The 68499-nt window shown below is 51.6% G+C and overlaps 3 protein-coding genes across 3 annotated transcripts; 2 read left to right on the forward strand and 1 right to left on the reverse strand.

The window, feature by feature from the left end:
• The first annotated feature begins 11631 nt into the window (after window positions 1-11631).
• Window positions 11632-26038, forward strand: TRIM63 (tripartite motif containing 63). Its single transcript, XM_052654020.1, has 9 exons — window positions 11632-11922; window positions 13032-13204; window positions 16186-16354; window positions 17352-17447; window positions 18545-18778; window positions 19873-19895; window positions 20227-20351; window positions 24334-24408; window positions 25463-26038. The coding sequence occupies exons 1-9, from the start codon at window positions 11764-11766 to the stop codon at window positions 25471-25473; spliced, it is 1065 nt and encodes a 354-aa protein (XP_052509980.1). The 5' UTR covers window positions 11632-11763; the 3' UTR covers window positions 25474-26038.
• Window positions 26039-33811: 7773 nt separating this feature from the next.
• SLC30A2 (solute carrier family 30 member 2) lies at window positions 33812-41418 on the forward strand. Its single transcript, XM_052635483.1, has 8 exons — window positions 33812-33861; window positions 34562-34776; window positions 35730-35876; window positions 36547-36700; window positions 37485-37659; window positions 38400-38505; window positions 39800-39934; window positions 40423-41418. Exons 1-8 carry the CDS (start codon window positions 33812-33814, stop codon window positions 40566-40568), a joined length of 1128 nt encoding a protein of 375 aa, XP_052491443.1. The 3' UTR covers window positions 40569-41418.
• Window positions 41419-42939: 1521 nt separating this feature from the next.
• On the reverse strand, window positions 42940-60215 carry EXTL1 (exostosin like glycosyltransferase 1). Its single transcript, XM_052663785.1, has 11 exons — window positions 59041-60215; window positions 52404-52494; window positions 52006-52113; window positions 51085-51204; window positions 50425-50557; window positions 50120-50226; window positions 48977-49066; window positions 48181-48267; window positions 47434-47594; window positions 44517-44691; window positions 42940-44352 (listed from the first exon to the last, which is right to left on the reverse strand). The coding sequence occupies exons 1-11, from the start codon at window positions 59814-59816 to the stop codon at window positions 44170-44172; spliced, it is 2031 nt and encodes a 676-aa protein (XP_052519745.1). The 5' UTR covers window positions 59817-60215; the 3' UTR covers window positions 42940-44169.
• Between the last annotated feature and the right edge of the window lie 8284 nt (window positions 60216-68499).

Below are 68499 nucleotides of genomic sequence, written 5' to 3' on the forward strand. Positions count from 1 at the left end.
TAGCAGAATTGTGGTACCTGCTACAGCCTGTAGGCAAAGAGGCCATCCCTTAGGGGGTTTTCTAATTGTTTAGAGAAATAAACAACCACCCAGGTAAGGAGGTCCCAATTTTTGAGCTAATACCCCAAGGGTTATTCCCCATCTCTCATGAATATAAAAGTGGAAGTGTTTAGCTAAGTCTGGGAGGGCCAGAGGAGGGACCTGAAGTAGTTGCTTTTTAAAATTCTTCAAAAAGACCCCTCCACATTCTAAATTCCAAAGGATTATTTATCAACCTTTCCTTCCAATTTTTCGTATAGATCCTTAGTTATTAGAACATAGTTAAGGATCCAGATAGGAGCTTCCCTGGTGGCTCAGATAGTAAAAGCATCTGCCTGCAATGTGGGAGACCTGGGTTCGATCCCTGGGCCAGGAAGATCCCCTGGAGAAGGAAATGGCAACCCACTCCATTACTCTTGCCTGGAAAATTCCATGGATGGAGGAGCCTCGTAGGCTATAGTCCACGGGGTCTAAAAGACTCAGACATGACTGAGCGACTTCACTTTCACTTTCAAAGATCCAGATGCTGCAAAATCAGGCCATCCCCAGGAAGCGCCGAAACTGTCTTCTAGTTTTAGGAGGGTCAAGGCTACAAATAGCTTGTCCAGGTTAGGCTTCTCTGACCTCCTGTGAGAATGAGGCCTAGGTAGGTCATCCTAGTTTGTGATTTTGAGCCTTTTTTCTTGGACACCTCATGGGGCTTCCCAGGTGGCTCAGTGGTAGAGAATCCACCTGCCAATGCAGGAGATATAGGAGATGCGGGTTCGATCCCTAGGTTGGGAAGATGCCCTGGAGAAGAGAATGGCAATCCACTGCAGTATTCTTGCCTGGGAAACCCCATGGACAGAGGAGCCTGGCAGGATACAGCTTATGGGGTCTGAAAGAGCCGGACACGACTGAGCGACTGAGTACACGCTTGGACACCTCCATCCGTTATTGGCTGAGTGGTTCAGGGCGGTGACGGTATTTTCGCCGGAGGTCTCCTTAGTAGGGTTGGTGGTCAGAATGCCGCCTACCTACCGGAGAAGGATTCACTCCTCTAGACACAGATCTTTTAGGTCTTTAGCTAAAGTTTCCCCAAAGATGATCGGGGGATTTTTGAACCTTTGTGGCAGGAATGCCCAGCGGTGTTGTTTTTGTTGCGTATTTGGGTCCTGCCACTCAAAAGCAAAATTTCTTGTGACTCTGGGCCAATGGACTCAGAAGAAGGCGTCTTCTAAGTCTAATACAGAATACCAGGCCCCGGTGGACCGTAGAGAGGCCAGCAGTGTGTAAGGAATAGGGGCTGCTGGCATATAGCCTTGGTAGCTTCTCTGACTGCCCTGAGGTCCCGTACCACCTGGTTTTCCCCGTTGAACCTTTCAGGGAGAATGAGAGTATTACAGGGTGATTGGCAAGGTCTAATGATGCTCTGGTTAATCAGGCCCTGTCTGACAGGGGCAGTGCTCAGCAAGGGCCCCTAATAGCGAGGATACTGTTTTCTAGGGGCCATGTATGCCCAGGTTTTAGATGGATTATCATGGGATTGGCTTCTACAGCTCGTCCCACTAGTTCCTGTACTCAGACCTTGGGATTTACTCTGGGGAGATCAACTTGCTCTTTCTGTGGAGCTATGTTCTCAGCCATTAACACTGTCATCTTGTGTCCTTTGTCTAAGGGGATGCCAGTCCCCAATTTGTCTACCATTAGTTCAGTTCAATCGCTCAGTTGTGTCCAACTCTATGAATCGCAGCACCCCAGGCCTCCCTGTCCATCACCAGCTCCCGGAGTTTACCCAAACTCATGTGCATCGAGTCGGTGATGCCATCCAGCCATCTCATCCTCTGTCGTCCCCTTCTCCTCCTGCCCCCAATCCCTCCCATTAGGTGGGTAGTAACCCTCAATTGATGTAAGGTATCTCTTCCGAGCAAGGGTACAAGGCCTTTGGGGACATATAGGAAGGAATGGAACTTCCCAGATGGCTCAGTTGGTAAGAATCTACCTGCAATGCAGGAGATCCCTGTTCAGTTTCCAGGTTGGGAAGATCCCATGGAGAAGGGATAGGGTACCCACTCCAATATTCTTGGGCTTTCCTTGTGGCTCAGCTGGTAAAGAATCTGCCTGCAATGCAGGAGACCTGGGTTCAATCCTTGGGTTGGGAGGATCCCCTGGAGAAGGGAAAGGCTACCCATTCCAGTATTCTGGCCTGCAGAATTCCATGGACTCTAGTCCATGGGGTCGCAAAGAGTCAGACACGACTGAGCAACCTTCGCTTTCAGGAAGGAATGAGCGTATGTTCACCCAGTTTGCATTCTAGCGGCTTTATGAATGCCTTCCCTGAAGGGTCGTCATGTTACATCTCTCGTGACTGGGTTTGCCTGATCTGGTGTTCAGAACTGAGAAAGTGGCACTGCTATTTACTAAGAATTCAGTAGGTTTCCTTCCTATGTGCTATTTCAGCTGGGTCTCCTCAGGGGTCAGTTGGAATGACAGCTTAGGAGCCCCCTGGCCTGTCTTTCTTCATCTATTTGGACCATCTACCTGTGAAGGTAGTGGCCAGAATCTGCCCCTTTTCAGGGGCAACAAAGGCATGTTTATTTTCGGTGACCCTCTTGTTTATGTACGGCACACTGATGAGGTCCCAGTGTCCTGGCATGCTACCCCTCAGTGGAGCCAGGGGTACTTACCGGAGTTGAGTGTCTCTGGGTGCAGTTAGTCCAAATTCCTGTACCAACCAGTTGACTTTGGAGGGTAATAGCCAGTAGCAGGTGGGCTTGCCTCTGGGCCTTTTTATCCTCTGATATTTCCTCCTCTGTATCTCTGTTATTTTGGGGGAGTGGTTCACAGGGCTCCCCAGCCCATTTGAGAGAAATTAGCACTGACCGGAAGAGGTCAAGTCACAGGTTGTTACCTACTTTAGGAGCATTTTTCTGAACTTGGATCAAATGCCCTCATTCCATTTTTGTCAGGCATCCTCATTACCTGGGTCTTTCCTAGTCTCACCTCTTAGCTCACGGGGCTGGTCACTTTCTTTTAACAAACTGAAAGTGACTATGAAGAATGTTGCCATTGATCCCTGGAGGTTGATGAGGAGAACAAAAGTTCCTGGTGTGAACACACTGCCTTGTACGGGGGTCAAGAAGACAGCACTCCTGGCGAGACAGAGGGCAAGACTGCTGTCGCTCCCTTTTGTCCACAGGCCCCATCATTCCTGGGTGTCTGGTACCAAGAAGAGGCCAGTCTGAGGCAGCAGGCAGACATGCATGAGCTTCAGTCTCTGATCCCCAGCGATGCCACAGAGTGATCCTCTCAAGGGGCACAGCCCTGCACACACAGGGCTACGCTGTGTGCACACCACACCTGGTATCAGATTGCTGGGCAAAGTTGCACTGACTTTGACCAAGGGCTGCTGCAGTCCTACCCCATCAGAGTGAACTCAAAGATCAGAGTCAGACATTCTCAGGCAAACCTCCCAAAGCCTCCACCATTGTCTCGCTGGAGCTAGGGAGAATCTGGAGCCTTGTGGATAGGTGCGGATGAAAAAGGCACAGTGCGTCCCATTCAGGTTGCCAGAATGTTAACAATCCTCTCCAGTTGGTCCCTGACAAAGATCTTTCAGTTCTAGTGTTGTTCGAGCTATTAGAACAAGATCGAGTTTTAAGGCTGAGCTTGGTTCAGAAGCAAATGAAAGCTATATTCTTTAATCAAAGAATGGAGAGGTGCTAGTTCTCACTCTGGAGTACAGGCTCTCTTCAAAAGGCCATTAGCAGGGCCGCTTTATAGGATTCCTGTGAGCACAGAGTAGGGCCAGAGCTCTTGTGGGTCAGACGTAGCTGTGCCATTCTTGGCTTCAGATTGCATTGCTGGGAGCAGCATCTCTGCACACGGCCCGCCACCGCCATCTCGAATGGCAGTGTTGCTGGGGGGGTACTTCTGCACGTGACCCACCAAGCTGAAGCGTCGGGTGCAGCCATTTCTCAGGGAACTCTGGTCTGAAGTGCCAGCTGCAAGGCCTCTGCATGTGGTACCCTAGAAGAAATTGAAACCCGGGTAAACACAAAGGGGATAGAAAGGTTAGCCTTTTTATTACCCAGATTCTGTTTGTACTTTCTGGGAATCGTCAATGCACTTTGCCAGTGGCAACTTCTGTCTTGCTCTTTCAGATCACTCTCCCTGGGGGAAGTCAACCACCATGCCAGGAGGATGCTCAGGCAGCCCTGTGGAGACGTACACTTGCTGGGGAACTGAGGCCATCCACCAACTTGTCAACCATGTGAATAAACCATCTTGGAAGTGGCTCCTCCAGCTCCAGCCAAGCTTTAAGATAAACTGAACTCTACTCCCAGCACCAACATCTTCACTAGAACTTCCTTGGAGACACTGAACTGGAACCACTGCGATAATAGTATTGACCTCATAAGTTAATAAAGAGCTGCTCTTGGATTCCTGACCCACATAAACTGTGTGAAACAATAAATATTTATTATTGTTTTAAGTTGTTTTGTGAAAATAAGTTGTGCAGCAATAGATAGCACATAGACCATGGGGGTCATCCATAGTAACCGTTCAGTAAATGACAGTATTAGTCCCCTGACAGAAAATATTAACAACAACATTTGCTGAATGTCTGTCACTTGCCAGGTATATGCCATCTGCCTGGGCAAATGGAGTCCCTTCTCTCACCATGAATTTTCAGCAAGGGGTAGAGTGCTGGAAGCAATTACCTAGAACCCTAGACTTTCCAGGCTGAAAAGACCCAGAGATATCACTACTCTACGTGACTTTCATTTTATAGTTGAGATAACTAAGACACAGAGGTTAAATAACCTGCTCAAAATAGCAGAACTGATATGTAGAGGAGCCTAAACTTGAACCCAGATCTGTTAGTGCCTGGCAGTCACAGATCTTGTTGCTTGTTGCTGTCTCAGGACCTTATAGTCAGGGTTTATCGTCTCTCACTGCTTATAAAGCACTTTTGATACTTGAGTTCAGGATCATTTATATAGAGGTCCATTCAGACCTTATTGGCCCCCTGTGTTCCCTGGGGCAGCCCTTTCTCTAAACACCACCCACTCCTGAGGGGCCTTGTAGCTGCCCACATGGTCATCTGGATCTGGGGACAGAAGGAAAGCGTCTAGAGGGTTCCAGCCCTGAGTGGCGAGATCTTGATGCCCTACTGCCTTTCCATGGGAAGGCCCAGTGGGCTTTGCCCTGGCATCTGGGGCACTGCATCACACCCTAGACCCCATGGACCTGGCTCTGGCAACTACTCTGGCTTCAGCCTCTGAGCCAATGACTTATTTGTCTGATCCTGTGATTCAGAATGATTCTTCAACAAGGATGACATTGAAGCATGTGACAGCCATCTCAAACAGTAAGAAAAACAGTCACCCTCACTCACCACATCCTTTCTGAGGGTACTCCAGGTGCCACAGAGGCTCGAGGGGAATTCCAGAGGAACAGGCAGGCAGACCCCGCCCTCCAGGGAAGGTCATGGGGACTGCAGGGAGAACCGCACACTCCGCACACGTGGAAAGGATCTGCACTGTGAGGCACCAAGAAAACATCTAAGCAAGGCCGAGCCATGTGGAAATGAAAGGAGAGGTGCAGGGTGGCTTCCTTTCCAGCATCGCTGCCCCCAGGCCTGCGTCATCCATCCCGGGGGAGAGTTCCTCTGAAAAGCCTGCCCCTGGGGAGGGGCAAGCACCTTCAGGGATCATCTCTTAGGGTCACTCCACTTGGCAGATGAAGACACTGGAGGTGGGTGTGGCTTACTGGGCGTCACATCGCTTGTATCTTGCAGACCTGGAGCCTGAGCACAGGTGTCTGCCTCCCGGGCCAGGATCCTCTCCCTCAACCAAGAGGCCTCAAAATCTCAGTTTTCTGAAAAGTCCCCTCTCTAGTGACAATCAAAAAGAGCAGAGACTCTGAGGCTAAACTGACCTATTCCCCTAGCTGTGGAACTTAGAGTAACCCCATATGCCAAGCTGTGCCTCAGTTTCCTCATCTGTAAAATGAGGTTAAGTGTGACCTACCTGTGATTGTAGTTAGGAATGAATGAAATAGTGCTATGGAGCTCCGAGTAGATGTCCAACCCCTTGCAAGCACTGAATCAGTCAAAAAGCAAAAACTGTTGTTACTGCAATCACTTTCATCTCTGTCTACCTTCTCCTTGTCAGGCCCAGACCATTCTCCCTGCTGCTTTGCCTGACTCCTCTGGCACTAAAGCTGGGACCGCCTCTGGCACTAAAGCTCCTCCGACTAGTAACACAGACTCTGGGGGCAGTCCCAGATAAGAACTCTAGCTCTTAGCTGGGTGGCCTTCTGTAAGTCACTTAACCTTTCTGAACTTCAGTTCCTGACATAGCAAAAAGACAAACAGTGGCACAAAGAATGGTAGTGAAGGTGATTGTTATAGATGAAAAGAGGTTAATGGGACAAAAACAACAAAATCCCACATGTAAGACCTTATTTGGATCTTTTTTTTTGGATTTGATTTGACTAACTAAAAAGACATTTGAAACAATCAGTAGCCTCTGAAAATGGCCTGGGATTTAATAATATTAAGAAATTTTTGTTATTTTTGCTAAAATAATGGCTTGTGATTATGTAAAAAAAAAAAAGAATCCTCATTAGAAATGCTTACCAAAGTATTTATGGATGAAATGACTGGATGCCTAATATTGTTTTTGAAATATTCTAGAAAAAAGAAGCGTGTCAAGGTAGAGATAAATAAGAGTGGGGAAAAGTTGGAAAGAACTGAATCTGGGTTTAGTCACATGAATTCTTAACACTAAATTCTCTCTACTTTTGTATGGTTGGAGTTTTCATTAAGAAACAGTATAAAAATGAAGATGTGCAGAGACTTGCAAAGAGAGAGGCAGTACAATGTAGCAGTTAAGAGCTCCAGGCTCAGATGTGCCACTGATATTACGTGTTGGTCTTTGCAGCTTCAGGCTTGTTCTAATAACTGGTAATGATACTGGTTTATGACTTCCTTCTTGGGGTGCTGGCTATGCCACTCAGTGGCTGGGAGACTTTGGCCAAATGACTCTGTAACTCAGCTGCAAAACAGGGAAAATCCTGATCCCTGCCTCACTGAGCTATTTTTTTTTAAAGACTTTATTCTTCATTTGGCTGCACAGCACCATGTGTGGGCTCTTAGTTCCCCAGCAGGGATCGAACCTGGGCCCTGGCAGTGAAAGCTCAGAGTCCTAACCACTGTACCATGAGGCATTGCTTCACTGAGTTATTTTAAAGACTGAACAAGAAGGAGGGATGGATGGAAAAGGGCATAGCACAGTGTTTGGCATGCAATAAGCACCAGATAAATGTTTCAATATGAGGAGCACAGATTTGGGAGTCAGGCTACCTCGGATGTGAACCTCAGCTCAGCTCTCTTCCTCAGGGCTGTGTGACTTTGGCCAAGCCAGTTACTTCTCTGAGTCTCATTTCTTCCTGGGAAAAACAAAGATCAAAATATCTCCCTTGCAGAGCTGTTGTGAGGATTAAATGACAAGACATGTGTTGCGGCCCAGCATGGCCCATGTGGGAATTTCCTTTTCTCACCCCTTGACTTTCAGCAGTACTGGTCTTGCCAGCTCCCAGGCTGGAGTTGATCCCACTGTCCAGTTGTGTGGCTTTTGCCCCTGGACTGCCAAGTGTGGCTGGTGAGAGTCAGCCATGTGAACGGCTCCTCTCAAACGGCAAATCTGTATTGGAAAACATCAGCGAGGCTCTTCTGCTCCCAGAGAGTCCTTCTACCCCTCTCTAAGGCACTTCCTCCTGTGTTTCACGATGGCTGGTCCAAACGTTTTCCACCACTCACTCATGCTGCTCGTCCCCCTGCCTCAGCCTCAGAAAGTAGCCTCAACTCTCTTTCAGCTGACGGAGGTCATCAATATGAGCATGTTTCTCTCCATCTCCCAACATCTCTGATTTTAACCTCCATCCTTTCCTCTCTCCTACCCTCCCAACTCAAAGGTTGGCGTGTCCCTCTCCTTCCCAAGACTTTATTTTCTTAACTATTTTTTAAATTTTGGGTCTTCGTTGCTGCACGTGGGCTTTCCCTAGTTGTGGCGGCAGGCTTCTCACTGAGGTGGCTCATCCTTTGCAGAGCATGGGCTCTCTAGGGCAGGCAGACTTCCGTAGTTGCAGCTCATGGGTTCCAGAGCGTGGGCTCAGTAGCTGTGGCGCGGGGGCTTAGTTACTCTGAGGCACGTGGGATCTTCTCAGACCAGGGATCGAACCAGTGTTCCCTGCATTGGCAGGTGGATTTTTAACCACTGGACTACCAGGGAAGTGCCTTTCAAAGACTAGAATTTACTCTATCAACTCTATCCCCCATTTCCACGGTCTGCCCCATCTCAGCCAAGAAAAATTTGCTCAAGCACCCCAATCTCCCCAAAGTCAGTCAGCAGTAACCCTGCTGCTTCTGTTTAATTCATTCACTCATCCACTCACTTAAGCAGCATTTCCTTTGTGCTTACTGTGTGTCAGGTGCTGGAGGTACAGAGATGATGAATAGAAACAGTCTTTGCTCTCAGAGTCTTCTAAGTCCAGAGGGAGAACCAGATGGCAAGACGACAAGTGAGATGTGAAGGTGGGCCTGTGTTTGATACAGAGATTGACTGGGTGTGCAATGGGGAGGAAGGAGAAGCCCTAGGATGGCTCTCAGCCTTCTGGTCCGTGCAAATGGCTGGATGGGAGTGCTATTTACTGAGACATGAGACAAAGGAATCTAGAAGCAGAAGCTTGGTGGGGAGTGGTGGTGGTGCAGAGGTGATGCACTCTGTTTGGGATATGGTGAGTTGGAGGGGCTATTGGGACATCCCAGTAAACATTTCCAGCAGATCTTCAGCTTAAGGGAGAGAAGGATCTGAACTGAGAATCACTGCCACATGGGAGTTGGAATCCTGGATGGATGCAGAGTGCTCTGTGCTGTAAGTAACAGATTAATTACACTGCCATGACGTTTGTTCCCTCACATCTTAGAGGGCAGCTCCAGGGGCAGGTAAACTAGCAGCACAATGATGGCATCAATGACCCCAGTGCTCTCTGCAGTTCCTCTCTGCCATACTCAGGGGGTTGATTTCCTTCTCAGACTTGTCCCTATATAACCTCATTCAAAGGTAAGCACGAAGCTATCTTCTTGCACTTTTTATCAGGGCGGAAATCCTCTATCTTTAACCCACCTCCACCAGCCTTCGGGTCTCCCTGGCCATAACCAAGTCACTTAGACAAAGGAGGATGGGATGCCACGACGGGCTGAAGCCGTTGTCTCCTATGGCCGTGGAAAGGCCTCCTTCCCAGAGAACTGTGCCGCCTTAAGTCTGAACAAAACCAAGAAAGGAGGAAAGGACAGATTCTTTTCAACTCTCATCCTCTTCCTGGCTGGTCTGGGAGGGTTGACCTACAGTTCCAGTAGAGAAATGAGGAGCTTGGGCGCCTGAGTCAAACATATCTGGGTTTTGTCCTAGGTCCAGGCTATGTGACTTCATACAAATTATTTGACTTCTCTGTGCCTGAGTGGCCTCATGTGAGAAATGGGGTACAATAGTTCTTATATTGTTGTACCTGTTGTCTGTTGAGATGATGAAATAAAATAATGATGATGAACTGCTTAGCCCAGTGCCCAGCACATAGTAGGTGCTCAGCAAAAAACTAACCATTGACGTTCGGGAGGGACCACCTTCTCCTTGAAACTGCCCACTCCTGGGACTTGCCTGGTGGTCCGGTGGCTGGGGTTCACACTCCAAATGCAGGGGGCCCAGGTCTGATCCCTAATCAGAGACCTAGATCCCATGTGCGACAACTAAAGATCCTGCATGCTGCAACTGTGACTTGGCACAGCCAAATAAATAAACAAATATTAAAAAAGGATTTAAAAAATTGCACACTCTTTGTCCTCTAAGACTCCTCCTCTTTCTGTGAGAGATTGCCCCTCTTCTTCTCCTTCCCGTTCCCTCCCCATCACAAGGCTAGCTTCTCTGTCCTTACTACTCACTAGGCCTTGTCTCAGGGCTTCAACCATCTACTCCTCTCTAGGTTGAGCTCATCAAACTTGTTCTCCTGCTACCCCTTCTTTGTGAGATCCTGGACACTCCTCCTGTAGGTTCTACAGACTTTTAGGCTCATCCTGGGGCTCAGCGATAGTGTTCCCACTCTCATACCAGCACCTGATACCCATGTCCCTTTGCATGACATTCTACCTTAAAGACATTAGAGCTGCTCTAATGACTTCAAACTGTGGTGTTGGAAAAGACTCTTGAGAGTCCCTCGGACTGCAAGGAGATCAAACCAGTCCATCCTAAAGGAAATCAGTCCTGAATATTCATTGGAAGGACTGATGCCGAAGCTCCAATACTTTGGCCACCTGATGCAAAGAACTGACTCATTGGAAAAGACCCTGATGCTGGGAAAGATTGAGGGCAGGAGAAGAAGTAGGTGACAGAGGATGAGATGGTTGGATGGTATCACTGACTCAATGGACATGAGTTTGAGCAAATTCTGGGAGATAGTGAAGGACAGGGAAGCCTGACGTGCTGCAGTGCATGGGATCGCAAAGGGTCAGACTTGACTTTGCCACTGAACAACGACTTCTACCAGCCGACATGGAAGATGGTCCAGAAGGATGTGGAGAAAATTTTAAATTCGTGCAGAAAGCAGAGGGGAATATCTGGATAATGTCTAAGTGGGTACACGGTCCTTCGGGGCACTCCATGACAGTTATTTGTGTCTGTCTCCCTTCCTAGCCTGTGAGTTTCTCAGGGCAGGGAAAAGGCTTACTCATTTATCTCTCACTTTGTTGCCTGATGTATAGATTGTCACTGTTGTTTAGTCGCTCAGTGTCTGATGAATGAATAAGATTTGTGGCTTTGCCACTTACTTCCCAGATTACTTTGAATAAGATCCTTTCCTTCTTAAACCTCAGTGTCAAAATCTATAAAATGAGGAAACAGACTCTGTACCAAGGGAAGGAACCCTTGTATTGAAATGGAATTAGGGACTTCCCTGGAGGTCCAGTGGTTAAGACTCTACACTTCCACTGCAAAGGGTGTGGGTTCGATTCCTGGTTGAGGAACTAAGATCCTACATGTGATCCAGAAAGAAAAAAAAAAGGAAAAAATATGGAATTAGCGGCCAAGGAATGGAGGGATGGGCTAGCCCTGGTTGGGGACATCTCAGGGTCTTTAGCAGCGTGCTGTGCTCGGGGGTAGGCCTTATCTGGGGAGTTGCCCAGGACTCCAGAGAAGGGGATGGATTTATTTAGGTCAGTAAGAGGGCACTGGCTGTTAACCCCACAAATCCCAGTGGCCCCCTCACTCCTTACCAGCCTGCTGTAGGAGGAGACTAATTTTTGGAGGAAACTCTGGGTACCAGTCCTGCCCCAAGCCTGCCCATGAACAAGCTGTTCTTGTTTACGACCCCCGTCCCAAGGGAACAGTGACTGCTCATCCTTACATGTGATCTGAGAGGGTTGGTCTTTCAGGCCTGGCGGAAACTCAAGCTTCGCCAGCCACTTGGCACCGGAATGTTCAGCTGGTCTCCTCCTGGGGCTCATGTGACCAGGGCCCAGCTATAAATATCAGAGGGGCCTCAGACCAAGGCAGAATTTAGGCGCCAGGAGAGGAAGGCAAAGAGGCTCCAGGTGGGTATTCTGTGACAAAGACCCCCAAGTCTGCTCAGAGCAAGGCAGGTGAAGGAGGCAGCCAGGTGGGTCCCCACATCTGTCCCCAGGACAACATGGATTATAAGTCGAGCCTGATCCAGGATGGAAACCCCATGGAGAACCTGGAGAAGCAGCTGATCTGCCCCATCTGCCTGGAGATGTTTACCAAGCCGGTGGTCATCTTGCCGTGCCAGCACAACCTCTGCCGGAAGTGTGCCAACGACATCTTCCAGGTCAGTGCTGGGCCTGGCGTAGAACTGGGGCTCCATGCAGCTACTTAGTCTTCCTGTGATGAAAGCTAAAAGAAAACTTCTCTCTTAGCCCAGAACCCTTCCAAAATGGACTTGTTTTCTCCCCCCTCACAGTGAACCCCTGCCGAAGTCTCTGGAAGGGGTCGATGGGGCTGGGGAGGCGGCTCTGGCTGACCCATTCCTTCTCCATGACGCACTTGTCCCCTCCCCACCCTGCCTGCAGCTACCCCACCCTGTCCTGAGCACCACAGTTGACTCTCCAATCAGGAGTCTGCTCAAGTGATAAGTGGGAGAGGCAGGCAGAAAGGAGAGAGAAACCAGACCCCAGGGGCTGGAGCCAGCTCCGCGGTGGCAGGGGGCCCAGATCTTTAGGAGGAGGGTGGCTGAGAGGCACTGGACAGTAGAGGCATCTTCCCCTTGAAACTGTTTCCTATAACGGGGAGCAGGAGGGGCTTCATCTCCTTAAGAAAAGAATGGGAGTGGGTGTCCATCCTGGCTGAGAGACAGGCCTCAAATTTCCCCAGAAGCACTTTACAGAATGGTCTCTATTTTTTCTTTAAAGTAGCAACTCTAGGGGCTGGCTCTAATTACATGCCCATTTCATGAATGGACAAACTGAGGCTTGGTGAGAAAAGGTTGCTCACCCAAAGTCATTCCGAGAATTACTCTGCCTTGAGCCTCGGTCTGCTGACCTCCAAACCTGTTGATTCCTTAGTTGCTTCTCAGGTACTCCCTGTGTAAGTGGGCTGCCTCTCTCATATTACGAAAGAAAGTGACGTTGCTCAGTTATGACTAACTCTGCAACCCCATGGACGGTAGCCTGCCAGGCTCCTCCATCCATGGGATTCTCCAGGCAGGAGTACTGGAGTGTGTTGCCATTTCCTTCTCCAGGGGATCTTCCCAACCCAGAGATAGAACCCCGGTCTCCGGCGCTACAGGCAGGCTGTTTACCGGTCTGAGCCGAGGGAAGCTTTAAGTCATGTGGTTTGATGAGAATGGTGGTGGTAATCAATGGGGAAGACAGTCGGAGCTCAGAAAGGGAAGGAGCTGAGGGGGAGCCCCGGCCTCACCTCCACCCCTGTCGCCAGTAGGCTGCCAATCCCTACTGGACCGGCCGGGTTGGCTCCGCGGCCATGTCTGGAGGCCGTTTCCGCTGCCCCTCCTGCCGCCACGAGGTGATCATGGACCGCCACGGAGTGTACGGCCTGCAGCGGAATCTGCTGGTGGAGAACATCATTGACATCTACAAACAGGAGTGCTCCAGGTCAGTGCTCCCTCCACGGGGAGGCCGTCCCCGTGCCCCGGCCCACCCTGGGAGTCCAGCGCTTCCGGGCCCCATCCTCCTTCACCTGCTCTGGATCCAGTCCCCTAGCTGGAAGAGATATGCCAGTTAGTCCAGACAGCTGTCTCCCTTAGGCATGAACAGAGGCTCAACTTATCCCCCAGCCCTGGCTCTCGGTGTCATCCAGTGAGTGGCAGGGGACCCAGACATTAGGCTGTCCTCCTAGGAGATACTGAGACCAAAATCAGGGGACAGATGAGATGTGAGAGGGAGAGTGAGGGAGAGGGAGCCACTGGGGCCAGATAAGGGGCCCTGATGAGCAGAGAAAGCGCTCAGTGAGAACAAAGCCAGTTTCTCTATAATGATAACAGCAGTGCCAAACACCAGGAATGCTTCCTGCTGCTGCTTCACAGCAGTTCTATGCATTAGCATGGCTTTCATCATCCCTGTTTCATGGAGGAGGAAGCTGGGGCTCAAAGAGGTAAATCACTTACCCAGAGTTTCGCAGCTGAGAAGGAGAATTGCTGGGACCCAGCACAACCCATCTTGCTCCAGCTCTCCCTGATTGTGAAATAGCCACTCATTCTTGGGCAGAATGTGTGCCTGGTGGAGGTTGTGCCGTGTTGGGGAGAGATAAAGCTACCAAGGAGATCTTTACTGATCAGCACGTCCTGACAAGAGGCTGCTGCCCTCATGGCCCTTGCGGTCCCACACCCTCACCAAATACGTGCTTGCAGGCAGTGTCCTGTGCCCCCCAAAGCCGACAGACTAGTCCTTGTCTGAGAAAGCTCCAACCAGGGAACTGTGTCCGCTACTCTGACTCTGCTACTCACGCACTGTAGGGTCTTGGGTGAGTCTCTGGGCCTCTATTTCCTCTGTCTCCAGAAATGGACAGTAAGAGTTGCTATAATGACTATCAAATAGGATGTTGATGGGAAGTGTTCAAGACGGCAAGTATTTATTGAGCATCCACTGTGTGCGGCGCTGCACTAAGCATTTCCATGCATTATCCCCATTTTAATTCTCACAGTAATCCTTTAAGCCATTTTTACCCTCATTTTCTGATGAGAAAACGGAGACTCAGAGGTCTGTCCGAGGCCACTCAGCTAGCAAGTGGTGAAGCTGAGAGGGAGCCTGTCTGCCTGACTCCGTGGTGAACATTCTTAACTGCTACTGCCTCTCATGTTGCCGGAGTTCAACACTACAAAAATGCGATTATGTTGTTGATCATGATCATAATAAAATCAACATTGCACCAAAATAAGAGTCAACCTAGGAAGAGGAAGTTGTGTTTGAACCCTCCCAGGCCTTTCCCCAGAACTGAATGATGGTGATAGTTATTGAGGTTCTCCTCCATGCCAGGCACTGCACATTCATCGCAGAGAACTCCTGCCGTGATCTCGGTAGCTTGGGGGTGAAACCAGGGCTCAGAGAGGTGAAATCACTTGTCCAAGGTCACCATGAGTAAGCGGCAGAACAGTGTGGACTTGAACCCTGGCGCTGGCGCCGGGGGTTGGGAGGATGGGCATCTGGGATGACGGGGGACACAGCACCAGACCGCAGGATCGTGCCTCAGCTCTGCACCTGCTCTCACCCCAGGGCCCCCTTCCCAGAGGGCAGAGACAGGTGGCAAAGGAAGAGCCCTGCCAGCATGGGGGACCCTGGGAAGACAAGTCTGGAAAGGAGCTTATTTAAGATCTTGAGGGGACAGTAATGCCCTGGGTGTGATCAGTCATGCAGGGCTGTTTGGAGATGAGGCACTGACATGATGGGGGATAGTCACCATTTATGACCTGCCTGCCATCGCTCAGTGGTAAAGAATCTGCTTGTCAATGCAGGAGACACAGGAGATGTGGGTTCAGTCCCTGGGTTGGAAAGATCTCCTGGAGAAGGAAATGGCAACCCATTCTGGTATTCTTGACTGGAGCAATCCACGGACAGCGGAGCCTGGTGGGCTACAGTCCATGGGGTCGCAAGAGTCAGACAGGACTAAGTGACTGAGCCTGCACACACACTGCTGTGTAAGGGGCTGGGAAATCAGAGATGACGTAGACGCACTGTTGACTCTAAATGAGTGTAGAGTTAGCCGGGGCCGTAAAACCTAGACTCAAAAAATTGAATCTCAGGGAGGAAGTGACCATGAGAGAACCCGAGGCCCTAAGAGGAGAGAGACAAAGGGAGAAAGTCATCCTAAGAGTGTGTGTTTGGGAAGAAAGAGAAAGAAGCAACTCTAGATCCTGGAAAGACTCTCAGGTTGGAAATTCAGGCTTGTGCTGGGCCATTGGATGGCCCTGGGCTGCCTCTGCTTTCACTGAGTGACTTGGGGCACACATACCACCTCCTTCTCAGAGCCTTGGTACACCTTCATGGCATGCTTACTGATGTATTCTTCCCACCCTATTTAATCACCACCTTCTCCATGTCAGGTACTGTACACTGCAGATTTAGGGCTGAAGACTACAGGCAAGTTTCCCTGCTTTGACGGAGATTACAGTCTGGTGGATTAAATATAGAATTCGGTGAGGCCATGAATATAAATTGCTTTGTTGGAAGCCCAACCTGCTGTAACCAAGAGCCTGGGGACTATAATTAGAACAAATGAACCTTAGCCTCCCCTGCCCTGACTTGCTGGGCGACCTTGGGCAAGTCCATTCACCTTTCTGGGACCCAGTTTCCTCTTTTCCAGAACGTCTCAAATTGACTCTGGGATCCTACAACTTTTTCCAGGTCCTGCACTAGCCAGGCCTGGGCCAACTCCATCACTGGAGTTTGAATCCTAGTCTTGGTGTCATTGGCTTACCTGGTTCCAGGCCCTCAAAGAATGAAAAGAAAAGGATTCAGGACAGACAACCTCTGAGAGCTCGGGCTGTAGATATGGAGTGGGGTGAGGGGCTCCTGGGGCTGCAGGGGAAGACAGGGATTTGAGACCCCACCTCGTGACTGATGACTCTTCTCCACTTCAGCCGGCCACTGCAGAAGGGCAGCCACCCCATGTGCAAGGAGCATGAAGATGAGAAAATCAACATCTATTGCCTCACGTGTGAGGTGCCCACGTGCTCCATGTGCAAGGTGTTCGGAGCCCACAAGGCCTGCGAGGTGGCCCCCCTGCAGAGTGTCTTCCAGGGACAGAAGGTACTGGCCTGAGTGACTCCCACCCCAAGCCCAAGCCTGCGGGACAGATGATTCAGGATGCGGACTTGATCCCCATAGATCTGCTGAGCCGGCCTTTCAGGAATAGTCCCCCTGGAGGGACGTCCTGGGCCGCAGGGAGAACTGCCCTTGCCTTCCTTGGGGAGATGGCTGAGCTCATGGGTTATACTTAGGGCCGCCTGAGGGCACCTGGGTGCGGCCCCAAGGGAGAGACCAGATCCCAGGGCCAGGTCACCCGGGTCCTCTCAGGCCATGACTTCTATAATCCAGTGTGGTTTGGGCCCCTGATGCCTCTTCCTGTGCTGGCCCCCGCTCTCCAGATCCCCCTGCAGCAAGAGGCAGCCTTCTCCCTGGGTCCCTGGGCCTGTGAGAGCCCCACCACCCTGTACATACAATAAGCTGTGGCTTCCAAGGTGACTCAGTGGTAAAGAATTCACCTACCAATCCATGAGACACAGATTCAATCCCTGGGCTGGGAAGATCTCCTGGAGAAGGGAATGGCAACCCACTCCAGTATTCTTGCCTGGGAAATCCCATGGACAGAGGAGTCTGATGGGTTACAGTCCCTAGGATCGCAAAAGAGTCAGACATGACTTAGTGGCTAAGCAACAACAATAACCCTTTTCTTTACTCTTTCCTCCCCTCCTTCCTCTCTTCCCTTGATCTTCTCCTCTAGAATTCTCCAACCTATTTTTTTTTTTCTGGATCCTTTCATTCCCAGAAACAAGCCCCTCCTTGGCCAGCACATTGCTGTGCATTTGGGGCAGCTCACGTCCCCTCTCTGTGCCTCCACTGTGATATGGGGGATGCAGTGTCTCTCTGGTGTTCTCTGCTCTGGACCTGAGCTGCGCCCCAGAAAGAGGCTCTTTCTAGCAGAGAGGGGAGTGAGGGTGCTGTGTTGCTGCCACTCCCATGAGGGTGGGCCCTGAGACTATTTTTGTCTCTCCTCTCCTGTTCCCCCACCGTCCCTCCCATCCAGACTGAGCTGAGTAACTGTATCTCCATGCTGGTGGCAGGGAACGACCGTGTGCAGACCATCATCACTCAGCTGGAGGACTCCTGTCGAGTGACCAAGGTGAGAGGGAGCATAGCTGGGCCTGGGCCTGGAGTGTTCACACAGGGATGGTTGGGGAGGGAATGACTAATCCATTTATCCATTCACTCACAAAAGCTTCTTGAGGACAGCTGGATACCAGGCTCTGCCAAAGATGCTGAGGATGGGGTGGCGAGGAAGACAGACCAGGTCCCTGACTTCAGGCAGTGTCCCCTTCAATCATTCCCAGCATTTATTCAGGGAACTGGTAGTTCTTAGAGCATTGTTCTCCAGTGTGCTGTACACTAAAGCTTCTCAGACTTTAATGGGAAACTTGAAATCACCCTGAGATTTTGTTAGAATTCAAGTTCTGATTCAGTAGGTCTAGAAGGAGGCATGAGATTGTGCTTTTCTAACAAGCTCCCAGGATTTGCCCAAGTTGCTTGTCCATGGACCACACTCTGAGGAGCAAGACTGTAGAGGCAGAGGACCCTTTTCTATTCCTGCAAAAGCATCCATGATTTTTCATATCCCCTTGAGGTGGGGACCTGGGAATGACATGGGGGGTTGGGAGTGATCAGTGTATTTCTGATGGATAGAGTTGTGTGAGTAATAGGTTCAAAGAAGGAAGAAGGATGTTATTATCCACGAGGGGCCCCCAGTCTAATGAGATGCTACTATTATACCCAGTTTACAGGTAAGAAAACTAAAATGTAGCGTCAGTGTTGGACAGCAGGAAGCCTCAATGTGGATACCATTGCCAGGGGTTGGTGGGGGGCTGCTTCTCCACTTCTCTGGGGACCAAATGATGTAGAATTTTCCAAATCGGGTCTTGGTCCTAAAGTGGAGAAAGAGTGTGACTGGGGGGCATACAGGAGGCCCATATATGTCATCCCGCCTGACCCTAGAGTCTCCACTTTCGAGGAAAAGTGTAGCTTTCTCTACGACGCCAGCCTCTAGCAAACCCTAGCAAATGCTTTCTTCCGGCTAAGGCTTTGTTTCGCGTTCTGCAAAATGGGGGTGTGGTAAATCCCTCCCAGCTCTAGACTCTTCGTTCCTAGCACACCCATCCCAGGAAGGAAGGGTAGGGGATAGGAAGGAGAACCTGCAGGACGTGACTCGGAGATCTCTGTCCCCAGGAGAACAGTCACCAGGTGAAAGAGGAACTGAGCCAGAAGTTTGACGTGCTGTACGCCATCCTGGACGAGAAGAAGAGCGAGCTGCTGCAGCGGATCACGCGCGAGCAGGAGGAGAAGCTCGGCTTCCTCGAGGCCCTCATCCAGCAGTACCGGGAGCAACTGGACAAGTCCACCAAGCTGGTGGAGACGGCCATCCAGTCTCTGGACGAGCCTGGTGGCGCCATCTTCCTCTCGGTGAGCAGTCCTGGGAGGGGGTGGGCCCTTCAACTCAGCAGCTCCAAGGGGCAAGTTGGGCTCCATCTCTGATCACCAAAGGCTATGCCTTTGGGGAAGTTATTTCAAGCTCATTCATATTTAAAGACTCAGTTTCCTCATCTGTATATGCTGTGCTGTGCTTAGTCGCTCAGTTGTGTCCAGCTCTTTGTGACTCCATGGACTGTAGCCGCCAGGCTCTTCTGTCCATGTGGATTCTCCAGGCAAGAACACTGGAGTGGATTGCCATGCCCTCCTCCAAGGGATTTTCACAACCCAGGCCTCCTGCTTTGCAGGTGGATTCTTTACTATCTGAGCCACCAGGGAAGTCCAAGAATACTGGAGTGGGTAGCCTATCCTTTCTCCAGGGGAACTTCCCCACCCAGGAATCGAACCGGGGTCTCCTGCATTGTAGGCAGATTCTTTACCAGCTGAGCTACCCAGGAAGCCCCTATCTGCATAGTGAGCATGTAACAATTTCTCCCTCCCTTCCTCTCAACTGATTTTCTGAGGATCAAATAAAAGGATGCTTGTGAAATGGCTTTGCAAGCTGCAAAATACAGTGCCCATGTGGAGACTATTAACTGAGCACCTGGCGTAGGCCAGTTGCTGAGATGGAGAGACAGATGAAAGAGACAGCCCTACCCTAGAAGAGCTTGTTGGGGGAAACATGAAGGGATCAGCTGTAAGATTTTGTAAGGAAGAAGTAAGTTCGATGAAAATTTCCTAAGCACATACTGTGGGCCAGGCTTTGTGTTAGACATCGGGTATAAAAAGGTGATTAGAATATGATTCTTATCTTGGGGATTTCCATGTTTAAGAGTGCTTAGATGAATACTCCTAGAATCCAAGCTTCCTGCCACAACGGGAGGGTCCTAGGATAATGACCAAGGCCTGCGCAGACCATGGACAGAGGGAAAATCCACGTTGTTTGGCTGAAGCCGATGAACAGGTCAAAGCTGGGCAAGGGTATGGCACCAAGTGTGCATCCGCAGTGCCTGGTCACCGGTTTTGCTGATTTCCTGGGGCTCCCCTTTCTGCAGTTCTAACCCTTTGCTCTTTCTCTCCCCCAACAGAGTGCCAAGCAGCTCATCAGAAGGTCAGTGTCTCCCCAGGGCTATGAGTCAAGGCCCCAGTTCCCCTCAGGGCCTCTGACATGTTCAGAAGGCCTCCTCCTTTGCATTAGTTCTGCTGGGAGGGGCTACCCCCGGGCTACCTTTCCTAGCCTTTGCATCCCTGCTGTCTTAGACATCTATTCTGCTTGTGACCCAAGGGAAAATACTCCACCCTCCAGGGAAGCCTCTGGGTGCAAGGCCTGGGTGTGGACACAAGCATGTGCCCTGGTGTAAGTTGGAGCTAACACGCCTCCTTCCTTCTCTGGAACCAGAGATCTCACTGTGCCCCTCCCCCCTTTTCTCTCTGCCCCACAGCATCGTGGAAGCTTCCAAGGGTTGCCAGCTGGGGAAGATAGAGCAGGGCTTTGAAAACATGGACTACTTTACTTTGGACTTGGAGCACGTAGCTGACACCCTGAGGACCATCGACTTTGGGACAGGTAAGGGATTATTTCCCCTGGAAGTCAGCTTCCCTCCCACTGAGCCCCACATGGAGGCAGATACACTGCCCAACATACCCAGATATCCATCAAACCTGTACAGTCGACATCCGGATGAGCCCAGCTCAATAAACTGTGTATGGATCTGCTATAGGGAGGAACTTGGGGTGATAGAAACAGCAAGGCAATTTGGAATCAGGCAGTTCAGTTCAGTTCAGTCACTCAGTCGTGTCTGACTCTTTGCAGCCCCATGGACGGCAGCACATTAGTCTTCCCTGACCATTGCCAAATCCCGGAGCTTGCTCAAACTCACATCCATCAAGCTGGTGATGCCATCCAACCATTTCATCCTCTGTCGTCCCCTTCTCCTCCTGCCTTCAGTCTTTCCCAGCACCAGGGTCTTTTCCAGTGAGTCAATTCTTTGCATCAGGTGTCCAAAGTATTGGAGTTTCAGCTTCAGCATCAGTCCTTCCAATGAATCTTCAGGACTGATTTCCTTTAGGATTGCTGGTTGGATCTCCTTGCTGTCCAAGGGACTCTCAAGAGTCTTCTCCAACACCACAGTTCAAAAGCATCAATTTTTCGGCACTCAGCCTTCTTTTGGTCCAACTCTCACATTCATACATGACTACTAGAAAAACCATAGCTTTTAGGCAGACCCTCTGTTGGTAAAGTAATGTCTCTGCTTTTAAACATGCTGTCTAGGTTTGTCATAGCTTTTCTTCCAAAGAGCAAGCGTCTTTTAACTTCATAAAATCAGGCAGACCTAAGATCAAATCTGGTTCTGCTACTTCTATTTTTTTTTTTTTTTTGGCTTCCCTGGATCTTCGTTGCTGTGTGCGGGCTTTCTCTAGTTGTAGTGAATGGACTTTTCTTGTTTTGGAGCACAGGCTTAGTTACGCTCCTGCAGGCGGACTCTTTCCAGACCAGGAATGGAACCAGTGTTCATGCGTTGGCAGGCGGATTCTTAACCACGGAACCACCCAGTTCTGCCATTTCTTATCTTGCGTGGCATTTTGATGGTTCCCTCCACCTCTCTGAGCTTCATTTCCTCACTTTAAACTTAGGTTACAAATGGGCCTACTGATAATGACCACCGAATGATGCTGGGCAACAGATAAGACATTGATTCAGAGGCCTCTGTAGGGTACTAGACATATACTAGTTATTGCCTAAATCTAGTCTGAGCTTCAGCTTCCTATGCTGTAAACTTGGATGCTCAGGCACCTTAATTTATCTATATTCTGTCCTTGCTTCTGTCTGTGATTGCTTTTCCACAGCATACCTATAATAATTTTAACAATATAGCCATACAATAATAAAGGAAAAATAATAAGAAGCATGAGGAACCAGATGGAGAACAAAGATGTTGATAGTTCACTCAAGGTTTCACAGTTGAAAGGTAGCTAGTTAGCAACAAAGAGAGGGAGGGCAGATCCAGTTCTGCTGAATGTTGCCTTTGTGTGAGAAGTGGTGCTCCAGTGGTCTGCTGAGAGTAAGAAAGAGGGGTAGGGTCGTGTAGGGGCGGGGAAGAGCTGTGAATGGGCTTGCAAGAGAAAGAAAAGCTTCTTGACACCTCCTGCGTCTGCTCGCCTGCAAGCTTTCAGAATCCGGAGTGTTAAATCCATTCTCAGAAGCCCAAATATACTCTATTCTTGGGTAAGGACGACATACATCCCAAAGCTGAGGTGTCAATGAAAGTGTTAGTCGCTCAGTTGTGTCCAACTCTTTGTGACCCCATGGACTGTAGCCCACCAGGTTCCTCCGTCCAAGGGATTCTCCAGGCAAGAATACTGGAGTGGGTTGTCATTTCCTTCTCCAGGGGATCTTCCCGACCCGGGGATCGAACCTGGGTCTCTGGCATCGCAGACAGACTCTCTACTGTCTGAGCCACCAGGGAAGTTGCCAGTCACCAGGGAGGTGTCAATGGACTTGGGTAAATCCATGGCTGTAGATCATCTGGGCTTCCCACATGGTATTAGTGGTAAAGAACTCGGCTGCTGGCCGGTTCCATCCCTGGTTGGGAACCTGGTTCCATCCCTGGTTGGGTTCTTCATGGGTTGGGAAGATCCCCTGAAGTCATCCTCCCTAAACTAAGATATTCAAGAGTGGATCATCCTATGTGAGCAGTCTGACACTGTGAATACCCGCACTGCCTTCAGTAACCTCCGTGAGCCTTTCTGTGTTCTCACGGGTAAATGGGGAGAGCACCCATGGCTACCATTCATTGAGAACTTTCTGTGTCCTGGCCACTGAGCCCTGAACATGAATTCTTCTGTTTAATACAACAGCTTTAAGAGGTAGTTCTTTTGTAGTCAAGGCAATAACACCCAGGAAAGGTGGGAGAATGGATCCATGACCACGTACGACTGAGTCCGTTTGCTGTCCACCTGAAACCATCACAGTGTTGTTAATCGGCTATACTCCAATATAAAATAAAAAAATAAAACCAAGGAAAGGTGAGTGACTTGCAGAGCCCACAAGGGCAGTAAGTGCAGGTTCCACCGAAGGTCATCTGGGGATTGTATGAGGCAATGCGTGTACAGTCCTTGAGCACTTGGCACATAGTAAATTCTTAGCGAATGCTGCTATAAGTAGTTAATTGTAATAATGGTTTAAACCACCACACACACACACAAAATTCCTCGGGTTATGCACAGATCCCAGTTGTCAGTTTGGAGGAATTAACTCTTTCAAGCCCTTCTCCAGATACTCTTGACAAATACTCTGAGTCTGTACTGACCCCTTCAGGGCACCCAAAGGCTCAAAGAAGGGGCTTGAGAGAGGGGGTGGGGAAGGGGCCTGTCCCCTGTGAGTAGAGCTTGAAGGTGAGACCCCAGGACGGGAAAGTGAGCACAGAGCTTGTACCATAGTCACCATCTGGGGCTCAGTTTCAGGCAACTAACGAGCAGATGGCCCCTGAAGGGCTCCCCACCCTGTATCCATGGCCCTGTAGGCTAAGGAATGCGGGAAAACTGGACAAGGAGTGTGAAGCAAGCAAATTTCAAAGACTGAGCAAATTCCTTCAGGATAAGGACTCTGATTCCTGGGGACCAAGGCATTTCCCTGCAGCTCCCAGGGAATGACGCTCTGTGTGCAGAGGCAGACAGTCTGGGGGTGCATTCCTGGGGTCTCCTCTGGCCACAGTCAGACCAGGGAAGAGATGCTGCTGCTCCCAGAACAAAGGGGGTCTTGAGCCTCCCTGCCTTGGAGCCTGCTGGAGGAGGGAGGACCAAGCCCATCACCTCCTGGGCCCCTGAGGTCACCACATGGCCCTTTGATCCTGACTAGACAGTGAAAGATTTTATTTTGGGGGGCTCCAAAATCACTGCAGATAGTGACTGCAGCCATGAAATTAAAAGATGCTTGCAACTTGGAAGAAAAGCTATGACCAACATAGACAGCATATTAAAAAGCAGAGACATTACTTTGCCGACAAAGGTCTGTCTAGTTAAAGCTGTGGTTTTTCCAGTGGTCATGTATGGATGTGAGAGTTGGACTATAGAGAAAGCTGAGTGGCAAAGAATTGATGCTTTTGAACTGTGGTGTTGGAGAAAACTCTTGAGAGTCCCTTGGACAGCAAGGAGATCCAACCAGTCCATCCTAAAGGAAATCAGTCCTGAATATTCATTGGAAGGACTGATGCTGAAGCTGAAACCAATACTTTGGCCAGCTGGTGCAAAGAACTGACTCACTGGAAAAGACCCTGATGCTGGGAAAGATTGGAGGCAGGAGGAGAAGGGGACGACAGAAGAGGAGATGGTTGGATGGCATCACCGACTCAATGGACATGAGTTTGAGCAAGCTCCGGGAGTTGCTGATGGACAGGGAAGCCTGGTGTGCTGCAGTCCACGGGGTCGCAAAGAGTCAGACACGACTGAGCGACTGAACTGAACTGGGTGCCTCCAGCCTGGATCTCCTTTGAACTTCTCCTCTGAGACACCAGCCCCACCCTAAGGCAATTGTTCTTCGTCACACACAGATGAGGAAGAGGAGGAGTTCATTGAAGAAGAAGAAGATCATGAAGAGGAAGAGTCCACAGAAGGGAAGGAAGAAGGTGAGATACCCATCTACCTCCACTTTTTCATTCATTCAGTGACAACTTGAGATCCCTGCTGAGTGACGCTGGGATGATGTTTCCGGTCCCCAGCAGGGGTTTTAAACCCTTTTAAAGAGTTTTTAAGGTAAAATTAAAAAGAGATTTGAAGGTAAAATTCCGTTCCCTTTTCTCTTAGAGAAGTCCCTCCAACTATTCATAATAAAGAGCCCTCACTTTACCTCTAAATGACCTTCCTAAATGGAAAGTGACACAGTACAACAGAAGTCAGAGAGGGCACTCAGGCTTGGCTCAAAACTCAAAATTTTAAAAATTAGTTGTCAGCATTTTAAAAATTAGTAGTCTTTTTTTAAAAGGAGCTTTTGTTTTTTACAAGCAGATTTCAGTAAAGAATTTGGATTTTCATCTTGTGAAAATTTGGAAAGAGCAAACAATCCTGGGGCTTCCCGGGTGGCTCAGTGGTAAAGAATCTGCCTGTAATGCAGGAGACATGGGTTCGATCCCTGGGTCGGGAAGATCCCTTGGAGAAGGAAATGACAACCCACTCCAGTATTCTTACCTGGATGATTCCATGGACAGCAGAGCCTGCTGAGCTATAGTCCATGAGGTCACAAAAGAGTTGGACATAACTGAGCAGCTAACACTTTCATTTTTCAGCCGTCTATAGTTTTTTGCATTGGATCTGCAATCCATAGCATTCAGGCAGCTAAATTCCATTTTGATTTTAAAAGGAAGAGGTCAGGCAGGAGTTAGTGATCACTCAGTCATGTCCGACCCTGCGACCCCATGGACTGAAGCCTACCAGGCTTCTCTGTCCGTGGGATTTTCCAGGCAAGAGTACTGGAGTGGGTTGCCATTTCCTTCTCCAGAGGATCTTCCCAACCCAGGATCAAAGCCAGGTCTCCCCCATTGTAGGCAGATGCTTTACTGTCTGAGCCACCAGGGAAGCCCAGGCAGGAATTGGGGTTTGATAATTTTCCCCCCGCAGCTTGGTAAGCCCTGCATCCTCCTGCGTTCCCGTCTCACCTTGTTTTTCTTTGTCTTTTTCTTTCAGGACACCAGTAAGGAGACGATGAGGGAGAGACCCTCTAGATGCAGAGAGACAGGGGAGGGTGGGGATGGGCCCAGCTGCCTTAGTGACAGGCCCAGGGTGGGAGGGGTCAGGGCCCCTGGAGGGGCAACGGGGAGGTGTGTCTTCTCTCTGCTCAGGGAGCAGGAACTAGGAGTAGGACCCCACCGCTGTGTCCAGCGTTGCGAACCAGAATTGGAAACGTGCTTGAAACAACCACACTGGATTCTTTTCTACGTTGGTGCAAAATGGAATATTTTGTACATTTTTTAAATGTGATTTTTGTATACTTGTATATGTATGCCCATTTGGTGCTTTTTGTAAAGGAACTTTTGTATGATAATGCCTGGTCATTGTGTGACTGGCGATTGTTATAAAGAAGGGAAGGAAGCCAGGTTGATACAGCTGCCCACTTCCTCTCCTTGGTGGGAGGACTTCGTAGCACTCACAGGTCCAGGAAAGGATAATGTACTGTATTTCAGTGTCTATACCCCACATAAGGGACGGTGACCGAGTCTGTGTTATATGTTGTTTTAATAAATGCACAGAGCTTTCTTCCAATTATTACTAAAAGAGCTGGGGTTTCATTCAGCCTTTTTGTTCAGTGAGGAGAGTTCAGGGCAGACGGACAGAAGGCCTGCTAGGAAGTGTAGGGCAGGAAAGAGACAGTAATGGCAAAAACCCAGGTTTCTATCCCACCAAACAAGTTGTCCTTCAAACTGGCATTTCCCAATGAGAGCTCCTTGGAAAACTGGCCCTGACAGGACCCGTCAGAAAAGATTTCATCTAATGCCTTGTTCTCTGGTTCTCTAGAAAACACAGCCTGAGGCAAAGAGTGAATAGTTGAGCTACCTTCCCAGGACAGCCAGAGTGAAGGGAAGTGGAAGCCAGGCAGGAAAGTGAAGTGAAGTGAAAGTCGCTCAGTCATGTCCAAGTCTTGGCGACCCCGTGGGCTACATATACAGTCCATGGAATTCTCCAGGCCAGAATACTGGAGTGGGTAGCCTTTCCCTATCCAGGGGATCTTCCCAACCCAGGGATTGAACCCAGGTCTCCCACACTGCAGGCAGATGCTTTACCAGCTGAGCCACTAGGGAGGAAAGCAAATATATATAAAGTATAACGTTACCCACAGCTTCACCAAGAGAGCTGGCTGCTTGCTCAAGCATGGGAGATGCTTCTAGCAGGGCAGAAAGAATAACGTGCCTTGAACAGTTCATCAGTAAGAAGAAGGGGGAGACTTGTCTCCTGGCTTCTTTCACCTCCCATCTCTTAGGATTGGAGTTTGCCTCCCAGAGCGTCAATGCCCTGAGTGTCCCTTGTGTCACTGACCCTTCGGGCAGCTGTGGGGGTTGCTCAGGGGCTGTCAGCTGACTCTGCAGGTGGTGAGAGGAGCCTCCAGATCTTGTGGGGTTGGGTGTAGTTTTTGTGCTGGTCTCAGCTTATTAATGACTAATGTGGTTAGACCGGCCCTTGTAATTCTTGTTAATTTCAAGATGCCTTTAAGTACTAAGCAACAGGAAAGTTTAAAAAATAAAGGTTTACTACTTACAAGATCTGGACGTTACATAGCATACCACACAGTGAATTCACAGGTGGAGAGAGGGAGGGATAAAGCGTGGGTCTGTCTTCTGCTATTGGGGTTGAGGGTGGGGGCCTAGAGTTTTGAAGGCTCACTCTTTATTGATGAATTTAAAACATAAGCGTGGGGTTTGATAGCGTGGGAAGAGAGAGAAAAAAAGCGAGTGACCCAAATTGTCAGTTAGCCAAATCAACTAAGATTGCGAAAACAGAGGAATCTCAGTGGGGAGAGGTGCCCAAGGTGTTTGCTAGACATAGGCCCCTTCAAGTGGTTGCCTCTTTTAAAATGGATGGCAATCAGAGCTTAAGTCAGGCACTCACTTTACAAAAAAGAAAATAAAACAAAATCTGACAAGGCTTATGGTTAGAAGGCTAGAGCCGCTGCTGCCCCCACCGTGGTGGTCACCACGGAGGCTCTGCTGGAGCCCAGACTTACTCCAGGGAAGGCCAAGCCAGCCACCTATGCTAGGGCATAGGATGATGACCATGGCTGAAGCAATATCAGGCTCTCCAGGAACAAGGGGCTGGGAGAGAGGTGAGGCTGAGTCAGTCTGATGGAGGTGCGTCAACTGGATTTGAGACCCTTAAGATTTAGGAATTTGAGGAACTCTGCAGAGTCCATCCCACCCTTTTTGACATTCAGAACTCAGTAGCAACTTAAGGGCTCTGTGCAGTCCTGCCATAAAGTTCATGGTGTTCGGAATACCACCTGATCTTTAAAGCTTTTATGTTTTAGGATGTTCCATCCTAAAGGAAATCAGTCCTGAATATTCATTGGAAGGACTGATGTTGAAGCTGAAACTCCAACACTTTGGCCACCTGATGCAACGAATTGACTCATTTGAAAAGACCCTGATGCTGGGCAAGACTGAGGGCAGGAGGAGAAGGGAAGGACGGAAGATGAGATGGTTGAATGGCATCACCGACTCGATGGACATTAGTTTGAGTAAACTCTGGGAGTTGGTGATGGACAGGGAGGTCTGGCATGCTGCAGTCCATGGGGTCGCAAAGAGTCGGACACGACTGAGCGACTGAACTGAACTGATCTGAATGTTTTTTGGCGGATTGAACATTGAACCCAGCATTTCCCAGCTTACTCATTCATGTGACATCCTCCATAACTAGCCCTTCTGAGTAATTCAACCTTATGAAAATGCTTTAAACCCTCACTGCTAAGTCACTTCAGTTGTGTCCGACTCTGTGTGACCCCATAGACAGCAGCCCACCAGGCTCCCCTGTCCCTGGGATTCTCCAGGCAAAAACACTGGAGTGGGTTGCCATTTCCTTCTCCAATGCATGAAAGTGAAAAGTGAAAGTGAAGCCGCTCAGTCATGTCCGATTCTTAGCAACCCCATGGACTACAGCCTACCAGGCTCCTCCATCCATGGGATTTTCCAGGCAAGAGTACTAGAGTGGGGTCCCATTGCCTTCTCCACCTCTGCCCATTTTCACTTCTGGAACTTTTTCCAAGGCTAACTTGATCCCTGTGAATTTCAGGGAATCAAATTTTGCTTTCATTTCCAGTCTTTTTTCAAGTTCTGAAGCAAGAACTAAAAAAAAAAAAGTGTTACATATTACATACAAAAGGGATTCCCTGGTGGTCCAGTGGCTAAGACTCTGCGTTTCCAATGCAGGGGACCATGGTTCAATCCCTGGTTGGGGAACTATATCCCACACTCTACTGAAGATCCCGTGTTCCACAGCTAAGACCTGGTGCTACCAAATAAATAAATAAAATATTTAACAACAACAAAAACCACACGCAAGTGCACAGAACTAATTTCAGAGTTATATAAACTATTATATACTGAAATCTGGTGCTGCTACTTAGCAGACCAGGAAAAAGAATATTGTATATTTAACTGAATCACTTTGCTACATGTCTGAAACACTGTAAATCAATTGCACTTCAATTAAAGAAAAAAATAGAATAAAAGAAAAAAGATTACCACCCCCTAGGGACTCTTTGTGTGTCTGCCTTTTCCTGCTTGGATGTAGCTACTACCCTTTTTTGACAACCCCACACTTTTTTTTCATCGTCCTAAAATATCCTCCTATAGAAGCCTGAAGGAATTTGAGGCCAGACAGAAGTTTTCTTCTCCTTGAAATCACAAAAATCAGTGTTACAACCAGTCCACATTCTACCTCCAGAGTTCCCCAGAGTTCTCACACATGATCTGTGAGATAAGTATATCTATCCATTACCTTGTCACTTATCAGAGGGAGGGAGGAGGGCAATCATGGCTCTGTAATCAGAAATGTGAATTCCAGGGAGATATCTGATATTGCAAACAAGGGAATCTCTAGTTACCACACAAAGGGCACTTGCAAACCGGAACACCCAAAGGTGGTATGAAGTCTTCCTGATCAACAAGTTTCTTTTAAGATCATGCTGCAAAGAAATCAGCTTCAAAGGGGTTACTCCATAAATCTTGAATACAGTTTTGGTGGCTGCATTAGAATCACCAGAGGTTTATTTTTCCCTCAACCTTTAATTCTGGGAAATTCCAAATGCACAGAAAAGTACAGGGGATAGTATAACATACCTTCCTTACTCACTGCGCAGTTTCCGTAGTTACTGACATACGTGTTTCTTCTCTATCATTATTCCTTCTCCTCACTGTGATTGTTTTAAGGCAAATTCCAGGTATCATGTAACCCATTAGATAAAGGTTCTTTTCAAAATCATAATCATTATACCATTAAAAATATACCATACAAATAGCTAAAGAAAGAAGTGATTGGAGATTTCAAGGAATATTTCGCTCAAGATGGGCACAATAAAGGACAGAAACGATAGAGACCTAGTAGATGCTGAAGAGATCAAGAAGAGATGGAAAGAATACACAGAAAAACTGTGCAAAAAAGACCTTAATGAACTGGATTTCTACGATGGTGTGGTCAGTCATCCAGAGCTAGACATTCTGGATAGCAAAGTCAAGTGGGCCTTAGGAAACGCTGATTTAATAAAGCTAGTGTATGCAACAGAATTCCAGAACTATTCAAAATCCTAAAGGATAAGGTCATCAAGGTGTTGCATCCAATATGTCAGCAAATCTGGAAGACCCAGCAGTGGCCTCAGGACTAGAAAAGGTCAAACCTCACCCCAATTCCCAAGAAGGGTAGTACACAAGAAAGTGCTAGCCATCAGACAGTCATACTCATCTCCCATGCTAGTAAGGTCACGCTTAAAATCTTGCATGCTAGGCTTCAGCATTATGCAAACCAACAACTTCCAGATGTCCAAGCTGGCTTTGAAAAAGGAAGAGGAACTAGAGGTCAAATTGCCAACATTCACTGGATCACAGAGAAAGCTAGGGAATACCAGGAAAACATCTACCTCTGTTTCCTCAGTTATGCTAAAGCCTTTGACTGTGTGTATCCTAATAAACTGTGGAAAGCTGTTCGAGTGATGGGAATACTAGACCATCTCACCTGTTTCCTAAGAAACCTGTATGTGAGTCAAGAAGCAACAGTTAGAATCCTGTATGGAACAACTGATTGGTTCAAGATGGAGAAAGGGGTATGACAGGGCTGTCTGCTGTCACCCTGTTTGTTTAATCTGTACACTGAGCACATCATGAGAAATGCTGGGATGGATGAGTAACAAGCTGGAGTCAAGATAGGCAGGAGAAACATCAACAACCTCAAAAACGTGCATAATACCACTCTAATGGCAGATATCGAAGAGGAACTAAAGAGCCTCTTGATGAGGGTGAAGAAGAGTGAAAGAGCTGGCTTAAAATTAAATATTAAAAGTAAGATCATGGCCCCATTACTTCATGGGAAATAGAAGAGGAAAAGGTGGAAGTAGTGACAGATTTCCTCTTCTTGGTCTCTGAGATCACTGTGGATGGTGACTAGAGCCATGAAATCAGAAGATGATTGCTTGTTGGCAGGAAAGCTATGACAAACTTAGACTGTGCTGAGAAGCAGAGACATTACTCTGCTGACGAAGGTCTGTATAGTCAAGGCTATGGTCTTCCCAGTGGTCATGTATAGTTGTGAGGGCTGAACGGTTAAGAAGGCAGAGCACCAAAGAACTGATGCCTTCAAACTGTGGTGTTGGAGAAGGCTCCTGGAAATCCTCTGGACAGCAAGGAGATCAAATCAGTCAATCTTAAGGGAAATCAACCCTGAATATTAGTTGGAAGAACTGAAGCTGAAGCTCTAGTATTTTGGTCATCTGATGTGAACATTGGAAAAGTCCCTGATTCTGGGAAAGATTGAGGGCAGAAGGAGAAGAGGGCATCAGAGGATGGTAAGGCTGGATGGCATCACCGATGCAATGGACATGAACTTGGGCAAACTTCGGGAGATGGTGAGGGACAAGGAGGCCTGGTGTGCTGCAGTCCATGGGGTCGCAAAGAGTTGGACATGACTGGGCAACTGAACAACAAGAATATATCATTTAAAAGAACAATAATTTCATGATAGAATTAAACACAGGAGTTTAAAAATGTAGACTCCCAGACCCCCTTCCCAGACCTACAGAATCAGATTCTTTGTGGAATGTTGATGGACTTTCCTGGTGGCTTAGATGGTAAAGCATCTGCCCGCAATGCAGGAGACCCAGGTTTGATCCCTGGGTTGGTAAGATCCCCTGGAGGAGGAAATGGTGACCCACTGCAGTATGCTTGCCTGGAGAATTCTGAGGACAGAGGAGCCTGGTAGAATACAGTCCTTGGGCGTCGCAAAGAGTCAGACACTACTGAGTGACTAACACACACACACACAGATGTTGACAGAAAAAAAATGCATGAAAGAAAAGGTGTGAGTTCAGTTATATTTGGTGAGTTTACAAAGGAACTGCTCTGAAGCGGTGAGGGAGGAGCCAGAATATATATGAGCTATTTTTTTTTTTTTTTTTTTTTTGCTGTGAAAAACAAGACCCAAGAATCTGAGGTCATTAGCAAATTTTCATTACATGTGTATTTTAACCACCTGTGCTGTGCTAAGTCGCTTCAGTCATGTTTGACTCTTTGCAATCCCATGGACTATAGCCCACCAGACTTCTCTCTCCATGAGATTCTCCAGGCAAGAATACTGGAGTGGGTTGCCATGACCCCCTCCAGGGGCTCTTGCCCACCCAGGGATCAAATCTAAATCTCTTCTCTCTCCTGCATTGGCAGACGGGTGGTTTACCTCTAGCGCCACCTGGGAAGCCTTCTTTATTGGAATATCAACATTTTTAGAATAAAATTGCTGAGGTGTCTGAACTGCCAGGTCCTTTGCATAGGACTTCTAGGGATCTTGGAAGGAGACAGGTACAGCGTACAAATGAAGCGGCTTTTCCATATATCACAGTCTTAACTAATTAGTTAAACTCTTGCAAATCAATTAAAATGAGTACTAGGAAAGTATTAAGTTAAGGGAAATCTGGCATAAGCTTTTTTTTTTTTAATAAAATGAATAAATGTGTCGATCCAATTTGTAAATCTTCATATACTGAGAATTTACAATGTACTTTGCATTTGGCTCAGATGGTAAAGTGTCTGTCTACAATGCAGGAGACCAGGGTTCGATCCCAGGGTTGGGAAGATCCCCTGGAGAAGGGAAATAGCAATCCACTCCAGGACTATTGCCTGGAAAATCCCATGGACAGAGGAGCCTGGTAGGCTACAGTCCACGGGGTCGCAAAGAGTCGGACAAGACTGAGCAACTTCACTTCATTTCACTTTGCCCTCAAGTAAATTATAAGATTAATCTGAGCTGAGCCTGGGGCAGTTTTAAACTTCAACTGGATCGATAAGCTGAGTGAGACCTGCACAAAACACACATCCAATCCCAGTGGATCCCGGCAGGAAGAGCTAGCTGCCGTTTCTCGGCCGAAGACCACGCGTGGCTCCTGGGAACTACCGCGGGGCAGTGGAGAATAGCTGGTGTGCCGGTGGCGGTGTCAGCTCAGTCCAGATGGCGGCTGGGGCTGAAGTGCGACCCTGCTCCATGTAGCGGTGGAGATACAGCCGGTCACCCCAGATTTTAATCGGAGCCCAGAAGGGGAGGAACTGGTGCTGCTAGAGCGACGAGGATGGGTCAGTCAGGAAGGCTACTGTCCCAGGCTGAGTGCAGGCACACCCCGCCCCCGGGAGCCCCCTAGCCTGCGCAGAACTTGGGGGGCCTCGGACGCCTGCAGCCGGAAGGTGGAAACCGATCACGGGTTTCCCGAGGAGGAAGACAACAACCCCAGCCTCAGGAGCCCTTTATTCTGAGTCTAGGAGCCACATTCCTGCTCTCAGGCGTCTCAAAGCCGATTTCAACAAGCCGGTGTCCCGAGAACTTCCCGGCCGGAGGCAGCCAGCCTCGCGCGGGTGGCAAGTGGGCGCAGTGGAGGCAGAAACAGCAAGCAGCAGCCGGGCTGGGCGGAGGCGGTTAGGCTCTCCGACTTAGGCCAGGTGGGCTCCTCGGGCTCCGGGGCCCGGGTGCTGGGGTCAGCGCCCGGGCCCTTTGCAGCCAGCTACACCCTCCCCCTTCCCTGCGGGCTTTTGCGCACGACGCGCCGCTTCACACGGGGAAGCGGGGACTTGATAAAGCCAGCGGGCGCGGGGCGCAGCCGCCGGCGTCGTGGGGGCAGCAGCGGTAGCGACAGCGGGACGACCCCTCGGCGGCCCCGGCGCGGTCTAGGCGGGAGCGGACTCGCGGCAGGGCGGGCGGCCGGAGCTGTGCGCACGGCGCTGGTGGCCGGTGAGCACTCGCCGCTGGAGAGCCCAGCACGCGACTCCAGGGAGCACGTGGCAGGGCGCGCGGGGCCGCATGAAAGCGGGCGAGAGGATGCATCTGTTGGACACCAAGCTTGCAGTTGGGTAAGGAGAACCTGGGGAGGGGCGGGAATTTCAGTGGCCTCAGCCCCATCTTCCCGTCTGCCATACTGGCAGTGGTTGGTTTTGGCGACGGCTCGATCTGGGACCACCCCCCCAACCCCGACAGGAGGGGTCGGGGGGAGGTGGAGGAAAGGGGAAACTGAGGCTGAGCACAGGGACCAGTCACTTCCTCGCCGCAGAGCACAGATCCTGACCCCTGCGGATTCGTGGGGGAGTGCGTGCCTGGAGCTCCGCCCCGGGGCTGGCACTTAGCCCGAGGACCGCCCCGCCCTGGGAAGCCCGGTGTCTCCAAGTCCTTGTGAAGGGGGAGCTGCTGTCTTCCTTTAGCATGAGCTCTGAGACTTCTCCGCGCTCCGCTGGACCGGCCCAGCCCAGCACCGGCACCCCCCCGCCCCGCCCCCGGCTAGTTCCCAAGGTCTTTCCCTCCTCCAAGCCCTGGGAGGGATGGAGGAGGAGGAAACACACGGAGCCAAGACTCCAGGACTGGTCATTCTCCAGCACCCTCCTGCAAGGAGGGGCTTCTGGTCACTCCTTAGAGTCTGTCGCGCTTGGAGTATATCCTTAACTCTTTTGCCGAACGGGCGCAGGGGAATGCGCAGGCCCCGCAGAGAGATAAGACTAAAGTCAGCCCTCTTTGCTCCCATCCCAGCTGAATCTCCCCTCACCCTTCCTCTCTGGACAGGACTTACACAACTCTGTGGCAGGATGGGACCAGCGGCATCCCTCCGTCTTCACCTGGCCTGGCCTTGCAGCCCACTGAGCTGGCTCCCCAGAGCAGCCATTACTGCCATTCCCAGAAGGGTCCTGGCAGTCACGGTGACCCCAAGAAGAGGGCCTGGCGCCAGCTCTGTGTGGCTTCTGCCTTCTGCCTGTTGTTCATGATTGGGGAAGTCATCGGTAAGAACTCTGGGCTAATTCAATGAAATTGGCACATGGGTAGTCTGGATGACCCAAAAGGCTTTTCTCCTGAATGTTCCTGTAGTATTCATACTAACAGCCCCATTTACTGTATGCTTGCCATGCTAATAGTAGGCTTCCCTGGTGGCTCAGAGGGTAAAGGGGCTGCCTGCAGTGCAGGAGGCCAGGGTTCCATCTCTGGGTGGGGAAGATCCCCTGGAGAAGGAAATGGCAACCCACTCCAGTATTCTTGCCTGAGAATCCCATGGACAGAGGAGCCTAGTAGACTACAGTCCATGGGATTGCAAAGAGCCAGACGTGACTGAGCAACTGTCACTCACTCACACCATGCTATACCTCTTACACGCGCACTGTCTCATGCAATCGTCACAACAACCTCGTGCTGTCATGGGTCCTGATAGTCTCATTTTTATGATGAAACTGAGGCATCATAAGGTTAAGTAACTTGTCCGAGATCGCACAAAACTAGTAGGCCAGGAAAGACCTGAATGCTAGAAGAAAACAGCATTTATTGAGTACCTACAATGCCTTCCAAGTCCATTTTGGGTTTTTTGTTTGTTTGTTTTTGGTTGTTTAGGCCCATGGCTTGTGGGATCTTAGTTCCCTGACCAAAGATTGAACCCGAGCAGAGGGTGCCATGAAAGTGGGGAGTCTGAGCCACTGGACCGCAGCGGTATTCCCCTCCAGGCCCAATTTGAACTCAATTTTCACATTCATCCTCTAAGGAGATTTTGCTAATCCCATTTCACAGATGCTAGAAGTCGAGGCTCGGAGAAAGGAAGTCACTTGTTCATGGTTACACAGCTAATGGTGGAGAGGTCTGGAATCCCTTGTCTTTCTCCAGAGCTCATGGTTTCCCTGCTGCACACACTCTCTGGGAAACTGGCTCTTTGGGGAGCCGATAAGGATCCTCCCTCCTTTTGGCCCTGCAGGTGGGTACCTGGCACACAGCTTGGCGATCATGACAGACGCAGCCCACCTGCTCACTGACTTTGCCAGCATGCTTATCAGCCTCTTCTCCCTGTGGATGTCTTCCCGGCCAGCCACCAAGACCATGAACTTCGGTTGGCATCGAGCTGGTGAGGGCCTGGTTGGGATGAGGGTGGAGTTGGGGGAGGGGGTGGGTTAAGATGTAAGTTCTTAGGTGAGTGCACTGGGTCCCTGCGTAAAGCCAGGAAGGGTGACTTTGGTGGGGGAAGAGGATGTCAACCATGACTTTTGTCCTTTGGGAGCTCCCAGTCTGATGGGGGTGCCCTGGTCCCCTGTCCTCTGGGAGTTCCCACCATGCAGGAAAGGAGAGTCCGCCTTCCTGAGAGGGCAAGCTGTATTTATTTAAGAATAAACAACGTTGGGGTTCACTTTGCACATAACGCCATGGATTGGCTCTAGGGGGGAGGGAGAGGTCAGCAAAGCCTTCTGAAGTTCATCTCTGGGCTGCATCGTCATTCTCTTGCTGGGAGATGGCCCAGCCTCTGTTCCTCAGAGCCTCAATTTGCCAGCTGAGCAATGAGTGTATATTTAATGAGTCAGCTTCAATTGAAAAGGTTGTCCCAGATGATGTCTTGAGCTTCTTCTAGCTCCAGCCTTTTCAGATGTACGAGTGGTGGGGTGAGGTGCCAGCCATAGCACCTCCAGCAGAGCCATACCTCCAGTGGGACCCAGGCTCAGATTTTGTGGGGAGGGAGAGGGGGCTCCTTAGCCTCAGGGCCCCATGCTAAGATTGGTACTGGGGGCCGGGCTCTTCCTCAGAGATCCTGGGTGCCCTGCTCTCTGTGCTGTCCATCTGGGTCGTGACGGGGGTGCTGGTGTACTTGGCGGCGGAAAGGCTGATTTCTGGAGACTATGAGATCAAGGAGGAGACCATGCTGATCACGTCGGGCTGTGCTGTGGTCGTGAACATCATGTGAGTGTGGCCTGGGGTCCCTGCGTACCCTCCCCCTCCTCCCAGGCATACCTGCCGGCCTGCTCTTGTTGTGGGTGGGGGCATGCCCCACACCAGGATGGCTGCAGGATCAGAATCTCCCTCGTGGGCTGAGCTCTGGTGCCTGGAACACCTGGGCCCTGCCTGAGGCCTGGGGCCAGGCCATCAGGAACTGTAAACCTGGGGCGGCATCAGGTCCCCACCCTCTATGTGTCCGTGAATAACCAGAGACAGGCTTCCTTCCTGTTGCGGGCGGGGTGAGTCTAGTGCTTACAGGAGCAGGGGTCCCTAGGGACAGAATCTCAAGGCCCTTTTCAATCTGATGTGCCTGAAGCTGGTCTCATTGAGACGCAAATTGTGTAGAGTGGGGGTGTCTATTTTGGGTTCTCTCCCCCTTGCCCAGTGGCCTTGGGCAAGCCAGTTTCCTCTCTGGGCCTCAGCTTCACCCTCTGTGACATGCTGAGGGGATCTCGATCTCCTCTGTAGTGCCCTTCTGCTCTGAGGTTTGGCACTGGGGCAGCTTTGTGCCCAGGTTCAGCCTGGCATTGGATGGAGCTGAGCCCCTCCTCCCGTTGGCAAAACTCTGAACCAAGGCCACGTTCGCTGGGCTCCTTCCGTGGCCAAAGGGATCATGCAGTCTTGGGTGGGGGTTGGGATTTTGACCCCCACAGGGAGGTCAGTCCTGATGGGGGCCTCTGCCTGGCCGAATTTGAAGCTTCCATCTGCTCCCTCAGCGAGCCCCTGGACTTTGTCTCCACTCCCATAGAATGGGGTTGATTCTTCACCAGTCTGGCCATGGACACAGCCACAACCCCGAGCACGGCCACAACGCCAGCCAGGAGCAGGGAAGCCCCAGTGTCCGAGCTGCCTTTATCCACGTCATTGGAGACTTTCTGCAGAGCTTGGGCGTTTTGGTGGCAGCCTTTATTTTATACTTCAAGGTTAGAGCTGGGGACAGGGGGAAGTAGGGGAGGGGGTGTAGGTCACCTGGGGGCTTCTCTCTGCATAGGACCCTTTCCAGTTTCTAGCTCCCTCCCAGCTCTGGGCAGAAGGGTGGGAGAGGGAAGAAACATTTACCCAACACCCACTAAGCATTAGCACTTCTGATGTTGATGAGAATCCTGAAGGGAGGTGATGGTGTTTTCTGCAGCCCAGAAAGGTTCAGTGACTTGCACAGTATCACTTAGCTGGTAAGCTGTGGAGTCAGATTCAAATCCAGAACTGTAGGCTGCTGAAGCCTGGGCATTGCCCATTACATAGAGGCAGTGGGGTGTAATGGAAAGAGCCCAGTGTTGGGTTTGAAGCCTAGATCACCCCTTGCTAGCTGCATGATGTAAAGGAGTCCCTTGCTCTAATTGAGCCTCTGTTACCCCACCTATAAAGCTGGGATGTTGGGCCAGATGGTGCCTAAGATTGCATTTAGCTCTGTCTGTGGCTTAGCCTCTTGGGCAGGGAGGGGTGGGAAGGCATGGTGTCTTATCCTGAACTGTGGTATGTCCTGCCTGTCCTTCTGGACACAGAATAAAAGGTAGAGAACTGGGGAGGCAGGGTCAGGGTGAAGCTCATGCCCACCCCGCAGAAAAAGCCCTTCTCCCTGACTCACTGCTAGGTGGGAGGGGAGAAGGGAGGCTGAGGTGTTGGCTGGTGACCCCCCAGCTCTGCCTCTCCTTTTTCCTTGTAGCCTGAGTACAAGTTTATAGACCCCATCTGCACCTTCCTGTTCTCCATCCTCGTCCTGGGGACAACCTTGACCATCCTGAGAGACGTGATCCTGGTGCTGATGGAAGGTAATCTGAACTTGGAGCTCCCTTTTCGCTCTTTATTTTCCAATGCAAAGATAAGTTCGAGTCTGTGTATATGTGGGCTTCCCAGGTGGCCCAGGGGCAAAGCATCTGCCTGCAAATCGAGCAGACACCAGTCTGATCCCTGGGTTGGGAAGCTTCCCCTGGAGGAGAAACTGGCAACCCATTCCAGTATTCCTGCTTGGGAAATCCCACGGACAGAGGAGGCTGGCGGGCTACAGTCAATGGGGTCACAAAGAGTCAGACACGACTGAGCATGCACTGTGTGTGTGTGTGTTGGTTGTGAGAGTACATCACAGCACATGGTGGGGGGGCAAGGTCTGGAGAACCTCCTGGGGTCCAGGCTAATCTTGACATTGAGCAGGGTCCTCAGGTGTGGTTGTTCTGGAAATGTCCCCTGGATCGTCCTTTCCATCCCTCTACCCCCAAGGGTGCCTTCTCCCTGCTGGGCTGTGTCCTCCCTGCCAAGTCTGGGGGCTTCCAGGTGTGTCTTTAGCAGCTGGCCCTCCTGCCCTTCCTCATATGCTTCCTGAGTCTCCACTTGCCTTCCCTTTTGGAGTGAGGATTATGCTTCTCATTGCACAGTGCTGGGGGGTGCAGATTGAGGATGAGAAAAAGACAGTCGGAGTTGGACAAGAAACACTGCTGAATCCACTCCAGCTCAGGCCGTCTTTCCTGAGGCGCTCCCGCCTCGGGAAGACGTGGCAGGGCTTTGAGGGGTGCTTAGTGGTAGCGAATGGTCTGCCCGAGTTACCACACCTACTTACCTGGCTTTCTGGCACCCAGGGTCTGGGGCCATACGTCTCTGTGGTTGGAATCAGTCTGGATCCTGGTTTGGGGTCAGCCTGAGTGTTCAGCTGCAGGTCAGAGCATTTTCTCCAAGAATGTGATGGACCCAGATAAAAATGATGACAAGGATGCCCCATGGGGGTGCAGGGAGCCCCGGGTTGCCTTCTTTATCTTAAAAAAATTTTTATATCAAACATACTCAGGGAAGAGGCACTATTCTAGGCACTAATAGGGTGATAAACCAAACAGTTGTCCTGCTCGCATACAGAGTTTCCATCTGAGACAGGGAGATAGCAAGAAACTAACAAATAAGGTCATTTCTGACAGTGTCAAGTGTGAAGAGGAAAATACAGCAGGGTGACATGATGGGGCTCGTTTCGGGAGGCAGGGGTGACCTCAGCTCTGCTGGCCACGGAGGTCTGCGTGAGGCGCTGTGTGAGGAGCAGGAAGCAGTGTGGGTGGGAGGCAGCCCTGTCCCTGTCGTCCTCAGGGACCCCCAAGGGCGTGGACTTCACAGCCGTGCGGAATCTGCTGCTGTCCGTGGAGGGCGTGGAAGCCTTGCACAGCCTGCACATCTGGGCGCTGACCGTGGCCCAGCCTATCCTGTCTGTCCACATCGCCATTGGTGAGTGGTGAGAGCACTCGTGCAAGAGAGGCAGCCAGGGACCCTGGGGCCATCCCTGCCCGACCTGCCCAGATGATGCCGGGTGCTCACGGTGCCGGTGCTTTGGATCTGACCCCATGCTGAGTACTGGGCATCTGTTATTTATTTGATCATCAAGGTCCCATTTATAGATGAAGAAACTATAGCGGTGGGAGGTGGTAAAGGCACTCGCCCAGGCTTTTACAGCTAGTAAGTGGCAGAGGAAAGACTCCGAGCCTTTAAGCCAGAGCTTTTCCGGCCCTTTCAGGGTTGTGTGCCAGGTGTGGGAACCAGACGGTTGCCTGGTACGGGAGTGAGTCTGGGGGTTTCTTGATGTTCATGGCCCCCTATCTTGTTCTGCTGGGGCTAGGACTTGAGACTTGCCTCCTACTCGCTCCTAAGGGCCCAAGAGTGAGTAACTGGTTCTCTGGTGCCTCCCCTCTCCCACCGCGTGTCTTCTCGGCCCCCAGCTGAGAATGCAGATGCCCAGGCTGTGCTGAAGGCAGCCAGTGACCGCCTGCAGGGGATGTTCCACTTCCACACCACGACCATCCAGATCGAGGACTACTCTGAGGACATGAAGGACTGTCAGTCATGCCGGGGCCCCTCGGACTGACCACTCGACCAGGCATCAGCAGGGCGGGGACAGGCCTGCCAATGGCTGGATTGAGTGTCCCCCGCCGACCCCCAGGCTCAGCCAGGTCTTTGCCTGCCCTGGCTGGGTTATGAACCAGGTCCTCCTCCTGACCGCTGCTCCATGTTCAGTGACGAGGGGCCTTGTCCAGAAACGGGCTCCTCCCTTGCCTCCCTCATCTGACTACTGCCAGCCCCAGGAGGGGAACCCGGCAGGTATGGAGCTGGTGTCACCGTGCTCCTCCAGCTCCCGGCGGGGCAGAGTTCAGGCCTAGTCCTCAGCTAATGCCACCCAACTACCAGCCTCTGGAAAGGCAGTGAGGCACGGAGAGAGGTGACAGAGGGGAGACCGGCCTCGTTGTCTCCTCACCTGCCTGCCTAACTCCCCATTTTTGGTCTGTCTGGCCTCTGCCTTATGCATCTGCGAAGCAGCTCTGCGAACCGAGCCCCCTTCCTATGCCTCCGACAATACGCTTCAAGGAGGCCATAGGCCACAGAAATCAGGATCCAGGGGGCACCTGAGGCTGATCTGTGCCTGAATCATTTCAGTTTGATTTCATTTCACGTTTCCTTTTCCTGGAGGGAGGGGGCTTCTGACTAGGTAAGGACCTGCTGGGTTCCTCTTTCCTTATCCCACCCTCACCCAAGAAGCTGTGCCAATGCAAAGGTGCCCTGGCATGAGAGGTGGAGGTGGGTGGAGCCCCAGAGCTCCCCGGCCACCCCTCTTGCTCTGATCGTGTCCTGGGGTCAAGGAGCCTGACATCAGATATGGTTGGGCCGGCTCTGTTGCCAGCATGTCCTGGCCTGCTCAGAACTTGGGGATGGACGACAAAGCAGGCACAACCCAAACAGGAGCCCCCGGCTTCCTGAATTAGAAGGTGGCTCATGCTTCCGCGATGAAGTGGAGGGACGTGTCCCCAGTCTGTGTCGCAGAGGAGGCATGCTCCCAGGCGGCAGGCGGCCCTGATCTAACGGTCTGTCTCTGCCCTCAGGCGGGTCAGGGCCTGTCTCATCTGTGGACTGAGAACGTGGACACCCACCTCACAGGGTTGTTGTGAGGCTTGGAGCCAAAGTGGGCTGAGCACATGGTGGTTGTGGAAGAGTGGCTCCTTTTCTCATCATTCTGGAAGGATGGCCAGAGGAGCCAGGTGCGCTCCCAGCCTCCTGGGGCAGCATTGGGTTTGTCTTGACCCTGTCCTGACCTATGGTGGGAGCAGGAGGGGCTGGTCACTCTCACCTTCCCCTCTGAGCCTCTCTCTTCCCATCAGTGAAATGACCTCTTTGCGCCTTTTCAGCACTCCCATCCAGGGTTGCCTGTGATCTCATTCTATCTGCAGGTTCTTCAGCCCCTTAAAATCAGGGGGAAGTTGTGTTGGCTTGGATATGTGTGTGTGAGACAGAGAGACTTCTGGTTGATGGAGCTCCATTCCACCCCAGTCTTCCTCCCCCCAGCCATCACAGGCCACAAGAGCCCAGATCGCTGTGCTATATGCCAAGTCTGCACACCCCTCTCAAGAGACAGCCATTGCTGTCCTCCCTTTTTGCAGATGAGAAAACTGAGGCTCAGAGAGGTTGAGTCACTGGCTCAAAGTCACACAGCCGGTGTGAGGCAGGTATGGGATTTCTGCCTCGTTCCCCTAGGCCTCCCCCTACAGCAGGGGCTGGGGACCTGCTCTGGGCTGCATGTTGGTACAGTATGAGCCTTTTGGCCTGGCAGCCCACAGGTGAGGCCTTGCCAAGGCAGTTCAGCGTTCTGGGTGCAGCAGCTAGGAGTGCAGAGGGAAAAGGTGCCTCTTTCCCCATCTGGGCCTGGCACTTGGAGTCCTCCCCACCCCGGGAAGACTGCCTGGGCCGCAGCTGTGTACTTCCTCACCCACTGTCCTTGACTCAGGGCCAGACTGTCTCCCCTCCCCTTTAACTCCCAGTGCCCCCTCCACCTCAAGAATCTAGCAGCCCGTGGCTCCCCAGAGAGAGAGCCTTCTCGGCACCCCACACTGTAAGCAGCTCCAGGGATGACCTGAGTCATCTAGGGGCCAGAGGTCAAACTGGAGGATGGAGGTGGGAGGCCTTGGAGTGGCCTTGGGGACAGCATGTTCTGGCCAGCAAGCTAGTCACTAGTCACGGGAGTTTCCAGAGCTGCGAGGCCATCAAAGCAGAAAAACACCCGATACCCTGGACCTGGTTTGGACCCACCGTCCCCGTCCCCCTCTCTCAGAGTGGCCCCAGATCCCAGGCGAGACCTGAGTCCCCCTCCCCCGTGCAGCTGCCGTGGAGGTATTTATAGCCTGAGCGTGAGGCAGCAAGGACACGCGCTTTTATTTCGGAAGTGATAATTCCAGTTCCAGGTGGGTGAGCCCAGGAGGACCCAGAGTCCCCTCCCCTACTCTACTCTCACTACCAGGGCCCTGGGGACCGCCCCTGCTACCACTCAGCCCGCCTAGAAACGGCCCCCCTTCTTAGTCCAAAGTGTGTGGGCCAAACCAGTTTTCAGACGTCAAACTGGGCACCACCAACCAACCTCCAAGACCCCGCGCCCTCTAATCCCACCCAGCAGGCGTTTAGAACTCCCTTCTCGGTCCTGGATCCGCCTGCAATGCAGGAGACCTGGGTTCGATCCCTGGATTGGGAAGACACCCTGGAGAAGGGAAAGGCTACCCACTCCAGTATTCTGTCCTGGAGAATTCCATGGACTGTATAGCCCATGGGATCACAAAGAGTCGGACAAGACTGAGCGACTTTCACTCTCGGTCCCGGAATAGGAAGCGCGGCTCGGTGCTGACCTCTAATGGACGAGGCTGATAGTGCGGGACGACGGCAGTGCCTGAGCCGAGGGGGCCCGAGGGGCCACCGGCGTGCCCACCTCCTCCCCTCCCAACTCTGCTCCGCCTGGTCGAGAAGGAAGCCCTGAAACTTGCTTCCCGGCGCGTCTTTGCTCCATCCCTGAGGCTCCAGGATTGTGCCCGGCAAGCCAGGAACCTGCGGCAAAGATGCCTCCCGGGGGTGTAGGCGTGGAGTTCACTGCGCACACCTTGTCCACGCCCCCGCCCACTGTCGGCACAGGGCCCAGGCCCGTAGCTGATGTCTATCTGATCGTCAAATATTTGTGGCGTACATGCCAGGCCAGAGAGAGGAGGCCACGGCCCTGCCCTCCCGGGGGCCTGACAGTGTACCTGTGCAAGCCAGCATGAATAAGGGGACTACGGGACACACCGGCTGTGAAAGCGCAGAGGATCGGGGCGGGGGTGGGGGTCAGGCAGGTTCGTGGAGGAGGCGAGGACCTGAAAGAGAAGCAGATGTTAGCTCGGCAGAGAAGCCAAGAAAGGCATTCCAGGTAAAGGGTCTGCGAAGGCAGAGGCCAGGCGGCAGATGTAGCGTGGAGCACGTGGGAACTGCCGCTGGGCTGGAGGAGGGGGCGAGGCTGTTGCTGGCCAATCGGGATCGGCCGTGTTGGGCTCACCGGCAGCCTGGATTGGGTCTCCAGATATTCCAGGGGAGGGGACTGCGGCTCCATCCCCGCCCCCAACCCCGGGCAGGTTGCAGCGCCCCCTGGGAGCCGGGCCAGGGTCTCAGCTGGTTGGTTCCTCCTAGGGCTTCTCCAGGCTGCGATACTTCTTACGCAACACAGACACCGGGTCCTTGAAAAGCACTGGGTCTAGACGGAGGCGCGATGACACTAGGGGCATGTGGCCGAACCCTGCCGCCATCTGGTTGAGGCAGTCCTGGGCGGCCGGCTGAGGCTCCGCTCTGAACCGCGGACCCCCAGGCGCCTAAGAGGGGGCAGAGAAATGCGTTGGGGGGGGTGCTTCTCTTACTTGGAACCCCGCCCCCCCCCGCCCCCCCCCGGCCCGTGCAGCACAAAGGATTTCGGTTAGACAGCCTGGCTTCCCTAGCCAGGGCCCTCCCAGTGCCGACCACGCCCCTGGGGCCTCACCAGTGGAGGAGGTCTGGCCTCCTGATGCCACGGCCCATAGGGCACCTTGATAGGCGGCAACTTGGTGACGGCTGCTACTAGAAAGTTCATCAGGACATCCACGCAGGGGGGTGACTCATCTGCCAGAGTCCTCAGAGCCTTGGGCAGGGAGTGGGTGAAGAGGGTGTGGTAATACCTGGGTGAGAGGAGAGGAATAGGAGAGGCTGCAGCCCGATTCCCCCCCAAGGCCGAATTCTTCTCCCTCCTGGCCTCACTCTCCCATTGACCCCAAATTCCTAAGCTTCTTGTGAAAGTCCTGCACCCTTTTCTGAGCCCTGGCTGCCTCCAGGAGCTCCCATCCTGGGTATGCTCTGCTCTCCACTACTCTGTGCCCTGTGGCTTCTCTGCAGCCAATAGTGAAATGAAATGCAAAAGAAAAAAGAAATGCAGAAAGGCAAAATGATTGTCTGAGGAGGCCTTACAAATAGCTGAGAAAAGAAGAAAAGCTAAAGGCAAAGGAGAAAGGGAAAGCTGTACCCATCTTGAATGCAGAGTTCCAAAGAATAGCAAGGAGAGCTAAGAAAGTGATCAGTGCAAAGAAATAGAGAAAACAATAGAATGGGAAAAGGTAGAGATCGCTTCAAGAAAATTAGAGATACCAAGGGAACATTTCATGCAAAGATGGGCACAATAAAGGACAGAAATGGTAGGGACCTAACAGAAATAGAAAAGGGGAGTCGCTCAGTTGTGTCCAACTCTTAGCGACCCCATGGACTACAGCCTACCAGGCTCCTCCATCCATGGGATTCTCCAGGCAAGAGTACTGGAGTGGGGTGTCATTGCCTTCTCCGACACAGCAGAACTATACACAAAAGATTTTAATGACCCAGATAACCATGATGGTGTGATCACTCACCTAGAGCCAGACATCCTGGGGTCCAAAGTGAAGCCAGCCTTAGGAATCATCGCTATGAACAAAGCTAGTGGAGGTGATGGAATTCCAGTTGAGCTATTTCAAATCTTAAAAGATGATGCTGTGAAAGTGCTACACTCAATATGCCAGCAAATTTGGAAAACTCAGCAGCGGCCACAGGACTGGAAAAGGTCAGTTTTCATTCCAATCCCAAAGAGAGGCAATGCCAAAGAATGTTCAAACTACTGCACAATTGCACTCGTCTCACACACTAGCAAAGTAATGCCCCAAATTCTCCAAGCCAGGCTTCAACAGTATGTGAACCAAGAATTTCCAGATGTTCAAGCTGGATTTAGAAAAGACAGAGGAATTAGAGATCAAATTGCCAACATCTGTTGGATCATAGAAAAAGCAAGAGTTCCAGAAAAACATCTATTTCTGCTTTATTGACTACACTAAAGCCTTTAACTGTGTGGATTACAACAAACTGGAAAATTCTGAAAGAGATGGGAATACCAGACCACCTTCCCTGCCTCCTGAGAAATCTCAGGAAGTTTCCAGGTCAAGAAGCAACAGTTAGAATCGGACATGGAACAACGGATTGGTTCCAGATTGGGAAAGGAGTATGTCAAGGCTGTATATTATTACCCTGCTTATTTAACTTATATGCAGAGTACTTCATGCAAAATGCCAGGCTGGATGAAGCACAAGCTGGAATCAAGATTGCCGGGAGAAATATCAATAACCTCAGATATGCAGATGACACCACCCTTATGGCAGAAAGCAAAGCAGAACTAAAGGGCCTCTTGATGAAAGTGAAAGAGGAGAGTGAAAAAGCTGGCTTAAAACTCAATATTCAAAAAACTAAGATCGTGGCATCCGGTCCCATCACTTAATGGCAAATAGATGGGGAAACAATGGAAACAGTGAGAGACTATTTTATTGGGCTCCAAAATCACTGCAGATGGTGATTGCAGCCATGAAATTGAAAGATACTTTCTCCTTAGAAGAACACTTATGACCAACCTAGACAGCATATTAAAAAGCAGAGACATCACTTTGCCAACAAAGGTCCATCTAGTCAAAGTTATGGTTTTTCCAGTAGTCATGTATGGATGTGAGAGTTGGACTATAAAGAAAGCTGAGCACCGAAGAATTGATGCTTTTGAAGTGTGGTGTTGGGAGAAGACTCTTGAGAGTCCCTTGGACAGCAAGGAGATCAAACCAGTCAATCCTAAAGGAAATCAGTCCTGAATATTCATTGGAAGGACTGGTGCTGAAGCTGAAACTCCAATACTTTGGCCACCTCATGTGAAGAACTGACTCATTTGAAAAGACCCTGATGCTGGGAAAGATTGAAGGCAGTAGGAGAAGGGGACGACAGGTTGAGATAGTTGGATGGCATCACCAACTCAATGGACATGAGTTTGAGCAAACTCTGGGAGATGGTGATGAACAGAGAAGCCTGGCATGCTGCAGTCCATGGGGTCACAAAGAGTTGGGCATGACTGAGCGACTGAACTGAACTGAACTTTCCTTTCCCTCAGGCTCCGTGGGGCCCCCTCCCCTGGGCTCTGAGTCTGAATTCAGGCAGAGTGAGAAGGAGGAAAGGATCAGCTGGTTCCCAGGCCTTCAAAGATGGCAGCCCAAAGAGTAGCTTCAGGGAGGCTGTGGATTTACCACACCTCCCCCAAATCCAAACCCTGTCCATGGCCTCTGCATGGCTCTGCTTAAAATACCACTAGCTGCCTTTGGTTGACTATCTGTGTGCGAAGGACTTCATGTACTTTTCTTATTTGATGGTCATACCAGCCCTGTGAGGTGAGTACACTTTACAAATGAGGAAACTGAACCTCAAGAGAGGTGGGGAGACTTGCCCATCACAGCACTGGGAAGTGGCCTTGAACCTGGATCTCTGGGCTATATGCTGGCTGTGTGTGTCCACTCCCATACCACCCTGCTCCTGGTTCAAAGAGGGGGGTCTCTGTGACCCTCTGAGTCCAGTGCCAGTGTTACCATCGGTACCTGTGGTAGAAGGCAGCTGAGGTGAGAACCATGGAGAATTCATTGGCCCTCTCGCCAGTGTAGCCCCAGCCCCCCTGGGCCGCATCCCAGAAGTGGCTCCATGTGAGAAAGCCGACCATCCGCTCTGGGAAGCTCTGCCATACCATGAAAGCGAAGTCCACCTGGGGAGATATTTAAGTGAGGTGTGAGGAAGGACTTTCTGCCGAGCCAGGAACATCGGAGACATGGAGTCAAGGCCAGCCCGGCTGAGAGGACTCAGGGGAGAGGAGATGGCAGCCTGAACATGTCCAGGGGTTGCTTAGGAACTCCCCAACTGGGAAATAGAAACAGTGCTTTGCAGCTGGGAACTGAAAATATCTTCAGAGAGTCTGTGAAGTGAAAGTTGCTCAGTTGTGCCCGATCCTTTGCAACCCCATCGGCTGCAGCCCGCCAGGCTCCTCTGTCCATGGAATTCTCCAGGCAAGAATACTGGAGTGGGTAGCCATTCCCTTCTCCAGGGGATCTTCCTGACCCAGGGGTTGAACCAGGGTCTCCTGCATTGAAGGCAGATTCTTTACCATCTGAGCCACCAGGGAAGCCCAAAGAATCTGTGGAAAGCTTTTGTTAGACTTCTAAGGAGGGGGCTGATGGCTCACCTGGGTGATGTCTAAAGCAGGAGGCTAGACCTCTTGATCTTTGATCATCCCAGCTCCCGGACTCTGAGGGGCTGCCAGGACCCACACAGGAGTCCTCTTGAGGGGTCCTCACCTCACTTGTGGAAAGACTGCTGTGGGCGTCCAGGCTCAGAATGGCATCAGTGTCGATGGCGCTGTACGGGAGGAAGCGGTCACTGGCCTGCAGGGGGACGGGATGGAGGGCAACTCAGCTGTGGGACCCCTCCCCAGGCTCCCACGGTGAGAATCTGAATATCTGCTAAGCAGGATCCCCACCCTCGCCACCCCCTGCAGGCATGGTGTAAAAGGAAGAGCCGTGAAAACAAGTCTGCAAGGAACTCGGACCCGAGGACCTCGCTTTCCCTCTGCGGATTTCAGTCTGTCCTTTGGTTAAATGGGGCCATTGATGTCTAGGTTCCTTCCAGGTTTGACATTTCAGGATTCCTCTAGTGGCACATCAGATGCTCACCTTAACCCTGGAAGGGGTTGTTAAATATCCTTTGTTTCAAAGAGACAGCTTCAGAGAGATGGGCTTGCCCAAGATGGCACAGCAAGTGGTTGTGTTACACCAACCCAGATTCTCGGAAGCCACCTGCCCCATCCCCACCCCCGCCCCAAATGCTGCCACCTGTCCAAGTTTCCCCTCTCTCCCTTACCTGAGACAGCAAGGTAGTCCCTCTGCCTTCCCTCATCACACAAAACTTGGTTCTCTGGCAGTACAATTCACAAGGATGGAAGAGAATCATTTCTATTAGGCCTGCAGCTGAAACCCATGGTATGATTTCTCCAGGCCCAACTTGAAGTCCAGCTCAGGCCCAAGTGAATCCTGCCGTGTGTGTGTCCCCCAGATCCCAGCCTTCTGCCCTTCCTGTGCCCCTCCCCATCCTCACCTTCCTGTGCCCATCAAGGACTGTCAAGGGCACTGCTGTCTCAGGCCACCTGGGTGGGGGTGGCTTCTTACTGCTCCAGAGAACCAAGATCTAGAAGGAAAGACGGGGGAGGATGTCCTGAAGCCTGGGGCAGAAGGTGGTGGTGGGAGGGGCTGTCCCAGGAGTCCTCTTTCTCAGGGTGGAAGAAGTTTAGGGGAGCCGCTGCTGTAGGTGGCTTTGGAAGGAATTTAGTTGGATCCAAGGTGCATTCATGGCTGCTGTGTTTTTGCCTCTGGGTTTCTGGAAGGCATGAATTCCAGTAACACACAGGTAGCTATCTGTAGCGTTAGAGCTCAGGTCACACCTAGCCTGGACCCTGACCCCATCCCCATCTTTTCTCGAAGGTTTTCATTCTCTTCCTCTTGCTCTTTTATCATTCCCAGCCCAGCTCAAGCCCATCTTTGAAGCTGCTCCATCTGTGCTCTGGCTGAACAAACTGCTTATTTCCTTTTCATGTACTCTCGAGAGCCTATCTGGCTTCTCTGGAGTGACATTTGACAGTCTGTGCTCTGGGAGATGCTAACTAAATATGAATCTGGGGCAGAATCCTTTCCTGCTTTTTCTCTGCATCCTCAGCATCAAGCCCAGGGTGCTCAGAAAATGCCGGATGAGCAAATGAATGCATGTACGTTTACTTCCCTGGTGGTTCAGACGGTAAAGCGTCTGTCTACAGTGCGGGAGACCTGGGTTCGATCCCTGGGTCAGGAAGACTCCCTGGAGAAGGAAATGGCAACCCACTCCAGTATTCTTGCTTAGAAAATCCCATGGACGGAGAAGCCTGGTGTCCATGGGGTCACAAAGAGTCGGACACGACTGAGCGACTTCACTTTCTTTCACTTCACGTTTACTTCAACCTCCCAAGAGGTGCCTGTTTTTCAGGGGGCTTCATCAGTTTCCATGAGGGAAGAGGGGATAGAGGTGGGGGAAAGAACCTAGGGAGAAACTTGGAACTGAAAGAGGAAGGCAGCAATGGTACTTGAAAATCCTTCCCATGACTCTCCCACAATGTGTGGTTATCCTTGGTATCCAGATGTCTTCAAGGGCCCCACCCTGTTCCTTGCCCCTACTCTGGATCCAAGCACCCCAGCTGGCAAGGGGGCAGACCTGGGCACAGTGCTGGGCGCCTGCCACCGCCTGGATGAGCTTCAGGGGGGGCTGGCCTGGAGCCCCCACCCAAATCAGGGCGCTGAACCTGCCCAGAGGACGAGAGCCTGGAGGAACGAGACACAGGCTGTTAGGGTGGGAGGGAACAGAACCTCCTGGAGAATGACCTGAGGTGGGAACCTGGGGAGCCGGGAGGGGTTGGGGGTTTGGAGAGGGGCTTGGTGGGACCTTAGGGTTGAAGCTGGGGCAGACTTGGGGCGAGTTGACGAGGGGACTTCAAGTTGTCCCATCCCTAGGGCACTCACCTTGTTGTAGGTGGTAGAAGGGGAAGTCCGAGGGGCTTGTGGAGAAAGTGGACAGGGCCAGGAGTGCCCCTGGGGGGCTGTTCCACAGGAGCGAGGGGTGAGCAGATGCTCCAGAGATTCGGTCCTGAATAATCTGCAAAAGGAGAGAAGGCTGGGCAGAGGGCGTGGCCAGTGTGGCGGTGGGCGGGGCCTGGGGAAGCGAGGCAGTCCCACGCCACCCTCTCCAGGAATCGGGGAGGGCAGCATCTGGATCACCAGACGGCTGGGGACAGCAGGGTTCAGAGTCCAGAGTAGGGGTCGCTGCCTGATGCTGTCTGCACTCATGGCAGACACCACGAACAGGCCATGACGTTCTTTCCGGAACTAGAATCCCTGCCAACACAAGCCCCAGGCAACCAAGGCCCATCAACTGGAGCTGGTGCATGCTTAGAAATCTGTTTGCTACAGATGTCGCTCTAGAGAGGGGGAAACTGGGCCAAGACCGGAGAAGGAGCTCATTCAGGAGCTTGGAGCCAAGTCTCAGATTCTTCCCAGAAGCATCTTCAAGGGGGAAGCCTAAGCACCAGGGCAGAGGAGGTGTTTGAAGAGAGGAGCATGGTGAGGGGACAGGGATGGGGTGGAGCCAGGCATCCGAGTCCCCCTCAAGTGAGTCCCCCTCACCTCCAGAGTGGTATGGATGACTTTCTCGATGGAGGAGAAGTACGCATCCCACAGAAACTGGGCCTGCTGACGCAGGGCAAGGACCCGTGTGAGGGGCATCTCCTGGAGGGCAGCCAGGACCTGGGGCCAGAGGGAGAAAGGAAGCATGGGGCCCTGGCAGGCTGTGACTGACCTGGTGTGGGGACAACCTAGGGTGCGGGTCTGGAACCAGAAGTTGGCTCCCGCGGTTCTCTACGTGGGTTGGCAGCTGTCATCCTTGGCAAAATCCCAGGTAATTTAGCAAGTGTTCAAGGGTCACACAGAGCTGGGTTTAAATGCCACTTAGTAACTGTGTGACTGTGGACAAAGCACTTAACATCTCTGAGTCTGCTTCCTCATCTGTAAAGTGGACAGATAGTCCTGGCCTCATAGGGTGGTTGCAAGGATTAAATTAGCTGATAGATATTAAGTGTTTAGCACATTGTAGAGGCTCAGTGGAAGGAAGCTATTCCTGTTAGCTTCTTGCCCTGTTCTCCACTTCTCAGGAGATTCGAGGCTTACGTTTATATTTTTCAGAGATGAGCAAAGTTAGTTTCATCAGACCAGAAAATCACTGAGCATTTTACTTTCCCACTCCAAGCTCCATGTAGGCACTCAGATTTTGGATTTTTTGGTGACTTTTCCTTAAGCTAGGTACTTAAGCAGTCATGGACCAGTAGGATTGGGCCCATGGAGACCATCTAGTCTAACTTATCCCATTGTACAGATGGGGGAACTGAGGCTGAAAGAGGCTGAGGACTTGCTCTCAGAACCCCAGAGGCTTAGGGCTGGGGTTAAAGTCATCAATATACATAAATGGAGGATAGGAGTGAGGGCTAGGATCCCGGGGTCCCCCCATGTCCCAAGTCCAGTCCCCACCCCACAGGCAGGGCCCTGAGCTACCTGAAGTGGGAGCCTCTCGTCAGCTACAACGGCCGCCTTGGTCCAATCGATGACTTCCGAGAAGGGCAGCTCCCAGCGAGGGCTGAGAAGCACAGGAATGCAGCCAGCCTGGGGGGTAGGGGGGTCACTGGGGAGCCCAGTCCCAACTTGCACACACTCTCCCCTCCTCTCTGCTGCACTGGGGGCAAGGGGTAAAGAGGAGAGAAAAGTGGGATTTTTCTGGGGATGGGGGGTTGTTCTGCATGGGGTGCAGTGAATACGGCTGAAGACACACCCGAGTCTCAGAGTCAAGGAGTGGGCAGCTCACCGCCCCTCCCCACTGGTCTGGGCTTAGACCACCCTTCCAGTTCAGGAGTGTAGTGGGAGAGGGCCGGGGGGTGCCCCCATCCAGGTTGTACCTGCAAGGCTTGAAGGAAGTGCAAGGCATCAGGACTGCGGCCAGGGATGAGGCAGAAGGTGGCATTGGGTAGCGTTGCCCGGGGGTGGGTCCTAAAGAGGCACAGGAAGGGGTCCTGCACATAGAAAGCCTAAGACAGCTGCCCCCACCCCAGCTCCCTTGATGCCCGCACCCCAGCTCCCTTGATGTCCCCACCCCAGCTCCCTTGCTGCCCCCACCCCAGCTCCCTTGATGCCCGCACCCCAGCTCCCTTGCTGCCCCCACCCCAGCTGCATTGCTGCCCCCACCCCAGCTCCCTTGCTGCCCCCACCCCAGCTCCCTTGCTGCCCCCACCCCAGCTCCCTTGATGCCCCCCCAGCCCTCCACACTAACACTCCCAAATTCACAATGTGCAAGCCCACCATCATGTTCTCATATTTTAACATTCTTGCATGCACACAGCCACACACTGTCCCCGTCCCACTGCTGAAGCAGTGGGCAGGAACCCTGAGCTCAAGCTCTCTGCCGCTGCCCTCAGGATTAGGCACCTCCCTTCTCTTCTCTGGACCATGGTTTGCTCATTTGGAAAATGGGAGGCAGCCTAGCTGCTGTTTCCACTGACTTGGGCGCGTACATACGCATTTGCCCTCCCACCACTCGCCACACGCAGACTTCTGGGCACCCCTCACCTGAGTGGCCTCCATGCCCTGCTCTGCCCCCATCCTTAGAGCCCAGGCCCGTGAAAGGCTCTTCTGTCCGAAGGTGGGCTGGGCCCCCAGCCTGGAACCACACAGGAAGCAGCTGCCCAGAGAGGCCCCCTCGCCCAGAGGACAGGCCTCCTCTGTTCCTCCCCCTCCCCTCCCCCCAGGCCCAGGGCCACCCTCAGGCCGCGTGTCTGTGAGGGGCGGGGTAGGAGTCACAGCCTCCTCAGAGCCACTACCTACCCTGGGACTGCCCAGCCAGGGAAGGAGTGCCATGACCTGGCTACGGGGTGTGTGTGTGTGTGTGTGTGTGCGGGTATGTGTGTGTGCATGTGTGTGTACAGGACTTTGGGCTATGGGGTATGTGTGATGCGGTGTGTGTGGTGTGGTGTGTGTGTGTGTGTGTGGTGTGATGTGTGTATGTGTGGTGTGGTGTGTGTGTGCACACATGTACGCATGGGTGTGCACAGGACTCTGGGCTATGGAGTGTGTGTGGTGTGGTGTGTGTGGTGTGGTGTGTGTGTGTGTGGTGTGGTGTGTGTGTGTGTGGTGTGGTGTGTGTGTGTGTGTGTGTGTGTGGTGTGTGTGTGTGTGTGTGTGGTGTGGTGTGTGTGTGTGGTGTGCTGTGTGTGTGGTGTAGTGTGTGTGTATGTGCAAACACGGGTGTGCCCAGGACTCTGGGGCCATAGACCTGCTCTGAGTGGGACTGAGGAGTAGGGCTGAGAGGATCCCAGGACCCTTCTCACCTACAGCCTGTCTGGTCCTGAGTCTCAACTTTCAGGAAGCAATCCTAGGAGCAGTTAGCCTCTGGACCAACCTTCCTTGAACAGATGGGGAGACTGAGTCTCAGAGAGCCCGAGGACTGGCTCAGGGTCTCAGAAAGGGTGGGGGCTCTGCTGGAACTAAAACCAAGGTGTGCTGACCCCTGACCCTGGGTTATCTGGACTACCCTGGAGCTGCTGCCCAGGGGTCTCCCAGCAGACCCTGCTTTCTTTGTCTGATGCTCAGGTGTCCATCAGGCTTCTCCTGGAAGAAGCCACAAGTTAAAAACAGGACACCCTCCATCTCACTAAAAGCCACGGCGCCAGCCAGATACAGTCCTCTCTTCCTCCTCAATAAACCCCTAAAGGACTGAAAACTCCTAAGTTGAAGGCTACGGAGAAACCAGAGCCAAATAACTTACTGAATAAACTGTACCAGTCAGTCCTCGTTAACCTCCACTGTCCCCTCTGTGTGTGTGCACGTCCTTCTTCCTCAGCCTGAAGCACCCGTCCCTGCCTTGCAGCCTGAAGAGTTCCCCCTACTCAGTCTTAATGTGTAAAGTTCAAATATCACCTCCTCTGGGAAGCCCTCCATGGTCTCTCCAGAGATGGTGCCTTCCTCTCTGCTCCCACAGCCTCTCCGTGCCCTGAAGAAGTAATGAACTGAGCTAACCTTCACTGAGCATGTCCTTTGTTCTAAGTGCTTTAAGTACTTAGACTCACTTCATTCTCACAGCAACCCTATGAGATGAGAGGTATGTGTACACTCCATTTTACAGATGAGGAAACTGAGGCCTAAAGAGGTTCCGCGGCTCTGAAGTAGAGGAGCCAGGCAGGCAGCTCACCCAGCCTCTCTCTGCTTAACAATGTCTGTCATAACCAGGGACTTGCCTGTCTCTCTAATAAGACCGAGCTACTTGAGGGTTGGGGCTGTGCCTCCTTCAGCCAATATCCCCAGGGCCAAGCAGAGAAACCCGCAGAGAATGGGCATTCAGTGTGCAACAGAGGGGAGACTCAGAACCAATGGACCAAAGGTCTGAAAGGTCAGTTTGGCACAAATTCTAGTAACGGAGCTGGCTGAGAGTAGTCAGTGGGTGGCCTTGGGAGGTGTCCAGTTCCCTATCAGAGGCTGGTTGAGCACTGCATGGCATGTGTGTGTGTGCGTGTGTGTATGTGTGTGTGTTGTAGAAGGGATGTCATGGTGACTGCTGATCATCTGTGACTGTGTAAAGTGTTTGCCATGGACTTGGGCCCTCAGTGCCCAAGGCTGCTGGTGAGGTGACTCCGCCCATGGCCCCAGGCAGGGCAGCATTGCAATTTCCAATGCCCTAGGCTCTGGCCTTTGCAGCCTCTCAACCATAAAAATATTATAGACATTATATTCGACAACTGTGTTGGTATAGAAATGAACCTACTAATATATTAAAGCATTTTCTTTTATTCAAAAGTTCATTTCTTTTTTCCTTCTGATTTTCAAAGAAATGAAAACAGTTTCATGGGCTCCTACAATATCATGGGCCCTAGGCACTGCACCTCCTGGGCCCAGTGGCGACAGGGCAGGGGAGCTTAAAACATGCATTAAATTTATGTTAAAAAAAAAAAGCAGGGAAGAACCTATGCACGTTTATATCCACACAGAGTACTTCAGAAAAGACAAGAGAGACTAGCAACGGTGTTTAGCTCCAGGAAGGAAAACTGGGTGGCCGGAGACAGGAATGGCAGGGAGTTATTACTGTACACCCTTTTGTGCCTTTGGAATTTCGTACCATGTGAATGAATCCCCTATTCATAAAAGTAAATAAATAACAATTTAAACTGTTAGAGGCTTATTCCAAAGCAACAGGAGACTGTTTAACGAAGGTGGAAAAATATGTGCTTTGGAGCCAGAAATGTGCGGTTTAATCTCAAGCTCTGCAGCTCATAAGTGCCAGGTCAGAGCAGTGAGGGAGGCCCCGGTGAACCAAGGAGCTTGTCACCAAAGGCCCTTGGCTGGCTCCCTCCACCTCTCTGAGCCTCAGTTTCCTGTCCCCTGAAATGGGGATAGTAACACCTCCCTTGAAATGTGCTTGAGAGGATTAGCCATAGCTGGCACAGCACCCGCCCCGGAGAGCGGAGAGTGGGCTCTCCCCAAATGCTCCCTTTCGCCCTTCCCCCCACCCCCAGCGGGGTAAATGTGGGCCAGTGGCAGGGACGTGAATCCCCGCTTTCTCTGGCTAGCACTTGTTTATTCAGGCCACCTTCCAGGGCCGGCCCACAGCTGCGGGCCTCCCTCTCTCTGTCCCTATACTTGACTGCTGTTCAGACAGCTGCCTGGCACTGCAGGGAAACTGAGGCTCCAGCTACTCCAGAGATTACAAGTCCTGATGCCTGCAAGTGGGTGGAGGCCAAACACAGAACTGCTTGAAGTTCGGGGGACAGTTAGAGGCTGCCAGGCATGACACCTTGGAAATAAACTATCAAAAAGACAACTCAGACGGTGGCCCACAGCTATTAGAAAATCTTGGCTGGTTCTGGCCAGTTTGGATTCAATCAGTAAACATTTAGTGAGCTCCTACCTACCATGTGCACTCCCCAAGTTTCAGTTTCTCAAAATTCAGGCTAAAATACCTTTCAGATTCACCAGTAACTGACAGCATTTAGCATTCACTAAACTGTGGAAAATTCTGAAAGAGATGGGCATACCAGACCACCTGACCTGCCTCTTGAGAAATCTGTATGCAGGTCAGGAAGCAACAGTTAGAACTGGACATGGAACAACAGACTGGTTCCAAATAGGAAAAGGAGTATGACAAGGCTGTATATTGTCACCCTGCTTATTGAACTTATATGCAGAGTACATCATGAGAAATGCTGGACTGGAAGAAGCACAAGCTGGAATCAAGATTGCCGGGAGAAATATCAATAAACTCAGATATGCAGATGACACCACCCTTATGGCAGAAAGTGAAGAGGAGCTAAAAAGCCTCTTGATGAAAGTGAAAGTGGAGAGTGAAAAAGTTGGCTTAAAGCTCAACATTCAGAAAACGAAGATCATGGTATCTGGTCCCATCACTTCATGGGAAATAAATGGGGAAACAGTGGAAACAGTGTCAGACTTCATTTTTTTGGACTCCAAAATCACTGCAGATGATGATTGCAGCCATGAAATTAAAAGATGCTTACTCCTTGGAAGAAAAGTTATGACCAACCTAGATAGCATATTCAAAAGCAGAGACATTACTCTGCCAACAAAGGTCTGTCTAGTCAAGGCTACGGTTTTTCCTGTGGTCATGTATGGATGTGGGATTTGGACTGTGAAGAAGGCTGAGCACCGAAGAATTGATGCTTTTGAACTGTGGTGTTGGAGAACACTCTTGAGAATCCCTTGGACTGCAAGGAGATCCAACCAGTCCCTTCTGAAGGAGATCAACCCTGGGATTTCTTTGGAGGGAATGATGCTAAAGCTGAAACTCCAGTACTTTGGCCACCTCATGGGAACAGTTGACTCATTGGAAAAGACTCTGATGCCGGGAGGGATTGGGGGCAGGAGGAGAAGGGGACGACCCAGGGTGAGATGGCTGGATGGCATCACTGACTCAATGGACGTGAGTGTGACTGAACTCCGGGAGTTGGTGATGGACAGGGAGGCCTGGCATGCTGCGATTCATGGGGTCGCAAAGAGTCAGACACGACTGAGCGACTGAACTGAACTGAACTGAACTGAAAGTCAGCTGAAAGAACTTCCTGTAACTAAGAATGGCTAAGTGTCTAATCAGAAGTAAGGCCAGGCAAATGAGTAGAGTCACCAAAGGTCAGCTCTGTCTGAATTTGGAGCTTGAGGTGCCTGGGGGGATCCCCAGCACTTCAGGTGCGGTCCAGAAGATGCCTGCTAGGGATGGGTCCTGGCAGAAGGGCCATGGGGACTGAGGGACAGGTCTGCTGTTCCTAACCTGGCTGCGGGGCTCCCTGGAGACCACGTGCCTTTGGGAGGTAGAGAGATTCCAGTCCCACAAGAGCCCTGTGGCTGAGAGAAGCCCCAGAAGCCCCAGGCAGAGGCAAAAATGGAGCTTGGCCACGTGAAGAATTCCTGGGAGGGAAGTGGAGCTCAGAATAAGCCATGTTGTTCTAGCAAAGAACAGGGAGATATCTGACACAGGGGACAAGAGAAGGATTCTAGAGTAACAGGTTCCAACTCCAGTCTGCCCAGCCAGCCTGTGGATATTGCTGGCTTCCTGGGGGTACAGAGGGATTAGTGCTTAGGGGTTAACTGCTTTACCAACTAGCCCAGGTAGAGACATTTTTGCATGAGTTCTCCATGTCCCCATGGGTTCCCATGTCCTTTGTATGTATTCAGACACTCTCACTGGTGGGAATGCTTTTGCAGGTCTGACTTTATCCATATTTGCTATAGCCAAAGGCTAGAGGTTAATCCCCAAAATGAGACATAGGAGCAGCTTCCATCTGTGATCATGGCCCAGAGGTATGTTACAGAATTGATCATAAACTCCTGCTTAAAACCCAGAACTCTAATGCTGAAGGCTTTGGAGCCATGCAATCCTAGATTGAAATACTAGCCGTACTCTTTCTGGCTGAGTGGCCTCAGGAAACTTATTTAACCTCTCTGGGCTTTAGTGTCTGGTACACCAATACTTAAAAGAATAGAGATTAGTATTATTTTATGATAACCATTTATAAAATGTGCTTAGCACATACTGGTTCTTCTCTGGTAGCTCAAATGGTAAAGAATCCGCCTGCAAGGCAAGAGACCCGGGTTCAGATCCCCTGGAGAAGGGAATGACTACCCACTCCAGTATTCTTGCCTGCAGAATTCCATGGGCAGAGGAGCCTGGCAGGCTACAGTCCATGGGGTCTCAAAGAGTTGACGACTGCGTGACTAGCACAGGCACACAGTAAGCACTATAGACTTGTATGTTAAATAAAATGTTAGGGAAGGAGGGATTGGCATAAAAGAAGAGTAAATAGGAGTGAGTCACATTTTATGCTTTTAAAGATCCCCAAGAAAAAAGTCCAAAATCTTCCTTGAACACCCCTTGTAGCAGATCACCATCTTGGTGGTCATGTTCTCTGTTATCTAACCCAATTCCCTCCTGCTACAGCTGAGGTCTAAATTTGCCCATCTCAATCCTACCCCGGCTCCTGGGCTCACTCCCACCACAGACCCCTCCCATTCAGCCCCCGAGGGGAGAGGTCCACTTACTGCTTGGGTCCATGGTCCTGCTCACAGCGTCCGTCCCAGGGGCAGGCAGAGAAGTTGGTGCCCGCCGTGCGCCACCCGCCCCTCTCTTCTGCCACAGCTATCAGGGCCACCCCAGGGAGGGGGCTGTGCTGCTGCAGCTGGCCAAGGGCCCCCCCTCGCAAAGGGTGGGCTTCGGGGAGAAGCGGGAGGGCCACGTCAAAGCCGGGCCGGAAGGTGTCCACCGTGGGGCTGGCCTCGGCCACCATCGCCTGTCCCAGCTGGAAGATCCGGAGGCAAGGGGCGGGGTGGAGACTGAGGACCAGATGGTTCCTGCCCCCATCCCACTGCGGGAGCGCCGGGTGGCACTCTCCAGCAGGGGTGTCGGGGCTGAGGACGAGGACGAGGAGGCAAGCCTCCGCAGCGCTGGCTGTATGGTAGCGGGAGCCCTCGATGGAAGTCAGGACCTTGCGCGGAGTCTCAGAGATGGGTCCGACTGCCGAGTACACGAACACCTTGAGGCTACCACCTCTGCACTTTGAGGCATCAAAGCAAGCTTCCCGGTAACAGCTGCCGCCACGGGGGGCTTGAGGAGGTTGAGGGCCATATTCCAGGAGCTCCCCAGGCTGGGAGAAACTCTGCAGGAGCTCTGCGTCCAGCCAGCGGGGCCAGCCTTGGGGGTCCCCTGCCTGGCGTCTGGCAGGCTCTGCCAGGCGGAGAACTGGGAAGACTCTTAGCAGGATGAGGAGCCAGGAGGCCGACAGGGCCAGCCAAAGGGACTTTCTTCTCCATGACTGCATGTGGCCACTCACAGCCAGGGCTGCAGGAAGCAGGGGAAGCCAGGGGTTCACAGAGGGGGCCTCTGGGATGGGGATCCACCTTCTAGGTCAGCACCCTCATTGTACACATGGGAAGACTGAGGCCTATGAAGGGCAAGATCCAACAGCAAGTCACAAGTCATGGGCCAGGGAGGACCCCGCTCTCTGGCCCTGCCTTCTTGTGGTCCAGACTCTGCTTCCTTGGCCTTTGGACAACCAAGCCAGTTTTTGCCTTTCCCAGCAGGCCCCCTGCCCCTGGGTGCTGCTCAGGCTGATGCAACCCCTGTGCAGACTGCAAGCCAGTGTCCTTCTGCCCTCCTGGCTGCACCCCCTGACCTTGGCCTTGAGGGAGAGGAGGGCAGTCTGCCAGGCCATGGGGGACGTGTCAGGATTCCCACACGAGGCGGTTTGGCCAGGGTGCAGGGCTGGATGGAAGCAGAGCTGGTTTCCCCAATCCTCCCCCTTTCTGAGCAGCCCCTGAGCAGCCCGGCCACCCTGTGTCCAATGGCAAGCACTCCTGGGCTGAGGGCCCTGTGGCTGGAACTAAAATTAGACCCTACATCCCATGTGGGCTCTCAGCGTCAGCTGAGGGCAAGGCCTGAGTGCAGCCGGTGGCCCCTGCCTGGGGGGCTGGGAGGGCTCTAAGCCCTGGTCCTCTCCCACCCTGCCTCTGTCCCAGCCCAGGAAGCTCAGTCCCTCCTCCCTCCACCTCTAGCAGCTGGTCCTGCACCCTCGGCTTGGAGCTATCAGGGTGCAGAGGCCAGGTACCTCCTGCCAAGCCCCCGCCCCAGGGCTCCCAAGCCCTGCTGTGTCTCGCCTCCCTTCTCAGGGCAGTGTTTGGTCAATCTAGATCTGGCAGCCTGACTCCTCCCCTGCCAGCTCTGATTGGCTCCTGTCTGGGAGGCAAGCTTTCCACTTAACCCCTTCCAAACCAGTTTTCTGGATTGCTAATAATGATAACCAGCAGGGCCCACAGCTCATGATTGGCCTTGAGCTATTCCAACCTCTATCTCACGTCAGCCTTAGAAGACCAAGGTTTAATCACTGTTGTTTCCTATGGATGAGCAAAGTGAAACTCAGAGAGGGGATGGTATCTTCTAAGGAGACCCTGCTAAGGAGTGGCAGGGTGGGATTTGAACCTTGAGGTCCTGACTAGAGTCCTTAGAGCTTCCCACTGGTCACTGCAGCTGGGGGACTTGCTCCTAGATGGGATACAGGCTCTCCACGTTTTAACCCCTTCCATCAACAGAAGAGATAAGTGAGGCATCAAGTGGCTGCGGGGTGGGTGTGTGATACTGGATAAGGTGCTTCCAACTATTCCCAGGATTGGTCTCTCTTCCTTCAGCCCCCAACCCTTACCCTCTGCCAATCCAATTCTAGCTCCAGTTTTTCCAGCACCTTTCCTGACACCTTACACTCAGGCCCATGGGTCCGCCCTTACCTGGAGCTCTGTCAGAAGGGTCTGTAGTACTGGATCCTACTTCCAGTCCATATGTCAAGTTCTTCCTGAGGGTGAAGGGCTTCCCTGGTGGCTCAGATGGTAGAGAATCTGCCTGCAATGCAGGAGAGCTGGGTTAGATCCCCGGGTTGGGAAGATCCCCTGGAGAAAGGAAATGGCAGCCCACTCCAGGATTCTTGCCTGGAGAATTCCATGGACAGAGGAGCTGCGAACAGTCTGACACGACTAAGTGACCAGCACTTTCTTTTTCCTGAAGGCTCCATTTCCTGACTCCATTGATCCACAACCCACTGAGGGTCCCCCCAACCACCCCCTACCTCTCAGTTCTTGGATCTGTGCTCTGTGGCGGGAGTCAGGAACGGGTGATGTCACCCAGTGAGGAATCACTGAAGTGATAGAGACAGGCTGGCTGCCAGGAGCCCCAGTCTGACCTGGAGTGGCCTCTGTTTCTGTCTCTTACTGGCTGGACAATGTTGGGCCTCTGTCTCTGATTCTCTAGGGAGGGAGTAATAATATCCACTTTAAGACCGTAGCCTAGTTAAAAGCCAGGCCTACCCTGTGGAGGGTGTCCTTCAACAAGTAGCAGTCTCCTGGCTTCTTTTTAATTTAAAAATATTTACTTATTTATTTGGCTGCATCAGATCTTCGGTGCGGCACATGGGTTCTCTATTGTGGTGTGGGGAGGCATGAGGGCCAAGTAGTTGCTATGTGGGTTTAGTTGCCACAAGGCAAGTGGGATCCTAGTTCCCCAACAAGGGACTGGCCCGGTGTCCCCCACGTTGGAAGGTGGATTCTAAACCCCTCGACCACCAGGGAAGTCCTAGCCTCCTGCCTTCTTGCCTTCTCCTGATCTCAGAGGGTTGCTGATGTGACCTCCACATTGGAAGGTGGATTCTAAACCCCTGGACCATCAGGGAAGTCCTAGCCTCCTGCCTTCTTGCCTTCCTCTGATCTCAGAGGGTTGCTGATGTGACCTCCACATTGGAAGGTGGATTCTATACCCCTGGACCACCAGGGAAGTCCTAGCCTCCTGCCTTCTTGCCTTCCCCTGATCTCAGAGGGCTGCTGATGCGATGAGGGAGCCACCACAGGAATGTTAAGGCCTCAGAGGGCAGCCAGCCTGGGGTGGGGCACCATTCACACACTCAAGAATGTCCTCAAAATGGCCCACACAGGGGGACTCTGGCCTCTTCACACTACAGGGTCAAAAACTAAGGGAGACACTGACTTTCCACAGGCATCAGGCTCTCTTCTGCGACAAGAGAAAGGGGGCTTTGCACTCGCTGCTCCTGCCTCTCACCTTCCTCCACTAACTCCTCCTCCTCCTCCTCCCCCAGAGGCTGGCACAAAGCTCCCTTCCTACAGGAAGCTTCCCTGACTCTCCTTGGCTGGGTTGGGGCCCTCCTTTAGGTTCTCATGCCGCTCCTTCTCCTCTGTGCCTGTACACACTCACTCATTCATCCAGCAAATACTTTTTTTTTTTTTTTACAATGTATGCATATTTATCTATTTTGTCTACTTCTGGTTGTAGTCTCAGTACATGGGATTTGCGGTGTTTGGCCTCCAGAGAGCACGGGCTCAGCAGTTGCCCGTCGGCATGTGGGATCTTAGTTCCCTGACCAGGGACTGAATTTGTGTCTGCTGCATTGGCAGGTGGGTCCTTAACCACCGAACTACCAGGGAGGTCCCTCATCCAGCAAACACTTAATCAGTGCTAAGTACAGGCTAGGTTCTGTGCCAGGCTCTGGAGATACAATGCTGAAGAAAAATAATAGCTAACATTCCTGGTATACCTGGTGCCATCTGTGGCTCTACATGCCAGCGTCTTGGTTTATTTAATCCTCTCCTGAGGGGGCTTTGAGGGAGACACTATTACTATCCCCATTTTCCAGGTGAGGAAATGGACACAGAGGGCTGAGGTAGCTTCTTTTTTGGGGCCTTGCCCCTTGGTATGTGGGCTCTGAGTTCCCAGATCAGGGACTGAACCCCGCTTCCTGTGTTGGAAGCGAGGACCTTAACCACTGGACGGCCAGGGAAGCCCCAGCTTAGGTGACTTGACTCAGTTTCCACACCCCAGCCTGGACTTAGACCCAGGCCGTCCATTCCATTCACCTCTGGACCATTCTAGCTCCTGAGTGAGACAAACATTGTGCACTCCCTCCCCTGAAATTCACTGTTCTAGGGAAAGAGAGGTCAGCTACCAGGCAATTACAGAACGAGGGAAGGAGACTATGGAAGGGCCCACAGGGGCTGCCTAACCCAGGGGGCCAGAAAAGCTGTCTGAGGCAGTGACATCACTGTGGTTGCGTGTGTGGGGACAGATGGCAAATGGCAAAAGTGGAGGCAGGGACAGTTTTTTTCTGGGTCACCCCACAAGTCACTCACTCATTCTACAGCTACTTAATGAGCCCCTACTCTGGGCCAGGCAGGCCCTCAGGGAGTGAACCAAGCAAACAAAATCTTGCTCTGGTGGAGTTTGCTTTCCTGAGAGGGAAAATCAGCAATAAACAAAACAGACAAGTAACATATCCCATGAGATAGTTGGCAATAGTGCTCTGGAGAAGGGAAGGGCCTGCACTGTTAAATGTTAAAGGCAGGCCTCCGTGGGGCCTTCCCTGGTGGTTCAGTGGCTAAGACTCCACGCTCCCCATGCAGGGGGCCTGGGTTCAATTCCTGGTCGGGGAACGAGATTTCACATGCTGCAACTAAAGTGTTCCATGTCGCAAGTAAGAGATTCCATGTGCTGCAGGTGAGGCGTGATGGAGTCAAATAAATATATAAATATTTTTTTTAAAAAAAAGGCAGGAAAAGCTGACCTTTGAGGTGAGGGAGTAAGTGGAAGGTGTTTCTAGGGGAAGGTCATTCCCGCCAGGGCGCAGGTTCTAGGTGGGGACTCTGCCTGCCATATGCCTGGTCTGACCTTGTTTTCCCAGCACCACTGGGACTCTTGGCAAGAGGCTGATTTGGCAGCAGAGACAGAAGCAGGGAGACCCGTGGGGCCAGGTGAGTCAGGCAGGTGAGCTGTGATGGTGGTTTGGACCAGGGTGACATGAGTGAAAGGAGTAAGAAGCAGTTAGATCCTGGATCTATTTTGAGCCAGGGCGAAACAGTTGTGCTGATGGATCGGATGTGAGGTTTGGCCTGAGCCTGAGCCGCAGGCAGGATGGAGCTGCTGTCAACTGAGATGAACTGAGTGGGGAGCCGATTAGGGAGAGAAGGTCAGGATTTCAGTTCTGAGGCTAGGAGGCATATCACATTCATCCTTCTCATCCCCAGGATTAGTATAATAAATGGTCAACACATGCTTGTTGAATGAGTGAAAGAATGGATGATGGACAACGTTGGGAGGGTAGGAGGCCAAGGCCAGCTGGTGAAGGGTTTGTGGGGATATGGATCCTGTTCCAGTTCCCCTGGCCCCAGCCCTGGGCACACTGGCTGGCTCGTGCCCACACCCACACTTGCATCCGTACACAAGGCCTCTCCTACTTCCATCCCTGCAGCGGGGCTCTCAGGCCAGCTGGGGCCTGGACTTGTCCGGAAGCAAATCACGCAGTTGCTCTGGGGCTTGGATGGAGGAAGAGAAAGCAGGGAATCCTGCCAGGCAGGACTGCCTTGGGCTCATCCTAAAAATATACCTCTGGGCTCTGCCAAGTGCTCCGGGTCCTCCATCAGGCTCTTCAGGGTTCACAGAAGCCTCCAGGAGTCCCAGTCCCATACCTGGGCTCTGATCAGTGGGAGAGGTCACACTTCGGGAAGAGGGGTGTGGAACAGGGCGGGAAGGAGTGGAGAGCAGTGAATAGGAAGAGGAAGACAAGCAAGGAGAGGAGGACAGAAGGCCTGGGATCTGGCTCCTGCCTGGAGGCTTCTGGGAGGAGGCAGAAATCTTGTTTTCTGCAGGGTAAGTTTGCAGCAGGTCTTTTATTCGGATTTGGGGATGAGGAGCTCTCGCTGGCATCCAGGAGCTCTGAGCACTACCGTGTTGGTTTCATTTCCATAGTGGCATCAGGCTGCCTGGGGGCTGCCTAAGCATGGGGTTTCTTCTTACCTGAGGTGCCAGGGGTCATGTTAGCCAAGATGCCCAGGTAGAAAATGTGCACTAACACCTCTGTATTTGATCTGAAGCGTTCCCTCTTTGCACCCTGAGTCTGCCTGCCTCCAGGCCTTCCTTCTCTGGGTTGGGCTGAAATTTCCAGAAAGATTATAGCTAGTCTCCCAGGGGGGAGGGGATTGGTGCCCTGTAGAGTGCTGTGGTCACGAGTACTTAGCAAGCTTGTGTTTCTATGCAAGCGGCTTCATCTCTCTGTGCTTCTGCTTCTTCATCTGTAAAATGCTGCTAACAGCTCCTTCCTCAAAGGCTTGCTGGGAAGAGAATTAGATGAAATCGTGAATGTTTGGCTTTCAGAACACCATGCCTGACCCTCAGGCACCCAACAAATGAAGTCCTCTGTCCCCACTCAGGTCCCAGGGCAGGGAGATGATTTGCACAAAAGATTTCCAAGATGTCCATCTGGACAGATTGGGGCCAGGATTTGGGTTTTCCTTCCCGCCCCTGTGTTTTTCCTCCTGCAAGCCCATCTCCGTTCCAGAAGAAAGACACTTGGCACTATCACCGTGGAAACCCATCTGCCGCTTCTTATCTGCTGGTGTTTTTTCCTCCCACTTGGAACCATCTGGGTGTCTCACTGCAGAATTAACAGGAGTGGGGGCTGAAGGCTTTGGAAGGCTCTGGGGTCTCAGCTTCCACTTGCTGGAGCACAGATAACCCCAAACCGTGGTGAAGACCTACAGGGCCCTGCAGTATCGATCCAGCTCCTGCTAAAATGTGTCTGTCCCACTAAGCCCACAGCGGATAATTCATACCTGGGGGAGGGCCCGGGGAGCAGCCCAAGGGACTCTGGGAGGGGAGTTGGGAAAAGCAGGTCTGCCCTCTGCTTCTCCCCCAGGAGCTTCCCTCGTGGCTCAGAGGGTAAAGCATCTGCCTTCAATGCAGGTAGACCTGGGTTCGATTCCTGGGTCAGGAAGATCCTCTGGAGAAGGAAATGGCAACCCACTCAAGTACCTTTGCCCGGAAAATCCCATCCACAGAGGAGCCCAGTAGGCTACAGTCCATGGGGTTGCAAAGAGTCGGACACGACTGAGCGATTTCACTTCACTTCACTTCACTTCACTTCTCCCCCAGGCATGCCTTGTGACCTTGGACAGTCACACCCTTTCTTCCTGGGCCTTCAATTTCTCACCATCAGCCTAATATGGTGGCAGGACTAGGCTTTCCAGAGCAACAAGATCTGGAATTCTCACTCAGAAGTAATCCTAATATAGGCTGCAGGTCAGTCCTTCCCTTTCCCATCCTGTCAACACTTGACTTTATTAAGGAAGAGTATACGAACTTGGAAGTGAGGCATTGGGGATAGTGCTTGACCTTCATCTGTCCACTGGGGCATCATCTAACAGCCCGTGAGGGTTACGTGACTCCCTATGTACTAGGGTCCAGATGTTTTATAAGCCTGAGACTAAGATGCCAACTTATAGAAAACAGATGAGATAGAAAGGACTTTTGTCCAATAGTGACGCAAATGATTTCTGACCAGCAGAGATCACCCCAAAGGTTATAGTCATGTGCTTTAGGGTGGCAGTCCCCAACCTTTTTGGCACCAGGGACCAATTTCATGGAAGACAATTTTTCCATGGATCAGGGATGGTGGGCATGGTTTTGGGATGATTCAAGTGCATTGCATTTATTGTGCTCTTTATTTTTAAACTTTTGTATTGGGGTATGGGCTTTCCCAGTGGCTCAGTGGTAAAGAGTCCGCCTGCCAACGCAGGAGATGGGTTTGATCCGTAGGTTGGGAAGATCCTCTGGAGCAGGAAACAGCAACCCACTCCAGTATTTTTGCCTGGGAAATCCCATGGACAGAGGAGCTTCATGGGCTACAGTCCTTGGGTTAACGACAACAACAATTGTAGATAGCTGATTAACGATGCTGTGATAGTTTCAGGTGAACAGCGAAGGGACTCAGCCATACATATACATGTATCCACTCTCCAAACTCCCCTTCCATCCAGACTTACTGTGCACTTTATTTTCAATCTCATGCTGCCACTGATCTGACAAGGAGGTACCATCGTCGGCCTGGAGGCGGGGGACCTCTGCTGTAGGGCATTTGCCAGTTGGGACTCTGACTAGCAATCTTATTTCAGCCTTCTCTGTGCTTTGCTGATCAATGAGCCCTCTGAACCAGGGGCTTCCCTGATGGTGCTAGTAGTAAAGAACCCGCCTGCCAATGCAGGAGACAAGAGACGTGGGCTCAATCTCTGGGTCAGGAAGATCCCCTGGAGGAGGGCAGGGCAACCCACTCCAGTAGTCTGACTGAAGGATCCCACGGACAGAGGAGTCTGGAGGGCTACAGTCCATAGGGGTTGCAAAGAGTCTAACACTACTGAAGTGGATTAGCACGCACCCCTCTGAGCCAGCTTTGTCATCCTGAGAGATTCCTCATGAATGAGTGAAATACAACTTTGACAGGTGCTTAGGATGCATTAAAAAAATATATTTATTTGCATATGGCTGTGCTGGGTCTTTGTGGTTGCGTGGGCTCTTCTCTAGTTGTGGTGGGTAGGGTCTGCTTTCCAGCTGTGGTGCTCGGGCTTCTCATCGTAGTGGCTTCTCTTGTTGTGGAGAAGCAAGGCTCTAGGGCGCAAGGGCTTCAGCAGTCGTGGCTCCTGGGCTCTTCAGCACAGGCTCGATACTTGGGGCACACAGCCTTAGTTGCTCCACGGCATGTGGGATCTTCGCCCATCAGGATATAAACCTGAGTCTCCTGCACTGGCAGGTGGATTCTTTGCCACTGAACCACCAGGGAAGCCTCTCACTATGCATTCGAATAATTTTTTAAAAAACATTTTGAAGATTAAGAGTTGACAGCTCATTGAGCCTCATTTTCCTCTTCTATAAAATGAGGAATCTGAAGGAAGGGCTTACAGATTTGCTGACCACGTGCCAGCAGCTGCTGTTGAGCTCTTTGGATCCATGATTTCATTTAAGCCTTGCAGCAAAACTTCCAGGGCAGCTCTCAGCCCCATTTTACAGGTGAGGTTAATGAGGTTCAGAGAGGTGAAGTGATTGCTCCAAGGCATCACAGCTAGTGAGTAATAGAGCCTGGTTTTGAACCACTACATCGCAGGGCGGGGGCTAATTTCTGCTTCACA

This window comes from Budorcas taxicolor, chromosome 2 (assembly GCF_023091745.1).
Source record: "Budorcas taxicolor isolate Tak-1 chromosome 2, Takin1.1, whole genome shotgun sequence".
NCBI classification, from domain to species: domain Eukaryota; kingdom Metazoa; phylum Chordata; class Mammalia; order Artiodactyla; family Bovidae; genus Budorcas; species Budorcas taxicolor.

Coding starts and splice junctions, on each gene's coding strand:
- TRIM63 (XM_052654020.1), top strand. CDS start 11,764: ATGGATTATAAGTCGAGCCTGATCCAGGATGGAAACCCCATGGAGAAC. Junction 16,355..17,351: donor GTGTCTTCCAGGGACAGAAG/GTACTGGCCTGA, acceptor CCTCCCATCCAG/ACTGAGCTGAGTAACTGTAT. Junction 20,352..24,333: donor GACCATCGACTTTGGGACAG/GTAAGGGATTAT, acceptor CGTCACACACAG/ATGAGGAAGAGGAGGAGTTC.
- SLC30A2 (XM_052635483.1), top strand. CDS start 33,812: ATGAAAGCGGGCGAGAGGATGCATCTGTTGGACACCAAGCTTGCAGTT. Junction 33,862..34,561: donor GACACCAAGCTTGCAGTTGG/GTAAGGAGAACC, acceptor CTCTCTGGACAG/GACTTACACAACTCTGTGGC. Junction 36,701..37,484: donor GCTGTGGTCGTGAACATCAT/GTGAGTGTGGCC, acceptor CCACTCCCATAG/AATGGGGTTGATTCTTCACC.
- EXTL1 (XM_052663785.1), bottom strand. CDS start 59,816: ATGCAGTCATGGAGAAGAAAGTCCCTTTGGCTGGCCCTGTCGGCCTCC. Junction 52,114..52,403: donor ACTTCCTTCAAGCCTTGCAG/GTACAACCTGGA, acceptor CCTACCCCCCAG/GCTGGCTGCATTCCTGTGCT. Junction 50,558..51,084: donor TCATCCATACCACTCTGGAG/GTGAGGGGGACT, acceptor CTCCTTTTGCAG/ATTATTCAGGACCGAATCTC.